The following is a 72089-nucleotide window of genomic DNA, read 5'->3' on the forward strand; positions in this document are numbered from 1 at the left end:
GACATAAAGGACTGGAGAAGGGGGATTCTGATAGAAGATAGAAGACCATGAAAGAAAGGGAAAGGGGAGGGGTGCCCAAGAGAGGTGATGGGCAAGTGAGGAGATAAGGTGAGAGAGGGAAACAGGAATGGGGAATGGTGGAGAGGGGTGGGCAATTACCAGAAGTTTGAGAAATTGATGTTCATCCCATCAGGTTGGAGTCTACCCAGACAAAATATAAGGTGTTTTTCTTCCAACATGGCCTCATACCGGCAGTAGAAGAGGTCATGGGAAGTATAATTGAAATGGGAAGCCACTGGAAAATCCCAATTTCTGTGGCGGATGGAGCAAAGGTGCTCGATGAAGTGGTTTCCCAATCTACATTGGTCCTGACCAATGTCCAGGAGGCCACACCAGGAGCACCAGATATAATAGATGACCCTAACAGACTCAAACATGAAGTGTCACCTCACGTGGACAGACTGTTTGGGGTTGTGAATTGTAGTGAGGAAGGAGGTGTAGGGGCAGGAGTGGCACTTGTTCCATTCCCCATTCCTGTTTCACTCTCTCACCTTATCTCCTTGCCTTTCACTGCCCTCTGGTGCTCCTCCCCCTTTTCTTTACTTCCATGGTCTTTCCTGTCAGATTCCCCCTTCTCAGGCCCTTTATCTCTTTCACCAATCTGTTTTGAAGATGTTTGCAGAGAGTAGGAATTTCAAGTTACATTTTGTATACATACTCTGATATTAAATAGAACTATTGAACACTTGGAGCACCTTCGTGATTTCGCTCCATGACATTGTGCCTTAGAGTTAGAATCAGAGTTAGAATTTATTTTATCTCTTACATCCATCTCATAACACAAGGGAGTAAAAATCTTTACATTGCATTTCTGTTGTAATGTGCAAGCAGTAGGGAAAGTAAATGTGAGAGAATATTGATCAAACAGTAAGACTGTCTCCATAAACAAGAGAAAATTTGCAGTTTCTGGAGATGTGAGCAGCACACACATAATGCTGGAAGCACCCTGCAGGTCGGGCAGCACCTGTGAAGAAAAGTACAGTCAATGTTTCGGACCCTTCCTGCCAAAGGGTTTCGGCCTGAAACATGGACTGTACTTTTTTCCATAGATGCTGCCTGGCCTGCTGAGTTCCTCCAGCATTTTGGGATTGCGTACATAATTATTTTATCTACATGTATGTACAGTCAGATAATCCATCAGATCACTGAGTATTGATCAATCTGATGGCCTGCTGAAAGAAGCAGTCCAGGAGCCTGTTGGTCCTGGCCTTAATGCTGCATTACCATTTGCCAGATGGAAGCTGCTGAAACAGCTTGGGGAGACTACAGTCCCTGCTGCTCCCCTGGGCCTCTCAACTACAGTGTCATTGATGTCAATAGGGGCTAGCCTGTCTCTGTTCCTCCTATAATCCACAATCAGCTCCTTCATTTTTTCAACATTGAAGGACAAATTGTTTTCTTGGTACCACTGTGTAAGGGCATTGATTTCTCCTCTGTAGGCTGTCTCATCATGGTCAGAAACAAGGCCTGTCAATGTTGTGTTATCTGCAAATTTGATCAGCAGATTGGACTTGTGTGTGGCAACACAGTCGTGGGTGTATAGGGAGTAGAGGAGGGGGCTCAGAACACAGCCCTGGGGAGCTTCTGTGTTAAGGGTCAGAGGGGCAGAGGTGAGTGAGCCCATCCTTATCACATGCCGGTGACCCGACAGGAAGTTCAGGAACCAGCTGTGCAAGGTGGGGTGCAGGCTGAGGTCTCTGAGCTTTTTTTTCGAGCCTTGGGGGAATTATGGTGTTCAATAACAGCTTCTTAACACAAGCATCCCTCCTTTCCAGGTGAGTGAGGACAGTGTGTAGTACTGTGGCTCTGGCATTGTCTGATGACCGAGTGTGGCAGTAGGCGAATTATAAGGGTCCAGTGTGGGCGGTATCATGCTGCAGATGTATCCTTGACCAGCCTCTCAAAGCATTTGCTTATGATTGAGGTGAGTGTGACAGGATGCCAATCATTCAGACTTGCTACCTTGGTTTTGTTTGGTACAAGGACAATGGTAGCTATTTTAAAGCAGGAGGGTACTGCACACTGGGAAGGAAAAGATTAAAAATGTCTGTGAACATGCCAGCCTGCTGTGCCACGCAGGCTTTGAGTGCTCTCTCTGGGATGCCATCCAGCCCCATTGCCTTGCAGTCACTGACTCTTTGGAATGACCTTCTGTACCTCAGCCTCAGGGATGACCAAGGTGCAGGTCGCATTGGTGGTGGCTCTCCTCAGTGGCTTACTGTTAACAACTTCAAAATGAGTGTAAAAAGGATTTAACTTGTCCTAGAGAGGGGCAGCGATGCTGGCTGCATTGCTGCATTTCCCTTTGAAGTCTGAAGTGGTGTGCAGACCTTGCCACATGCAGCATGTTCTGTTGGCATAGTGTTGTATCTGGACTTTGTCCCTGTATTGACATTTTGCCATCTTGATGGCTCTTTATACATTGTAGTGACCTTCCTTATGAATGTTGAAGTCAGGCGTTTTCCAAAATCTATTTTGTTTGTAAATTCCTCAGCTTCATTGTCTAGCTTTATGAACTCATTAGCTGTAACAATAACGTGGTTTAATTGACATATTCTGTCTTCAATCCTAATCTCATAGCTGTCAACCTACCATATGAAATCCACTAAGTTTGAAAGAAAAGTCATCAACCTGAAGCAAGTATTGATTGTGGACTTCAGGAAATGAAAATTGGGAGAATGTATACCAGGCTTTATTGAGAGGTCAGTGACAGGACAGAGTGAGCAGCTTCAAGTTACAGGGCAACAACATCTCAGAGGATCTATCTTGCACCCAACACATTCATGCAGTCACAAAGAACGCACGTTAGCAGCTTCTCTTCATTAGGAGTTTGAGGAAGTTTGATCTGTCACCAAAGATTCATGCAAGTTTCTACAGATGTATGTGATGAAGTATTCTGGTTGCCTTACAGCCTGGCATGGAGCCTCCAATGCACAGGACCACAAAAGGATGCAGAAGGCTGTAGTTCAGCCACTTCCATCATGGGCATTTCTGTCCTACTAACGAGTCCATCTTCAAGAGGCTCAAGAAGGTGGCATCCATCACTAAAGACCCTCACCATCTGGGACATACCTCTTTGCATTACTACCAATGGAAAAGAGATACAGGAGCTTAAATAGACACACTCAACATCTTAGGAACGGTCCTTTCCTCACTGGGATTAGACTTGTGAATGGACTATGAATTCATGAACATTCCCTAATACATTTTTGTGACTTATAACAAAACACATATTTCACACCATATGTTAATAGTAATAACTCAGATTCAAATCTGATTCAAAATCTGTCATAAGGGGCCAGGAGGCTGGACCCAAGTGCAGGACGCAGGCACTGAAGTACTAGGGGCAGGACGGGAACAACTGAACAAGAGACAAGACGAGATCGTGGTGTGTGTGACGGGCAAGGTTCAAGGTGATGCTGAGGTTCCAAGAGAGTCTTAGAGTTCCGGCAGGGCAGGATCCCTGAGTTCACTGGGCAGGCCGTACAACTCCTAGGTAGGGCCTGGACCTCCCAGGCAGGAACACAGGGGCCTGAGCAGGTCACGGGGCACAACCCGTCAGAACCGAGGGATGGAAAGGGGCAGAGTTCCTCGCGGGCAACAGCAGTCCGGCCAGGCTTGCCCGATGGAAGCAAGGGATAGGAAGGCAACTAGGTTCAGGGTGACTTCCAGACTTACTCAAATAACTTGTCTTTAACAAGGGAAACTCCAAGCCAGGGCAACCAGAGGAGCAAGATGGGCAGAACAACCCACCCAACTCCACTCAGTCCCAGAGCCCTCAAATACACCACCAGCCGATGGGCATCAGGTGTGCCTCCCTGATTCCAAACAAGCCACCATGATCCACAGGTGTGACTACTTGGCTCAAGGGTGAAAGAAGGGATGGCTACAGGACCCAGAGTCCGGAGTCTGCTGACCAGATCAAGAACCAGGAGGCGGGCTCCAGACCAGACCATAACAAAATCTGGTTTCCTCTTTATAAAAGCTGCCGAAACTGCCCAGAATCCCTAAACTTTTTTGGGCTTGACTTCTAATTTCAATCACTTGTTGTATTTTGGTTTCATTATGGTAAACAGGAGTAACAGTTTGCCCCACCAGAATCAATGGAGGAATAAAATACTTGATGCTTTAAGAGGGATGATCAAAGTTAGCTGGTTTATTTTGATCAACAGTAGATGGACAATTTCACCCTTAATGATTTCAAACCACATTGCTGTGAACTGCCAAATATTGAGCAAAACATGTGTTGCAGCTCTTAAGAAATGTGAGCTCAGTGAGCAAAAATATTGCCTGCAGAGGTATGGACCTGATTCTATAACCAAATTGTAATTCCCACTGCATGTTTCTCTCACTTCCCTTCATTCCTTTGGATTTAATTGATTTAATAAAATGTCAAATACTGTTTTTACTTTAATGAAGAATGGTAGTAACTGGTGACAATTTTTTTTGTAAGATTAATTAAATCCATCCTATTAATTTTACTGACCTTCCCAATAAATCTTTTTAAACTTCAAGCAAAGATAAATTACATCATCACGTCCTTGTGACACTTCCTTAGTCACCTCTACTATAAATCATACATCTATTTGACTGAAAAATATAGTTATTTCAGAACAAGTTTATGAAATTGAGTAAGAATTTCAAATACATTTTCAAATTCAGTGTCTATTTCATCTGAACACTAATTATATATTTATCTTCATCAGCACTTCCACTTCTCTACCAATTGACTCCACATTAACAGCAGTGCCACTGTTCACGATGGCAATTTTCCAGCGGATGACATTTCTTTTAGGTTTTTTTTTTCTCTCTGCTAATGCCCTTGTGTTCTCTGAGTGTGCATGCCAAGAAAAATTATGGAAGTAATGAAACTGTCTTCACTAATGTACAAAAGATATATTTTACTGCAACGTATTTCTCTCTGAAGGCCTCTCCATATCTTCTGGCACTCTGTGTTTTTGTTTCCAGTCTCAGAGCTTACAGTACTAATCCTCATGATTCTACTTTGCTTCGCTTGTTCTCTTGAATGCTACCTTCCTGTTCTCCTCTGGCATGTTCTTCACGACAGAAACAATTGTCTCTTGTTTCTGAGTAAGAGCAAGCATTAATCTGACCTTTTCCTTTGCAGGCACTGACATACCTAGCGTGTATATTATAGTAATTTGTGTTGATAATTGAAATTTCCAGCTGTTACATTGATATTTTGCCATTTGTTCTTATGTCTCTTACCACTGTGGCACGCTAATCAAGGCTATTTAAAAGGATCATAATTTTGTTTTGTAGATTAGGGATGGTTGATTTCTATAGAATATTGATCTTACTAAAATTGTGTTTAGCTCTTCCAGACTTAGTTAGAAATTAAAATCTATAGTGAGTAGAGTGGCAGCAACTCTGGTGTTGAATTGAAGTTTCTGCATTATCCCAGCTGCTTCCAACTGTGGATGCATCAGAAAACAATCCACAACATTCAGATCAATCAGAATCAGATTTATTATCACTAACGTACAATGTAAAATTCGTTGCAACATACACAAAATGGTGGAGGAACTCAGGAGGTCAGGCAGCATCTATGGAAATGAATAAACAGCCAACATTTTGGGCTGAGAGCTTTCTTCAGGACTGAAAAGGAAGTGGGAAGATGCTGGGATGAAAAGATGGGAAGAGGGGAAGTAGGACAAGCTAGAAGGTGATAGGTGAAGTCAGGTGGGTGGGAAGTTAAAGAGTTGGAGCAAAAGTAATCTGATAGGAGACGAGAATGGAGCATGGGACAAAGGAAGAAGGAAGGTCACCAGGTGGAAGTGATTGGCAGGTGAGGAGAAGAGATAAGAGATCAGGAAGGGAAGGGGAAGGGAACAAAAAAATTACTGGAAAGCATAATTGATATTCAAGCCATCAGGTTGGAGGCTACCTAAATGGAATGTGAGGTGTTCCTTCTCCACATCATGGCAAAAGAGGAAGGCATGGACTGACACGTTGGAACGGGAATGGGGTTAAGAATTAAAATGGTTGGCCACCGGGAAATTCCATTTTTGGAAGTGAAAGCGCATCACAAAGCTGTAATAGATGGTCCCAATAGATGTAAAATTTATTATTTTGTAGCAGCATGATAGTGAAAAGACAAACATTTGTGAATTAGAAAAATAATTAAATAGTACAAAAAAGGAATTAAAAAGTAGTGTTCATACATAGGTTTATTAACCATTCGGAAATCTGATGGCAGTGGGGAACAGAATGTTCCAAATTAATCGTGTGTGGGTCTTCAGGTCCTGTACCTCATCCCTGATAGCAGCAATAAGAAAAGGGCATGTTCTGGATAGTGCTTAATAATAGATGGCACTTTCTTGAGGCACTGCCTCTTAAAGATATCCTTGACGGCGGGGTCTGTTATGCCTGTGATAAAGCTGGCTGTGTCCATAACCTTCCGGAGACTCCACATCAGGTTGTGATTCATTGACTCAGAATACTCTCCACCATATATCTAGAGAAATTTGTAAGACTTTTCTAAAACTCATCAAAGTCCGAACTATGCTGAGCCACTGGTGTGCCTTCTTCATGATTTGCATCGATGTGTTGCCCTAAGACAGATTCTTTGAGATGTTGAAGCCCAACAGTCTGAAGCTGCACCACCGACCCTTCAATGAGCGAACTTATTGTCTCACCGTCACATTGGCTCACTCCTGTAAGCCCGCTTATCGCTATCTGAGATTCTACCAACAACATTCGTGTCATCAGCAAATATATAGATGGTATTTGATGGTCTTTGAAGTGGGGCTATGTTGATTGTCAGCAAGGAGGATATATTATTACCAGACCACACTGACTGTGGTTTCCCATTAAGGGAGTTAACGATTTAGTTGCAGAGAAGGTGCAGAGGTTCAAGAAATTACAGGGAGACTGTGGAAACAGTGCCCAGAGCAAGGCAACCAAGCAATGAAAAGGGAAAGGAAGGGAAGTGTTTTCAGTGCAGGGACATAACGTACAGAATTTCTTTTTAGCAGCACAGCTAATGTTAACTCAGGAAGGAACTAAGCATCAGATGCCAGATACCTTAATGAAGCATGTGCATTCTCTAACCATTATGGCAAATACAAGTGAGTATCATTTTAACATGGATGCTATAAGTACAGTAATGATCAGAATCTATTTTCTATTTCCTTCCAGGTTAGATCTGCAGGTATTAGTGCTGTACTCCATTCTATTTTGAAGAATGATCACAAATGTTTTCTGTTCCAAGGTAAATGTATATTGTCATTGTCTATTGCAAGGAAGGTCAGCACAGAATCATTTTCCCAATGCATATAAGTTTGGGAAATCAAACATTATCTCTTGGACAGGTAGAAGGAATTCCATAGGATCATAAAATTATAGTGAAGGATAGCGCAGAAGAGCACAAGAATTCATAATAGGAATGAGCCATTTCCTCCCTTTTAATCTGCTATGTTATTCAATAAAATCATGGCTGATTTTTTTTTTGTTTTTAATCCCAATATAAATTACTCCAGTAACCTCTCAACTCCTTTAATATCTAAAAAGTTATCAGTCTCCATCTTGAATTTTCTCGTTTACTAAAATTCCAATCTCTGATTAGGAGTGAATGCCAAAGATTTGTTGTTCTCTGGGTAATGATATCTCTATTGTGAATGGCCAACCCCTTTTCTGAAGGGCAACACGAGTGAATCTGCAGATGCTGGATGCCAACCCCTTTTCTGAAACTCTAGTTTGATGTACGCCAACCTGACAATACATCATCTTTACATCCATTGTCTGACACCCAGCAGAATTTTGCAAGTTTCAATGAGTCTCCTCCCATTCTTCTAAACTGAAGACAATATATGTCTCTTTAGATTCTCCTCATATAATAAAAACACCGTGCTAGCGATTAGTCTGGCAAGCCTTTAATGCACTCCATCCTTAGGTAAGGAGACCAGTCCATGAGATAACACTCAAATACCATCTAATCATGGCTCAAGCAACAGGAGCAAAGTGCCTCTGCCGTTGTATTCAAATTCATTTGTAATACAGATGTATGTATGTATGTATGTATGTATGTATGTATGTATGTAATAAATAGATACATAAATCAATAAATAAAGAAAGAAAGAGAGCTTGTGGACTGTCCCCAGCTCATCCTTAGGTTGTGTTGGTTGTTAATGCAAGCTTTCAGAGATTCATGTGCAAGTACATCCAGGTCCTTTTGAAATTAAACTTCTTTCTGGTGGACATGCATGCCACGGTCTCTTTATCCCTTTGCACTTCTTAGTATTCTACCATTAGTTGTGCATTCCTTTGCATTGTTGACTCTCACATCTCCGTGTATGTAAATTGAACTTTGAATTGAATTGAATGATCTTTATTGTCATTATACATAGGTACAATGAAACTCTGTTTGGCTTCCTCTCAGGCAATCAAACAAAGAAGTAGATAAAACAAGACAGTAATAGAAAAACTGTATTAAATAGATAAGTAGCAGAAAATAAGTTACAGCAGCATGAGAATGTTACAGTAATGCACAAAGTGCCATTAGAGCAAGTATTTGAGTCCTTGTGTGTGCTCACAGTTTCAGTCACTGTTCTGTGGGAGTGGTGTGATGGAGGCCACAGCTCTGGGGTAGAAGCTGTTCCTCAGTCTATTTATTCCGGTTTTTAGTGTCCTGAATCTTTTGCTGGATGGAAGCGGGTCAAACAGGGAGTGGCTGGGGTGTGTAGTGTCTCTGATTATACTGGTTGCTTTCCTCCTGAGTGTGCTGGAATAGATGGTGTCCAGTCCTCTAGCAAACCCTATTGCGCTTTCCTGCACACTCAACAGATCAATTGACAGTAATCTGTAATATACAGCATTGTTCTTCATTTTTGTTAACAGCAAATTTTTAATCAAGTGTAAAGGTCTTATGTTTAGGGGGTGACATAGTGGTGTAGGGGTTAATGCTTTACAGTGCTGGCAAACTGGATTCCATTCCCAGAGCTGACTGTAAGGAGTTTGTACATTCTCCCCTTGACTGCATGGGTTTCTTCTGGGTGCCTTGGTTTCCTTCCACATTCCTAAGCTGTATGCGTTGGGGTTAGAAAGTTGTGAGCCTTCTATGTTGGCTCCAGATGCTGGTGACACTAGCGGGCTGTCCCTAGCACATTGTTGGACTGTGTTAGTTATTGATGAAAACAACTGTATGTTTTGATGTACGTGTTAAAGAAATCTAATCCTTAAATCCTTAACTGTTTCTTCCCCATTTACTCTAACTCATTGATCAATAGTATTGAAAGCAAGGATTTGATATTTAGCTCTGAGCATTCCCACTCTAAAAAGCCTCTAAACATACACATTAATATTTTAAAACCATAAAGCCTTGCCTTTTGCCACTGATTAATTAATCAGCCTTAATGAAGGATCTTGAACTGAAATGTTGACTGTTCGTTTCCTCCAAAGATGATGCCTGACCTGCTGGGTTCATCCATTGAGTGGCTTATTTTTGCTACAGATTCCAGCATATCTGGCATTTGCAATATCTTGTCTCCCCTTAACTAACTCACTTGCTAAGTGGAGAGTTGTCAAAAACCACAATTGTGCCATCTACAACTCATTATGTTGATCAGTGCTCAATGCCCAAGAAGCAAATACAGCATGTTTATTTTAAAGCAGCCACAGCACCATCAATACTTGCGCCATTTTGAAATAAAATCAATATAGACCCTTTGGAAGTCATGAGCTGTTCCAGGTGTCCTGACATGGTATAATGCTCATTCTGACAATCATATGGACTCAGATATTATTATCTATTGAATGGTGCAAAGTAGGAATAAAATAATTAGGAAGCTAAATGGGACTTTCCTGTTCTGGTCATATTAGTTGTGAGCAGCAAACTTAATGGCACTGGCTCTGCATCCTCCCTCTGTTACTATCTGTCACATTAAATGTTTTCCATAAACTAAAATAAACATTCCATTAAAACTGTTTTATATGTCAAAGTATCACAACAAAAGTAGCAAATTACTGTTTTGCGTTTGCTCAGTTCTGTCTTTGCCTATCCGAGTGCTTCTGAACCTTGCTAACCCAACAAATATACTATAAAAGTTGTCCAGCTGGAAATACCTTTTTGATCAAGATGTATTTCTGCTCATGAATCCACTATGCACCTCCACTCCAAGGGGAGAGACACTAGCTTTAAGTAGCGCAGACATGTTTCAACTGGCCAGGCTCTCCAGAGATAGTACCTTTGCTACGGTGAAAATCAACATGGCAAAGGGGTTAGTGTTTTCCGTCAGCTACATCATTTTAATGAGCAGGCAGCAGGTGACCAAAATGGGTAGAATGGGAACATTAATCACCAAGATCCAGATGCCTGCTTTCAAAAGCTCTCTATCCTTTTCTCGCCTTTACTTCTTTTTACTTAATTTTCTGCTCATTTCTCAGAAACATGCCCTCATCTGGCAATCACTGTCACTTGGATAGTGCCTTTTGTTGATGCATTGCTTCCATCTGAATTATCATTCTTTTAATCAGGTTTAGTATTTGCATAACGTAATACTTCATTCTTGGAAATTTACGTCTACCTAGTTTTTGATCATTCACAATTTAATCTTCTTGATGACCTTTCAGTTGATTATAATAAGACATAAGTGTATTTCTTGTGATAAGGAGACCAATGTCTACAATAGTCAAGAACTCGTTGGGTTAAGATTCTTATTACTAATCCAGGTATATAAGTCATTATTATAATCATAACATTTGATAAATGTCTCTTAACTGATTACATAATGTGATTAAATGACTGTGTAAAAGCTCACATTTAGTTCATTCCTGATGAATATTTGTTAATTTGAGATTGAAATAATATTTCTCAATAGTATTGTAGTGGTTTCAGGGCAGTGTGTGTTATTTTACACCATATGTTTGAAAGTATTTATGAATGCTTGCTAGTATGCTTTTGTAAACAAATTAATATAACTGAAATTTAAGTGATTTTCCTTGCATTGGGATGATTTATGCATTTTCACACCCAGCAGCGAGGTCATTCCATCTGGAACATTTGTGTATAAAGAAATGATATTATGAGTCTCCACATTTTTTGCCACGTGCTTTTCACAGGGTAAGATCTCTGGCACAGATGCACATAGACACAGTTTTATAGCATTACATGAAATCTTTATTTCTATTTAGTGATTTAGCAAGAAGTAGGCCCTGCTGGCCTTTTGAGCGACACTGTCCCAGCAATCCCACAACCAAGATTAATGCAAACATAATCACAGGACAATTTACAGTGACCAATGAACCTACCCAGTACATTTTTGGAATGTGGGAGGAAACCAGAACACCCGGGAAAATCTATGTATTACAAAACTTGTGAATAATCAACAGCCATGTGAACAGCTGAGTTCCCCTAGCAGCCTTTGGCTCCACATTTAAGCTGATGCAGTCTCTTGTGTCTTCTTCTCCAAATTTGTTCTGTATTATTTCAATTTAGTATCTGCTTACTTTGGATACTAGTTCTGTTCCCCAAGCTCCATTTTCAAATCTCAAGGAGCATGTTTCCTGTGACCCGTTTGAACTGATCAGGGCCCTTTTTCCAACAGTCTTTAAATATACAAGAACTCAGATTCTATTCACCTTTTTAAGTACTTCAAGGGTTTCAAAAGTACATTTAATCTCAAAGAAATGTATACAATATACTCCCTGAAATTCTTTTCTCTTTGCAACCATCCACGAAAGCAGAGGAATGCCCCAAAGAATGAATGAGTTAAATGTTAGAACCCCAAAGCACCCCCAACTTCCCCCACCTACTCATAAGCAGCAGCAAAGCGACAATCCCCACTCGTCCACCAGCAAAAAAAGTGTCAGTGCCCCCCCCGAGCACTCAAGCATGTAGTAAACCATCAATAAAGACACAGACTTGCAGTACCCCAAACATTACTCATTTACCCGGTAATTCAACATACCACAGGCTCGCTCTCTCTCTCTCCCTTTAATAAGGGAAAAAGAGGAAACCCCATTTCATAGTGAGACAGGAGACATAACAAACAACTTGCTGACTTACAATGTTAAAAGTCTGTTGCGTCACTTTTTCCAAGCTCTGTGCCCAAAGAACTTGGGTCTCTGGACACACAGCCAGTGGTCAACTTGCTGCCTTTGGTCCTCTGTGTGCTTTCACGACACACCAGTTTCCTGTGGAGGCACCAACCTCGATTCCACCTGCTTCCAGAGCCACGAAATCCCAGAATCCTAGTGTATCGAATGGCAGTCAGTCCTGAGACCCTGAGAGCAAATCCCATTCCCGCAAAGCACTGAAGTCAGCATGTAACTCCAGGTCAGGGTCTTCAAAAGAACCCTGAAAGGGGAAAATAGAGATATTAAGGATAGAGGAGTTTCCAAAGATGCAAGCAAAGGAATCACCGTTAGGTGCCATCATCCTCTGAAGTTTCACCCTCTTGGGCCTCATTTCACAAACTCTCTTTAAAAGCACTTCAGGGTTCCTTTTCCCTTGTTTCTTGACAGCACAACGGACACATCTCCCACATGCAAGTCTTTGTTTTATATTCCAGTGAATCTCTCAGGATACTTGAAAATAATATTATTTTATTGTGTAATATATAAAAAGAATGTTGAAAGTGTATTGTTTATTAATAGGTATAATATCAATGGCCCTGAAAATCCATTAGTATGGCACTGACAATATCCCATGTTTGCTTGATTATTGATTTTTTTACTAAACTTTTTTTCTTAAATATTTTAAAGAGATCTCACTGCTAGTTAAGAGTCTGAGTTTTTTTATCTGTTTATGGGAATGGTGTAACAGAATCCAACTTGTATATACTATAATCCACTTGATATTGGACATATCACATAAAAGTAGGCATTTTTTTGTCATTCTGTACAGAAAAGTCAACAAATATCCCAGTTCTTTATCAGTGGCTTCAATATCAGTGTAACATCTTATTTGGAAGATGCTTTTTTTGACACTTCCTTTTATCTTACCTGGATAACTAATTACTTTGAAGAAAGCATCAATCATATCACGGAACATCTTAAAGATATCTTATTAATTGCACAGTATATGGAATGTTTCCAGCAAAATTGAAGTTATTGGAGACATTTTTCAGACATTAGAGTAATAGTGTCAAGGACCATTAGAGCACATGAAACAGACCCTTTGGCCCATCTAGATTGTGCTAAATTGATAATCAGCCTAGTTCCATCGACTTGCACCTGGACGTGAGCCCTCCATAACTCTCCCATCCATGTACCTATCCAAGTTTCTCTTAAATGGTGAAATCAAACCTGCATCCACACTTACACTGGCAGCTCAGTCCACACTCTCACCAACCTCTGAGTGAAGAAGTTCCTTCTCATGTTCCCTTTAAATACTTAACCTTTTGCCCTAAACCCTTGAACTCTAGTTCTAGTCTCACCGAACCTCAGTGGAAAAAGCCTTCTTGCATTTACCCTATCTACACCCTCATAATTTTGTATGCCTCTTTCAAATCTCCCCTCATTCTCTTGCACTCTTGGGAATTAAGTCTGAACCTGTGCAAACTTTTCCTGTAACTCAGGTCCTCAAATGCTGCCAACGCCCTTGTAATTTTTTTTCAGCAGTCTTTCAATCTTATTGGACGGTAGGCGACCAGGACTGCAAACAATGCTCCAAATCAGGCCTCACCAATATCTAATACAAATTAACATAACATCCCAACTCCTGTACCCATTACTTCCATTTATGAAGGCCAATGTGCCAAAAGCTTTCTTTACAACCCTCTCTAATTGTGATGCCACTTTCAAGGAATTATGAATCTATGTTCCTAGACCCCTCTGTCTCCACACTTCTTACTGCCCATTTGTAATGTAAGTCCTATCCAGATTTTTCCTCCCAAAGTGCAACATCACACTTGTCTGCATTAAATTCCATCTGCCACTTTACAGCTCATTTTTCCAGTTGGCCCCCAGGTCATGCTGCAATCTTTAATAAATTTCCTTTTTGTTCACTACGCCCCAATCTTAGTGTCATTCACAAATTTGATAATCTAGTTAACCACATTACTATCTAGATTATTGATACAGATGACAAACAACAGATCCCTGTGGCACACTGCTACTCATAGGTCTCCTGTCAGAGAGGCAACTGTAGAGCATTTAATATTTCAGGAATACTTGAGTAATATTGTAAATATATTGTTTGATTGGACTGGAATTGCACTGGAATTTAGAAGGATGAGAGGGGATCTGATTGAAACATATAAGATTATTAAGGGATTGGACACACTGGAGGCAGGAAGCATGATCCCGCTGATGGGTGAGTCCAGAACTAGAGGCCACAGTTTAAGAATAAGGGGTAGGCCATTTAGAACAGAGGTGCGGAAAAACTTTTTCACCCAGAGAGTGGTGGATATTTGGAATGCTCTGCCCCAGAAGGCAGTGGTGGCCAAGTCTCTGGAAGCATTCAAGAGAGAGTTAGATAGAGCTCTTATAGATAGTGGGGGTCAGGGATATGGGGAGAGGGCAGGAACAGGGTACTGATTGTGTATGATCAGCCATGATCACAGTGAATGGCAGTGCTGGCTAGAAGGGCTGAATGGCCTACTCCTGCACCTACTGTCTATTGTCTATTGATTAAACATTCTTTGGTTACATAATTCATTATGGATATATGTAAAATGTATGTGAATATCATACATCATTATGTCATTACCCCACTACATCATAAATGGATGACCGCATATAAATAGGGTGGGGTTGAGGCATTCAACGTAAGAATAGTCAGAGGCTTTTTCCCAGGGCTGAAATGGCTGCCACAAGAGGGCACAGGTTTAAGGTGCTAGTAAGTAGGTACAGAGGAGATGTCAGGGGTAAGTTTTTTATGCAGACAGTGGTGAGTTCATGGAATGGGCTGCCGGCAACGGTGGTGGAGCTTGATAGGATAGCGTCTTTTAAGAGACTTTTGGATAGGTACAAGGAGCTTAGAAAAATAGAGGGCTATGGGTAAGCCTAGTAACTTCTAAGGTAGAGACATGTTCAGCACAACTTTGTGGGCCGAAGGGCCTGTATTGTGCTGTAGGTTTTCTATGTTTCTATAAATACGTGCCTCACTAAAGTACACCACAAATGAAGTACACATTATCTGTGTTTTTCTTCTGGTTATTTTTATGCTTTGGAGTTACAAATCTTAGTAGTGATGACTCGTAAGATTTAAAATAAAATCTGAGATTACCACTGCAGTTGAAACACTGCGAGATGTTTCAGTTTTTAAAAAGTGCAGCAATTTTTCAGAATCAGAATCAGAATCAGGTTTATTATCACCGGCATACGACATGAAATTTGTTAACTTAGCAGCAGCAGTTCAATGCAATACATAATCTAGCAGAGAGAGAAATAAATAAAATAAATAATAATAATAAATAAACAAGTAAGTCAATTACAGATATTGTATATATTATTATAAAATATGCAAAAACAGAGATACTGTATATTAAAAAAGTGAGGTAGTGTCCAAAGCTTCAAAGTCCATTCAGGAATCAGATGTCAGAAAAGAAGAAGCTGTTCCTGAATCGCTGAGTGTGTGCCTTCAGACTTCTGTATCTCCTACCTGATAGTAACAGTGAGAAAGGACGTGCCCTACGTGCTGGAGGTCCTTAATAATGGACGCTGCCTTTCTGAGACACCGCTCCCTAAGGATGTCCTGGCTACTTTGTAGGCTAGTGCCCAAGATGGAGCTGACTAGATTAGCAACCTTCTGCAGCTTCTTTCAAACCTGTGCAGTAGCCCCTCCATACCAGACAGTGACACAGCCTGTCAGAATGCTCTCCATGGGACAACTATAGAAGTTTTTGAGTGTTATTGTTGACATGCCAAGTCGCTTTGAACTCCTAATAAAGTATAGCCGCTGTCTTGCCTTCTTTATGACTACATCAATGTGTTGGGAGTAGGTTAAATCCTCAGAGATCTTGACACCCAGGAACTTGAAACTGCTCACTCTCTCCATTTCGGATCCCTCTATGAGGATTGGTATGTGTTTCTGTCTTACCCTTGTAGAAGTCCACAATCAGCTCTTACGTCCTGCTGATGTTGAGTGCCAGCTTGTTGCTGCAGCACCACTCCATTAGTTGGTATATCTCACTCTGATATGCACTCTCATCACCACCTGAGATTCTACCAACAATGTTTGATTCATCAGCAAATTTATAGGTGGTATTTGAGCTATGACTAGCCACACAGTCATATGTATAGAGTAGAGCAGTGGGCTAAGCACACACTCCTGAGGTGTGCCAGTGTTGATTATCAGCAAAGAGGATATGTTATCACCAATCCACACACACTGTAGTCTTCCAGTTAGGAAGTCAAGGCCCAGGTTCTGCAACTTCTCAATCAGGATTGTGGGAATGATGGTATTAAATGCTGAGCTATAGTTGATGAACAGCATCCTGATGTAGGTGTTTGTGTTGAAGTAGGTCTTTCTTTGCAAGAGCAGTGAAATGGTCAAGTAATTAAAAAGTGCACGTGGTTTCTTCAGAGAGAGAGATATGTTGAGTTACAAAAAGACAGAAAATGGAATTTGATGGGTTCACAAACAGTGAGAACTGGATAATAATAATCATAAATAAAAAAGCAGAAATGATTTGCTGAGTCAGAAAGATAGATACATTTGATTGTATAAGAGATAACTGAAATATTGTATACTGAATGAATACAGCAGTAGTTTGAAACAAATGAAATACCAATGCAAACTGAGTGCCAGAGATGTTGAGTGTAATAGATGGAAACACATACAGTTTGCTTTGGACTTTTGGCTGCTCCAAACAAACTTGTCAAAATGAGTTTTACTGATATCGTGAAAGTGATGTAGGAACACTTAGAAACAAAACTATTGTTGAATGCAGAATGCTTTAAGTTTCATAAGTAGAATCACAATGAAGTGGATTTTATTTTAGTTTATGCAGATGAATTGAACAGATTGCCTGAGCATTGTTAGCTCAGTGATGGGTTTAATGATGCGCTAAGTGATCATTTAGTTTGTTTAATCTTACAAGGAAGTATTCAAAAATGGCTCCTAACTGAAGTATAACTCACATTCAAATGAGCAACTGAAGTCACTGTATCAATAGAAACAGCAGTCAGAGACACAATGGAGTTTCAGTCAGGAATGAAAGTGAGCATGAACAAAATTGCAACGTCTAACCAGAAATCCGCTTGGCCATACAAGTTGTGGCCGGGGCTCACATATACCAGATCAAAGATGGGAAATTCTGCAGTTGTTGGAAATCCAAGTAACACACACAAAATGCTGGAGGAACTCAGTAGGGCAGGCAGCATCTAAGGAAAAGTGTAAATAGTCAATGTTTCAGGCCAATATCTTTCAGCAGGAGTTCCAATTAATACGTGGAAAGTTAAAATCATCTATTATCACAACCTTATTTTTCTTGCAACAGGCCGACATCTCGAGACAAATTATGTCCTTTAAATCCTGCTCTATTGAGTGGCCTATAATACAATCCCTTCTTATCCCTTTCTTATTCCTCATATCCATCCATATACTGAAGCCTTGGTCAACAAAATTTCCAGTCTGACCTGTCTAAGCACTGTTGTGACATTTTCCCTGACTAGTAACAACACCCTTTTACTCTGTGGCATTCATACTGGTGATCCAGAACGAAACAAGAAATCTAGGCACAACCTAAGGAAGGCTTTTGTAAGAGTGAAGAAACAATCAGAATCCGATACATAAGCTCTGGCTGGCCATTGCTTCCTACAAGATGAAACTGAATATCAAGAACGACTTTGAAGCTTCACTCCCAGATAATTTAATTGCCTTTAATACACACTTTAAAAGGGAGAATAAAATGACACTAGTGTGAATCCCTGCAACATCTGGTGACCCTATGATCTCTGTCTTGGCTGCCGACAGCAGAACAGATTTCATGAGGGTGAACTCTTGGAAGGCGTCAGGCACTGATGGTGTACCTGGTAGGGCACTGAAGACGCATGCCAACCATTTACGGGAATGTTCAAGGACATCTTCAATCTCTTACGGCTGCTGTTGGAGATTCCCATCTGCTTCAAAAGGGAGGCAATTGTATTTTTTCCTAAGAAGAGCAGGGTGAACTGCCTCAGCAACTATCATCCAGTTGCCCTCAAATTGTCTGGTCTAACTTGGTGCTGGTGAAGTACAGCAACAACTTACTGGCAGCAAATAAAAATACTAACTACTTTATTAGTCACTTCTAAAATGATTACTGCAACCAATAGCCTGTAATTTCCCTTTCGAGGATGGTCTTTTAACTGCCTGTATGACCCAGCATTTTTACACTGTGAACTGAAGGCTTGAAGGTGCAGGATGGTTGCGATGTGGCAGACTGAATTGAGGTTGCATGGTCTGGGACTGAAAGCAGGGAATGAGCCGATGTATGGCTACTGTTGCTGGAGCAGCCTTGGAACAAGTTTGAAATGACTGAACCGAGGTGAGGCAGAGTCCTGGCATTGGGGCCTGGGCTCAAGAGCAAGGGACAAGGCAATGTTTGATCAAAGTGGTGACCTGATTTCAAAGGTCGGATATGAGCCAAATTGAGGCAGTGACTCCTGGGCCTGAGAGCATATCGAAGTGGCAGGGCACGGGTCTGAGAGCAAGGAATAAACTACTATTTGGGCAATTTAAGCGGTGGGTCAGATTGAAAAGATCAGGATTTCGGGGCCAAAGACGAAAGATGGACCAGTGTTCAGCTCACTGCTTACGAGGTCTACTCAGCTCTGTGTTGAACTGAGGCTGTGGCCTGCAGCAATCAGAATTCTTGATTGGCTTTGACTGGCTTCATGGTTATGGACTCACTTTTGTAAACTTCAGTTCTAAACATTATTTGCTTACTTTTATTGCTTGTACAATTAGATTTTTATTCTGAACATTGATTGTTTGATGATCTTATTTTTTCACTGGGTTCTACTAGTTTTCTTTGTTTTGTGGCTGCCTGTAAGGAGACAAATTTTAAGGTTGTATATTGTATACATACTTTGATAATAAATGAGCTTTGAACTTTTGAACTTTGAAGTCTATTACGATGAAGTGCTTTGAAATGTTAGTCATGGCCAGAATCAGCTCCTGCCTAAGCAAAGACATGGGCACACTACAATTTGCCTATTGCCACAATAGGTCTACAGCAGATGCAATCTCACTGGGTCTCCAGTCAGCCTTACCTGGACAATAGCAATATCTAACAAACAAGAGAAGCTCTGCAGGTGCTGGAAATCCAAGCAACACAAACAAAATGCTGGAGTAGCACAGCAGGCCCGGCAGCATCTATGGAAAAGAGTAAACAGTTGATGTTTTGGGCTGAGACCCTTCATCAGGATGGGGCAAAAAAAGGATGAGAAGTCAGAGTAAGAAGCTGAAGGGAGGGGAGAAAGAAATACAAGGTAGTAGGTGATAGGTGAAACTGGGAGGGGGGAAGGATGAAATAAAGAACTGGGAAGTCGATTGGTGGAAGATAAAGGGCTGGAGAAGGGGGAGTTTGATAGGATGGGACAGAAGGCCATGGAATTAAGGGAAGCAGGAGGAGCATGAGACAGAGGTGCTAAGCTCAGAGAGGGAATGGAAATAGGGAATGGTGATGTTCAAGAAATCAATGTTCATGCTGTCGGCTTGGAGACTACCTAGATGGAAGATAAGGTGTTGCTCCTCTGACCTGAGAGTGGCCTCATCGCAGCAGCAGAGGAGACCATGGACTGACATGTCAGAATGGGAATGGAAAATGGAATTAAAATGGGTGGTCACTGGGAGATCCTGTTTTTATTGACAGATGGAGCATAGGTTCTTGGTAAAGCAGTCTCTCAATCTCACCAATATACAGCAGGCCACATTGGGAACACCAGATACAGTAGATGACCTCAACAGATTCACAGGTGAAGTGTTGACTCACCTGGAAGGACTGTTTGGAGTCCTGAATTGTAGTCAGGGAAGAGGTGTAGGGTAGGTGTAGCACTTGTCCTGCTCGCAAGAGTAAGTGTCAGGAGGGAAACCAATGGGGAAGGACGAATGGACCAGGGAGTTGCGTAGAGAACAATTCCTGCTGAAAGCAGAAAGTGGAGGTGGAGAAAGATGTATTTGATGGTGGGATCCCATTGGAGATGGTGAAAGTTACAGAGAATTATGTGCTGGATATGGATACTGGTGATGGTAGGTGAGGACAAGAGGAACACTAACCCTTGTAGGGTGATGGGAGAATGGCACAAGGTCAGACATGCGTGAAATGGAAGCGATGCAATTGAGGACAGCGTTGATGTTGGAGGAAAGCAAGTCCCTTTCTTGGAAGAAGGAGGGCATCTTCTTAGTTCTGGAATGAAAAGACTTATCCTGAGAGCAGATGTGGCAGGGACAGAGAAATTGAGAAAAGGGGATGGCATTTTTACAAGTCAAAGGGTGGTAAGAGGTATAGTCCAGTTAGCTGTATGAGCTAGTGGGTTCATAAAAGACATCAGTAAATAAAGCTGTCTCCAGACATGATGTAGCAATACCCACGCAGGATCACCATTTATTAATTATATCTGAGTGAGCAACACCCATCGTGCAGTCAGTACTAATCAACAAGCTTCAAAACCTGGGCCTCTGTACATTCTTCTGCAACTGGATCATTGACTTGTTCACAGAAGAGCACAGTCAATGTGAATGGCAAATAACATCTCCTCCTCACTGACAATCATCACTGGTGTATCTTAAAGATGCTTGCATTGCTCACTGCTCTACTCTCTCTACGCCAGTGATGGTGTGGTTAGGTGCAACTCAAATTCCATCCATAAATGTGCCAGTGACACAACTATTATTGGTAGAATTTCAGATTGTGACAAGGAGATGTACAGGAGTAAGATAGATCAGCTGGTTGAGTGGTGTCAAAACAGCAACCTTACACTCAAGTCAGTAAGACCAAGCAATTGTTTGTGGGTTTCAGGAAGGGAAATCGAGGGAACACATACCAGTCCTCATTGAGGGATCAACAGTGGAAAGGGTGAGCAGTTTCAAATTTTTGGGTGTCAACATCTCTGAAAAGTTATTCTGCGTCCAAAATATTGAGGCAATTGTAAAAAGGCAATATCTCATTAGGAGTTTGAGGAGATTTGGGAGTCACCAGATGTACCATGGAGAGCATTCTAACTGGTTGCACTTCCATCTGCACTGGATCAGAATAAGCTGCAGAAAGTTCGAACTCATCTAGCTCCATCAGAGACACTAACCTCCCCAGCACTGAGGATATCTTCAAAAGGCGATGCCTCAAAAGGGCAGCATCCATTATTAAAGACCCTTATCCCCTGGAACATACATTCTTCTCATTGAAAGTATTAAGGAGGAGGTACAGGAGCCTGAAGACACATACTCGATGTTACAGTACCAGCTTCTTCTCCATCAACATCAGATTTCTAAATGGTTAATTAAGCCATGCACACTACCTCACTATTTATTTCCTTTTATTTTGCTATCTGTGTGTATATGTACCTGACATATGCCAGAGGTATTAAACCTGATTCTGATCCCCCCCTTACTCTATCACATCTAAAACAGCAGAACGCCAGAACACTAAGCTGCCAATCCTGCTCTTCTTGTAACCAAGTCTCAGTAATGGCTAATTATGTCATAATTCCATGTGGCGATGCATGCCCTAAACTTATCTCCCTTTCCTAAAATTCTCTCATCATTGAAATATACATAACTCAGAACATTAATCCCACCATGCTCAAACTTTCGGTTCCTGACTTTGTATTCTGGCTTAACAACAGCTTTCCTCATAACCACTCCATGATCTGGTTTGGCATTCTGTTTCCCATCCCCTTGCAAATCTAGTTTAACACCACCAGCACCCATCCTCCGTAACACTAGCAATATTAGTTCCTCCCAGTTCAGGTGCAAAGCATTCCACTGGTACAAGTTTGGCCTTCCCTGGAAGAAGTCCAATGGCCCAAAAATCTGAAATCTCCTCCTGCACCATCTCTTCAGTATTGTGACAATCTGTATTATCTTACTTTTTCTGATCTTACTACCACATGGCATGGCTAGTAATTGTAAGATTACAACCCTGAAGGTACTGTCCTTTAATTTAGCACACCCAACTCTCTGACCCTGGTTTGCAGGACCTCGTCACCATTTCTAATCACGTCATTGGCACCAATGTGGCCCATGACCTCTGGCTGCTCACCCTCGCACACAAGAATGCTGCGGACTCGATTTGAACTGTCCCTGACCTTAGCACTTGGAAGGCTACATACCATCTGGGAATTTCGTTCTCATCCACAAAGCCTCCTGTCTGTTCCCCTAAACATTGAATGTCCTATCAATACAGTTTGTCCCTTCTCCCCTCTCTGAGCCACAGAGCCACACTAAGTGCCAGAGACCTGACCACTGTGGCTTTGTTCTGTAAGGTCATCCCCCAACAGTATCCAAAGTAGTTTACATATGATTGAGGTGATCAGCCACAATGGTACTCTGGACGTCTACCTATTCCCTTCCCCCTCCGGACAGTCACCCTTTTACCTTCGTCCTCCACTTTGGGTGTAATTACTTCCCCGTGTCGCCAGTCGGTCAACCCCTCAGCGTCCCGAGTCAACCAGAGTTGATCCAGTTTAAGTGCCAATTCCTTAACACTGTCTGTAAAAATCTTAGAGGTGTAGTCATCATGGGCACTGGAGATCTCCTTCCCACATCCTGTAAGATGGGTATTCCACTATCCTGTCTCGCATTACTTCTGCTCTAGCTGTCAATAAGAAAGAAAGAAAATGAAATGGAATAATCTCCCTGCTGATTAGGCCCCTTCCCACCTCATCCTCTTGAGCCAAAGCCTCAACTTACCATTTTAACACTGGCCCACTCCTACAATGGGTGCTCTACTTAATCCTAACGTTTGTTTATTGGCCTTTGCTAAGTGCCCAATTACGAAGGGTGATTGATAAGTTTGTGGCCTAAGGTAGAAGGAGTCAATTTCAGAAAACCAAGCACATTTATTTTTCAACATAGTCCCCTCCTACATTTACACACTTAGTACAGCCATCATGGAGCATACGGCTCTCGGACCTCCAGAAAGTGTCCACAGCAGGGGGTGATTGATAAGTTCATGGCCTAAGGTGGAGGGAGATATTAACTTCAAACTTTCTGCATAATCAGTCAGAGTTGATATGAATATGCATGTAACGAGAACTGTGTAACTCATCTTCTACCTTGGGCCACAAACTTATCAATCACCCATCTATGGACACTTTCTGGAGGTCCAAGATCCATGTGCTCCATGACCGCTGGACTAAATGTGTAAATGTAGGAGGGGACTATCTTGAAAAATAAAAGTGCTAGTTTTTAAAAAATTGACTCCTTCTGCTTTAGGCCACAAACTTATCAATCACCCCTCGTACATACAATCCAATGACTTCTTGGGAACTGTGATGCACAGAATTTCCCAAATTCTTTGCTAGCTTCTTTTGCAGTTCCTCTCCTGTTCAACATCTCAGGAACTGTGACATATGAAATGATATTATTGGTAACATTACCTTTAGACGCTAATCTGGTAAAATGCAAATATAGCAAATATACTGAGCCAAGTTCTGCTATTTTTGGTTGAAAAAAATAAATTTGTTAATAGCGTTACATTTGGAAACCCAGGAGGAAAGGCTTTAAAGAATATGTTACCAATATATACACAGTGGCCAGTTTATTAGGTACAACTGTACACAGGCTCATCAATGCAAATATCTAATTATCCAGTCATGTGACAGTAACTTAATACATAGTAGCATGCATACGTGATCCAGAGGTACAACTGTTGTTCAGACAGAATGTGAAGTACGAGACTTTGACTGTGGAATGATTGTTGGTGCCAGTCAGGTTAGTTTGAGTATCTCAAAAACTGCTGATCTCCTGCAGTTTCCATGCACAACAGTCTCCTGCGTTTACAGAGACTGGTACAACAAACAAAAAAAAACATCCAGTGAGTGGCAGTTCTGTGGTCAAAATGCCTTGCTACTGAGAAAGGTCAGAGGAGAATGAGCAGATGTTCAGGCTGACAGGAAGGTGACAGTATCACAAGTAACAACCACACGTTACCATAGTGGTGAATAGAAGAGCATTTATGAGCATACAACACATCAAGACTTAAAGTGAATGGATTAAACCTTGAAGTGGATGGCCTACAGCAGAAAAAGAACATAAGCATAGAGTCAATAGCCACTTCATCAGGTCCTTTCTGTACCTAACAAAGTGGTCAATGAGTACATGTTATCATTTTAAACATCTTGGGGAATTTTTGATCTTATTTATGATAAAGCAATGTACTATTGCCTCAGCTGTCTTTCAAGCACGTGCTTTACTTGTGATTCTATGCTTTGCAGCAACATAATTGTGGGTCACCTCGTCGCTTCTATTCTTTCCTTTGTTCATTCTGACCTGCTGAATTTAATGGATGTCTCTCACTGAGATATTTTGTCCCTTTTTTTTCCACAGGCTAGGTGGAACATCAGCTACCGATTATCCCTACAGAGCAGAAGACACAGGAACATGGAAGGAGAAAGATAAGAGGCTGTTTTGGGAAGCTCTTAGAGGCTGTGAAGCAATGGTTGAGTTTATAAATCTTTGAGGGAAGAGGAAAATTAGAGGTGTACCAAAAGGGGAAAGAGTCTGAAAGCAGGGAATATAGAGGAAGGAAGGAGGGAAGAAGAGATGGGAAAATATGGGAAGAAAAAATGAGTATCTTGCATAGCAGTGTGCTGTCCATGTGCTCTGGGTTGGAATAGAGATTGAGTTGCAGATGGTATTGGATTCCTTTAAAAAACACCAAAATTATAGCATATAAATGTGTCAGTTTGGTGGAATGAGGTTGGGGGTAATGCATTCTTACTCCTGCTACATTGGAGCTACGATGAAAAGGCACTTGCTTGTTGGATGCTGCAACTTTTGTTTTGTTTATTAAAATATGTCCTCTCACCTGATGGAAACACATTTGTAGGGGTTGTAGAAACAGTGCAATAGTTTGCACAACAGCAAGGACAGTAGAAGATCCAAATTTTTTCTGCTGTTCTCTATGGAAACAAACATCAAGCATGTGCTTAAAAGACAGATGAGGCACTAAGACATTGTTTTATAATGAACAGTCTGTTTTATATTTATAAATTGCTCAATATGACAAAAACACATTGGCAACATATTATTCAAATATTTGCTTTTCCTTGGATATTACTTTTTTTCATTTTTCAGAATATAAGTTATGCCATTGTGTATCATCTGCACTTGAACATTGATCAGCCAATTACTCTTAAAATCTTTTCAGATAGTATTTAAAAATAACCATTTTATGTCATCTTGTAACTAATTACACCAATGTACTCATGTTTAATTGACTTTAAAGAAGAAATTCAATAAAAGCAGAGAACATTCCTAAGAGATGGGAATGGGAGAAAATTGATTCAGCCAGGTAAGTGAACAAAAATTGTATTCATATCTCTGTACAATCAAGTTTACAAAAATGACTTTCTAAGTGTAAACTTTTCTTTGTTGAGAAGTGAAAAGAACATACTGAAGATGTTCAATATATCAGAAACATTTTAACTAAAAATTATAAGAAAATGAGCATAAATAATACAGCCCATGCCATGATTTATTATTTATACTGATACTTTCAACTAAAAAATGCTAACCTTGTCAAACTAGTAATGTGCCACACCAATACTGCAGCAAAGGGTCTCCAAGGGTTAACTTTCAAAAGATGGAACTAATTAGAAAGATTTGTTTTTGTATCATGTAAATTATACATGACACATGATTAAAGATTTTCTTGGTAATTAGTAGCCAATTCTTGATTTTTTTGCTGTGAAGACTGCTGGAAGGGATTACACCAAAAGCAATCTGTTGGGGTCATGCAATGCTGTTTTCCATCTGTCATCTTATGAGGTGGTATAATGATCAAGTGTTTGATAAAGCTGTAATATGGATTTGTATAACATAAATAATATAAATGCATTATATAGAGTTAAAAGGGTGAAATATTCCCTAGTTTTAAAATTATACATCAAATTATATTTAACTAACTGTGTTTTGTATATTTTTTGTTTACTCAAATTACAGATTGATGCCAAAGTGCAATAAAAGTAAAATATGAATAAAACTAAAAACTGTAAATTTTCATTATGAAATGCTTTTTGTATCTTAAATGTTGCCCAAGTGTGACAGGACTAATCCCAAATGACATGAATATTTAATCATTTATCAACTACAGGGCTTTCACGTGATAATTTTATTTGTAATAATGATTAAGACAAGGGTTGTCAGTTTGACATTTATTTTTCCAGCTGCATCTTTGATGATACCAGGCGTCCGGGATTAATATCTGACCCACAAGTGTGTTGGATGAAGATGAATAAGTTGGCCACAGTAAAGAAATTTAAGTGGACTGATTCAAACTGACAGAAAACTAGAGAAGCCCAAAGCTGAATTCAAACAAATGTGTTAAATCAGCAGTCAAGACAAAAAGCCAGTTAAAAATCCTTAGTGAGATTGATGCAGATCTGCTTAGATATTTCCCTATATCTACTGATTCCAGCAGATCTTAAATCTGGTTGGATGAAGTCCAAAAGGCATGCATATTATTCTAAATAGATACTAGTAAAGGAAAAAAATGTCAAACTAAACCAATAGGATTATAAACTAACATGAATTATTCCAAAAATAAAAATAAAATTTAATCAAATTGTATTCTAATAATTTTCAAGCTTCCAAATTCTCATGTTCCTCATGCCATCAAGAGAAGACACATCACAAACCCCATGGCAATTTCATTAAACTGGTGAACATATAAAGTATAATATCCATGATGAATACTAATTTATTAAAATAAAAATCATTTAAGTATGCAATAACCATATTAAATCTTTCAATAAAAAAGGTGAATTTTGTGTTCAGTAAGTTATATAAGCTCATAATCTGTATTCATTTATACTTAACCAACAGTTGAGGAAAGCCACACTATTTATCTTCAAACACAAAGAAATCTGTAGATGCAGGAAATTCAAGCAACACACACAAAATGCTGGTGGAACGCAGCAGGCCAGGCAGCATCTATAGGGAGAAGTACAGCCGACGTTTCGGGCCGAGACCCTTCGTCAGGACTAACTGAAAGAAAAGATAGTAAGAGATTTGAAAGTGGGAGGCAGGGGGAAATCCCAAATGATAGGAGAAGACTATCCACCAACCTGAGTGTGACTTCATCTTGACAGTAGACTCAGGTTGGAGGAACAACACCTTATATTCCGTCTGGGTAGCCCCCAACCTGATGGCATGACATTGACTTCTCTAACTTCCCTTAATGCCCCTCCTCCCTTTCTTACCCCATCCCGGATTTATTTATTTCTTCCCTTTTTTTCTATCTCTCTGCCCATCATTCTTTGCCTGCTCCCCATCTCCCCCTGGTGTTCCCCTCCCCCTTTCTTTCTCCCTAGGCCTCCCATCCCATGATCCTTTCCCTTCTCCAGCTCTGTATCTCTTTTGCCAATCACCTTTCCAGCTCTTAGCTTCACCCCACCCCCTCCTGTCTTCTCCTATCATTTTGGATTTCCCTCTCCCCCCTTCTACTTTCAAATCTCTTACTATCTTTTCATTCAGTTAGGCCTGACGAAGGGTCTTGGCCCGGAACGGTGACAGTGCTTCTTCCTATAGATGCTGCCTGGCCTGTTGCGTTCCACCAGCATTTTGTGTGTGTTGCTGTTTATCTTCAATTACAGTTTAGTTATCTCCATAAGACCATAAGGTCATAAGATGTACAAGCAAAATTAGGCCATTTGGTCCATTGAAACTGCTCCATCATTTGATCCTGGCTGATCCAACTTTCCTCTCAGCCCCAATCTCCTGCCTTCTCCCTCTATCCCTTCATGCCATGACCAGTCAAGAATCTATCAACCTCTACCTTGAATATACATAAAGACTTGGTCTCCACAGCTGCCCCTGGCAAAGAATTCCACAGATTCACAGATTCAAAAGAAATTCCTCTTCACCTCCATTGTAAACAGACACCTATCTATTCTGACATGGTATCCTCTGGTCTTAAACTCTCCCACCATAGGAGACATCCCCTGCACATCCATTCTATCAAGGCCTTTCACCATTTGATGGGTATCAATGTGGTCACCACACATTCTTCTGAATTCCAGTGAATACAGGCCCAGAGGCATCAAACACTCTTCATATGACAAGGTGTTCAAACCTACAATCATTTTCATGAATCTCTCTTCAGTTTCCACACATCTTTTCTAGCATATCGGGCTCAAAGCTGCTCACAATACTGCAAGTGATGCCTCACCAGTGCTCTTTAAGTCTCAACATTACATCCTTGCTTTTATATTCTTGTCCTCTTGAAATGAATGCTAACATTATCTTTTCCTTCCTCACCACAGACTCCATCTGCAAGTTAAACTTTAGTGAATCCTGCACATGGACTCTCGTGACCTTTTCACCTCAGTTTTTTGTATTTTCTCTCCATTTAGAAAACAGTCAACTTTTTCATTTCTTTTACCAAAGTGAAAGACCATACACTTTCCAACACTATCTTGCATCTGCTACTTCGTTGCCCATTATTTTAACCTGTCCAATCCTCTGTAGCCTCTCTACTTCCTCAAAACTACCTGAACCTCCACTTATCATCATACTATCTACAAATTTGCAACAAAGTCATCAATTCCATCATCTAACTCATTGACATATAATGCAAAAAGAGTTGTTCCCAGCACAATACCCACTAGTCACTGGCAGCCAACTAGAAAAGACTCTCTTTATTCACACAGTTTGCTCTTGCCAATCAGCCACTGCTTTATCCATGCTGGAATATTTCTTGTAATACCATTGACTCATAGCTTGCTAAACAGCCTCCTGTGTGGTGTCTTGTCAAAGGCCATCTGAAAATCCAAATGAAAAACATTAACCAATTCTCCTTTGTCTATCCTGCTTGTTATTTTTTCAAAGAATTCCAACTGAATTGTCAGGCAAGATTTTCCTTGAGGGAATCATGCTGATCAAGGCCTATTTTATATTGTGCCTCCAAGAACCCTGAGAACTCATCCTTAATAATTGACTCCAAAATCTTCCCAACAAATGAGACCAGACTAACTGGCCTATAATTTTCTTTCTTCTGCCTCTCTCCTTTCTTGAAAGTGGAGTGGCATTAGCAATTTTCCAGTCTTTTGGAACCATTTCAGAATCTAGTGATTCCTGAAAGATCATTAATAATGTCTCCACAATATATTCAGCCATCACTTTTAGAACCCTGGGGTGTATACCATCCACTCCAGGTGATTTATCCATATCTACCTTCAGACCTTTCAGTTTCCCAAGAAGCCTCTCTTTAGTAATGGTAACTTCACACTCTTCTTGACCCCTGACATTTGGAAATTCCACCGTACTGCTAGAGCCTTCCACTGTGAGGTCTAATGCAAAATACTTATTCAATTTGTCCACCATTTCCTTTCCCCCCATTACTGTTTCTCCATCATAGTTTTCTATTGGCCTGATATTCACTCTCAGCTCTCTTTTACACTTTATGTATCTGAATAAACTTCTGCTATTCTCTTTAATATTATTGACTAGCTTACTTTCATGTTCTATCTTTACATTCTTAATGACTGTTTAGTTGAATTCTGTTGGTTTTTTAAAAGCTTCCCAATCCTCATTAATCTTTGCTCTATTATATGCCTTATCATTGGCTTTTATGTTGGTCTGAAATCTCCTGTTAGTCACAGTTAGGTCATCTCACTTTTGGAATACTTCTTCCTCTATGGGACGTGTATATCCTGTGCCTTCTGAATTACTTCCAAAAACTCCAGCCATTGCTGCTTTGTCATCATCCCTGCCAGTGTTCCTTTCCAAACAATTCTGGCCAACTCCTCTCTCATACCTCTGTAATTCCCTTTACTTCACTGTAATATTAATACATCTGACTTAGGTTTCTCCTTCCCAATATTATGATCACTTTCCCCTAAAGCTTTTTTTAACCTTAAGCTCTCTAATCAATTGCACCACATCAAATCCAGAATCTCCTGACCTGATTTTCCCCATCTACCTGCATATTGAAATCCCGCATAACTCTTGTAACATTGTCCTTTTGGCATGTATTTTCTACCTCCTGTTGTAATTTGTAGACCATTTCCTTACTACTGTTTCAAGGATTGTGTACAGCTCCCATCAGTGTCTTTTTACTCTTGAAGTTCCTTACCTCTATCCACAATGATTCAACCACTTCTGACCCTATGTCACTTCTTTCCAAGGTTTTGATTTTGTTTTTTTACCAATGGTGCAATGCCACCCCCTCTGCCTGTCAGATTGCATGGGCATTTTGAGTGAACAGCCCTTTTCAAGTCCAAGCACAAATTACCAATTGGCTTGAGGTCTGGAATCCGACATGGCCACTCCAGGACATTAACTTTGTTGTTTTTAAGCCATTCCTGTGCAGCTTTGCTTTTATGCTTAGGGTTATTGACTTCCTGGAAAACAATTATTTTCCCATCATAGTCCCCTTGCAGAACGCACCAGGTTTTCCTCCAGGATTTCCCTGTATTTTGCTGCATTAATTTTACCCTCCACCTTCACAAGCCTTCCAGGCCCTGCTGCAGTGAAGCATTCCCATGGCATGATGCAGCCAAACATAGTGTGTAGTCTGATGGCCAAAAAGCTCAATTTTGGTTTCATCAGATGATAGAGCCTTCTTCCAGATGACTTCAGAATCTCCAATATGCCTTCTGGCAAACTCTAGCTGATATTTCAAGTGAGTTTCTTTCAAGAGTGGCTTCCTCTTTGCCACTCTCCCATAAAACTGAGACTGGTGAAGCACATAGGCAATTGTTGTTGTATGCACAATCTCTCCCATCTCAACAACTGTTGCTGTGCCATATTCTTTCCATTTCTTGATAATTAACTTAACTGTACTCCAAGGGATATTCAGTGACTTGGAAATTTTCTTGTATCCATCTCCTGTTTTGTGCTTTTCTATAACCTTTCTGCAGAGTTGCTTGGAGTGTTCTTCTGGCTTCATGGTGTAGTTTTTGCCAGGATACAGACTCACCAGCAGTTTGACCTTACAGATACAGGTGTAATTTTACTGCAATCAATTGAAGCACTTTGATTGCACACACGTCTGCAAAAACAGATCTCCATTCAACTAATTATGTGTCATTTAAAACCTATTAGCTGCACCATTGATGATTTGGTGTGTCATATTAAAGGGGGGGGGGGTGGAATATTCATGCAAAAAGCAAAATTAAATCCACTGTGATTCAATGTTTTAAAACAATAAAACATTAATACTTCCAAGGGAGGGGTTGGTGAATACTTTTTATAGGCACTGTACAAGCAATTCAGGACACTAGTTACACTATTCCCAATCTTTTGATTCCTAACTTTGCCTGAGGTCTTACCAACATCTACTTCTAAAACTTCTCCAGTAATTGTTCTGGCACTCTGGTTCCTAACTTCCTGCAGCTCTAGTTTAAACTCCACCATGCAGCGTTAATAAACCTTCGCAGATGGACATTAATCCCCCTGCAGCTCAGGTGTAAATCATCCCTTCTGTAGGGATTCCATCTTCCCTGGAAGAGGCCCAATGATCCAAAAACCCTATGCCCTCCCTCCTACACCAACTCCTAAGCCAAATATTAAACTTCCTAGTTGTGGCCTCAGTAGCACATGGCACAGGTAGCAATTGTGAGATTGCAACCCTGGAGATCTGTCCTTTAACATGGTACCTAACACCATGAACTCCCCATACAGAACCTCTTCACTCAGCCTACCCATGTCATCGGACCACGACTTCTGACTGTTCACTCTCTCACTTAAGAATGCTGAAGATACATCTGAGATTTCCTGGACCATGGCACCTGGGAGGCAACGTACCATCCAGGAATCCTGTTCTCGCTCACGGAACTTCCTGTCTGGTCTGTTCCCCTAACTGAAAAAGCCCCTATTACCACGGTGTGCCTCTTCTACCCACTTCCCTTTTGAGTCACAGAGCCAGATTCAGTGCCACAGACCTGACCACTGTGACTTTCCTCTGTTAAGTTAATCCCACCCCCAAGTATCCAAAGTGATATACCTGTTGTTGAGGGGTATGGCCTTGGGAGTACTCTACATCAGCTCCTTAACCCCTTCCTGACTGTTGGTGTAACTACCTCTCCATATGTTTTTATCTATCAACTGCTCAGCAGCCACTGCACTTGCCCCCTTCCTTTAATTTGCTCTTGCTAATCAATCCCAAACTCTGATTGGCCACTGGTCAAAATTCTTTTCCGTCGTATCAGCCTGCTGCTGCCTTTTGCACTCAGGCAAAGGAACAGGAGTGAAATCCCTTTCCTCTCAAAGCTTCCGATGTCTGGATTGGTCACTGGTCAAAACTCTTTTTTTGCTGTAATGACCTGCTGCTCACTTTTCTGCACAGGCAGTGGACCCGAGAGAAATTCTCTCCTCTCAAAACAGTCGGTGTTTGGATTAGTTGCGGATTAAGTCTCCTCGTGTGGAAAAAATATATATGTACACCTATAATAGCCAACACAAAGATTTGATCTGAGAAATTTGATTTTAACAAGCATCTATTTTAATTTTATTTCAAAATTCATTTGTCAATTCTGTTATTTAATTTAACAACTTACTCATTGTGAATCCGGTGGTCATTGTCTTACCACATTTATTTACTGTTTTGTAACTCATTCATTATTCATCACCAGAATAATTGCACACATTACTGGCTGGTAATGACACAAATCAAAAACTCAGTTCCTACCACAATGCATATTGACCAATATTCTTAGCGACAGAACTGTTCTCCCACAGATGCCATAGCATCTGTCATGTACCTGGCCCTGCCACACCAAGAAAGCAAGGTCACTTATGTCAGAATGCTGTTTCTGGATTTCAATTCCGCCTTCAACATAATAGTCGCACAGACCTTGGTGAATAAACTCCTACTTCTCTATCTAAATACACCACTGTGCATCTGGGTATTGGGCTCTGAATGAATGGACCTCAGATAGTCAAGATGCACAACCGCTCCTCCCTTCAGATCTTCATCAATATGGGTTCCTTCATGCTGTGTGCTGAGCCCACTGCTGTACACTGCTCTCATATGCTGGCACAAGCAAACACCTAAGCAATCACATTGTCAATTTACAATTACTTTACTCTCCTTTAGACTTGTGTACTGGAAATGATAGTAAACTATATTGAATCTTGATTGGTATCTGTCCCAAATGTTAGATATAGGTGAGGAAGTTATATACATTAGGGATGTAGTGTCCTGAACAAAGAAAGTTAAGAGATAGTAATAAAGGGCCTTTAAAATTTTGGAAGCAATTGATAGGGTAAATCAAGTTAAACATTTCCCGCTGGTAGTAAGTCCAGCAAAAGAAGATGTAAAGAGAGGAGGCTATGAGAGGGAATATTTCATAAACATTTCATGACACATAGAAATGTGAAGCCCTCACCCAAAAAGCACAATCTTTGGCTCAATTGCATTCATTTTGCTACTCATAGTTTCAAAAATATGTGACTGATGAGCAGGGGGAGTTATGGTACAAGTCAGCCAAGATCTTAATGTACAGTAGAGTGTATGGGGATTTAACCCTTACATACTGTTCAGGTCAAATTTGACCTGTTTTGACATTTGACAGCATTAAAAACACCTTAAATGCCATTTTTTAGCCAAAATTTGATGACTTTTCCTAAAGTGACCCAAGATGAGCAAAAATGAAAATATTTACAGATTTTATACTTCTGTACAGGTGCTCCAAATTTTTGTACATTGAGGTTGTTCCAGGTCAGATTTAACCCGTTTCTATTGAAATGGATATTAAATCTCTGAAACATTAACTAAGGATTAATCATCCATTTATTAATGTCAGGCTATTTATACATTCTAAATAGATTTGTGGATTAAAATTTGGTATAGACACTTTGAGGGGATTCTTGGTCTGGATCAAAATAGATCTGGACCATATTGTGAAGGTACAAAATATGAACTGTACGTAAGGGTTAAGAGTGTCTATTATATCTAGTATGACCTTCTATGTAAATCATCTGACATGCTTTCTCAATATATAACTAAACCGGTCATTTTTCCCTAGACAATATTAATGTCTGCCTTCTGTTGCTGCATCTGCTATTTCACAAATATCAAAATATCAACTTTCACTCTTCAGTTGTATTATCATATTTCATAAATCAATAGCCTCAGCAAGGATTGCGTATCCCCACCTCGAGGCAAAATTGTGGATTTTAAAGGTACCTGACATTTTTTTTAATCAAATATAATTGATTCACTGAAACAGTTTTGCTTTCATCATCACTATGAATCTCTTCTAGTACTCTGAGCAAGAGTAATCCTTCAAACAATACTACTAATGCACAGGTTTCCTGATTATTCACTTTGTCCTTGTATGGAAGCAAGCTCATTTTGCTGACAAAAACATACACTAATATGGTGCAATTTAATAGCATACTTATAGTTCATTTTAACTAGAGAAGGCTTGATACAAATTGAAGTATAGCAATTTAGAAATTCTGACAGCATTGCTGCCACATCTAATGGTGAGCTGCAATTTCCTGTTGTGCTTTTTAATGGTTCCCAGGTTCATTTATTATCAAAGCATGTATCCATATACAACACTGAAATTTGTCTTCTCCAGATTGCTATGAAGCAAAGAAAGTCATTCAGAGAGGGTCGTCAAACCCACCCACCTTCCCCACGAAAAGAATGGCATCCTGATCATCAACCCCCAAAATGCTGTCCTCCTGCTCAAAAACAGAAGGAGAACAGCAACCCCCAAAAAACAACTTCTCCCCCACTCAAAAAAACTAACAGATCACTAACTCCCCGAACCCCCGCCACACAAAGAATGGAATAAGAACATCGACACCCCAAAAACAACCCCTCCTCCCACACAAAAAAACTAACAGAGCATCAACCCTCAAAACCCCCTGCCCTGCATAAAAACTCAGCAAGAACAATGACCAAAAAAAAAACACTCCTGCATTCAAAAATCTTATCCCCTGATCTGACGGTAGCATCGTGATCTCTCAGCCATGCTTGGACCTCTGCTGTCAGCCATGGCTTCTGATTTGCCATCACCGCTTTGTGTTTAATAATGGTGATGTCCGCAGTGTACTTCTCTATGTACCTGTTCACAGATCTCGCATACTTATCAATGATTCAATGATACTGTAATGGTTGTAATAGCCACTACCCTGAACATTCTCCAGTTCTGAGTCTTGAAGGAGGGTCTTGGCCAGAAATGTTGGCAGTTTATTCATTTCCATTGATGCTGCCTGACCTGCTGAGCTCCTTCAACACTTTGCGTGTGTTGCTTTGGATTTTCAGCATCCGCAGACTTCCTTGTGTTTATGAACATCTCCAGTCCGTGCTTTCAAAACAGTCCTGTAATGCTGACGTTGCCCTTTTGGCCAGGTCTTTATCTTGATTTGAACTAGTTTGTCATGTTTAATCAGTGGTTGATATGCAGGAAATAGAATAATAGTTAAGTGGTCAGAGAGTCCAATATGCGGATGAGGAGCATCTTTGTACGTACCAGGGATGTTGATATAAACAAGATATAAGGTGTTTTCACCTCCAGGAGCCAAGCCACCATGCTGAAAGAACTTAGGCAGGATTGTTTTTAAAGCAACACACAAAACTGCAGGAGAAACTCAGCAGGTCAGGCAGCATCTATAGAAATGAATGAACAGTTGACGTTTCGGGCACAATACCACTCTTCAGAGCTGGAAAGTATGGGGGAAGATACAAGAATTAAAAGATGGGGGAGGGAAAGGAGTAGGAGGATAGTCTGAAGGTGATAGGTGAAGCCAGATGGGTAGGAAAGTAAAGGGCTGGAGAGGAGAAATCTAATAGAAGAGGAGAGTGGATTTTTTGAGAAAGGGAAGGATGAACCTAGGGGGTGGTGATAGGGAGGTGAGAAGAGGTAACACAGTGCATAATAATACCATCCTGTGGAACTCATCTGGTATCCAACAACTCTACAGTGAAGTAGACTTGAAGTATCCTGCAATGATAAAGTTGTAAAGGACTAACAATTACATTGTTAGTTGGAGCCAGAGCGGCTGCTGCCTCTGGACGTGCTATCATATTGAAAGGCCGAATGACTTTTACGCTCAGTTTGATGCACGGAATGTTATACCAGTGAGGAACCCCCCCCCCCCCCCCTTTACCCCAAGGAGCAGGCACTCTGTCTGGCTGCAGCTGACATGAGGAAGACCTCAGCTAGAATCATGTAAAGACGTGGGGCCTGATAGCATACCTGGTCGGGTGCTGAGGCACCCTGCACCTCAGTTAACTGAAGTTCTAACAGACATCTTTATCATCTCTTTGGAACAGTCCACTGTCTCCTTTGGCTTCAAGGCAACTACCATCATCCCAGTCTCCAAGAGGATGTCAGTAACCTGCCTTAACAATTATTGTCCAGTGGCACTGCCCTGAACAGTAATGAAGCACTTTGAACGACTGGCTATGGATCTCATTAAATCCCATCTGTTCCTGCTGCAGTGGACCCTTTCCAGTTTGTTTATCAGTCAGATCAGTCCCTGATGATGCCATAGCCTCTGCACTGCATTCCATCCTGTCCCACCTGCAATATGGTGCCTTGTTGGGTCTTAACACCTTTCTCTGTAACTGGATTCTGGACTTCTTGGCAGAAAGGCCACAGTCAGTCCGTGATGACACAGAAACATCCGTAGCTCCATTACACAGAGCAGTGGCACTTCCCAGGGCTGTGTATTCTGCCCACTGCAGTTCACACTGCTGATGTATGACTGCACTACTAGATCCTCTTCAAACTGAATCATCAAGTTCGCACATGACACAACAATGGTTAAGCCCATCAACAACGACAACTGGACAGTGTACAGAAAAGGGGTACAGAGGCTAGTGGAATGATGCGATGACAACTTGAGTGTCAAAGTGGACAAGACCAAAGAGAGGATTGTGGACTTTAGGAAGGTGCAGGCTGACCTCTCCTCACTGCACATAAACAACTCCTCCACGGACAAAGTTGAGCACCAAGTTTCCGAGAGTGCACATAACTTGGTCCCTCTTTCGTCAAGAAAGCACAGAAGTGTCTCCACTTCCTGAGGAGACTGAGGTCAGTGAGGCTCCCCCTCTCCCATTTAAACCAATTTTTTTCAGGAGAGTTGTACTGATCACTGTGCTACAAGGCTTCTGGCTGCAAGTCCAAGTTCAAAGTTCAAAGGAAAATTTATTATCTGATTACAAACAACCTGAGATTGTTTGCCTGTGGGCATACTTAGCAAATCTACAGAACAGTGACTGTAAACAGGACCAATGAAAAACAAACTGCAAATGCAGATATAAATAAATAGCAATATATAATAAGCATGAAGTATGAGTCCTTAAATGAGTGCAGTTTTTGCCTTTTGTTCAAGAGCCTGATCATTGAGGGGTAGTAACTGTTCTTGAACCTGGTGCTGTGAGTTCTGAGGCTCTTGTAGCTTCTACCTGATGGCAGCATGTCCTGGGTGGTTAGGATTTTTGATAATGATTGCCGCTTTCCGATGGCAACATTTCATGTAGATGTCCTCAGTAGCTGGGAGGGTTTTACCTGTGAGGTACTAAGCCAAAGCCACTACATCTTGTAGGATTTTCCACTCAGAGTCGTTGGTGTCCCCATACCAGGCCATAATGCAGCAGGTAAGCACATTTTCCAGCACACAGTTATCGAAGTTTGCCAAGGTTTTCAAGTTTAGCAGAGGATTGCCAGGACTGTTGGAACGATCTTCAGGGTCTTCCTTCCACCCATTAAAGATATTTATCAGGAGTGCTGCATATGCAGGACCCTTAGTACTATCAGTCCAACAATCACGTTGATCCCCACTTTCAGGTAGGAGATATTGTAGTGCTGGGATAAAAACTGTTTGGATGGAAAACAGCTTCTTCTCCCAGGTCAAAAGACTATTAAACTCTCTGCCACCATTAAAGTCTCATCACTTAAGAAGCGCCAGTGAAGTAATACTGTTTACTTTATAACTTGTCAAGGTGGCATCTGCGTACAATGCTCCTTCAGTTGACATCTTCTGGATAGATCATGAAACCACATGTTGCACTTCTTTTGTGTCTTTTATGGGTTTTTTTTTTGCCATCTTGAATGTGATTCTGGAACTGTTGGAGTCTGTGATTTGCAGTCTGGAGGTTGTTAGGGTGTTCCAGTGCTCTGCAGTTTCTGAAAGGTTTCTGGGTGTTAGGGGCAGTATGCACAAACCTCGAGGCAGGTAGGCTGCAGGACAGGGTGCAAGCTGATGTTTGACTGAATTTTGCCGATTAAACATTCCATCGTACGCCAATTAAAGTGACGAGGGAGTTAGAAACATCAAAGTGATTGCAGAGGGTGAGTGGCAGCTGACTGCTTTTTGATCACTGAGGACCACTCTGCTATGCTACAGGGAGGGAAGAACTTGCCACTGTCCCTGGAGGATGTTGCCAAGGCTTTCTGCATTTTGGATGTGGACCTGGAATGTAGACTTTTTTGGTCTTACATTTTTTTTAATATTGTGTTTTTCTCCCTATCTTTCTAATTGTTTTTGTGTGGAGGAGGGAGTGTGGGATTTGGGGGTTAATGTGTCTGTTGCAATGTGTTTGTTTTTTTGTGTGGGGAGGTGGTATTTGGGGTTTGATGATCGTGCTGCTTTTCTTTTCATTTTTGGTTTCATGGCTACCCAGAGAAGTTGTTCAGAGTTGCATACTTAGACAATAAATGATCCTTTGAACCTTTGTATCATATATACACTTTATTATTTGTTAATTTATTTGTGGTGTTATTATCTTATGTGTTATGTGTGTGAGTTATATGTACTGTGTTGTACACAGTCCAGAGGAACGTTGTCTCATTGGCATATACATGTGTGTGGTTGAATGACAATAAATTTGAACTTGAAATTATCTTTATAAGCCTGCACTGCATGTTAACAAGTCTCCGTGTGGTCATAAAAAACATCATGATTTGTTTAAGGAAAAAAAATTGTGACAAAATATCAGATTTTAGTTGTTCATAATTGAGAATGCACTACGATGTAAGACATTTTAAATGAAACCAAATATCCTGAAAGCTCTACAGTAGATTCGACTACATTGGTAGGCAAAGAAACTAGGTCAATGTTTTTTTTAACTCCATTGAAGGAATCTTGGGAAGAGGGCCAGTTATAATGAAGGGAGGTCTTCTGTGCTGAGAAGCATGACACCAAGAAGAGGATTTTTAGTTGGAAGATTAATCAGATGAAAACAAAACTCTTTCAGCAAAGCTATTAAATATGACAAGGCCCACTGGAAGAAGGAAAAACTTAGTAGGTCGGGCAGCATCTGTGGAAATGGATAAACAGTCAACGTTTTGGGCTGAGACATTCTGTACGTGTTACTCTGGATTGCCAGCATTTGCAGAACATTTGATATTTACTACTAAGAGCTGGATTGTGAGTAGAAAAGTTGCAGGCACTATGGATTTAATATTTAATTATTGGGTTCTTTGTAGGTTAGGTGGAGCAAATGTCCTTCTCTGGACTTCACAAGGATTTACACTAACTACAGAGTGAAGTGTTTAACCTTACCAACCCATTACTTATCCAGCACCTTGTAAATAATATCACAGATGTTTGACTCCATCCTTCCACAGGCAATATTTCTAACCATCCATTATCCAGTTTCCGAGGCTCCCCAGCTGAGAGCATTACATCATTGATGATGAGGCATAGCCATTAATATCATATTTACGTTCTCTTCAGTTGCATTACTTTGCACTAGGGAAATCCAAAAATAGTGGATGGCACATAAGATTAAAGGTTCTATATGAATTAATCCAGTGACTAATTGATCCACATGTAGTTAAAATTCATTTTAACCTTGCAAGGGGGTGTTTTGTCTGGAATAAATTAAATGTTAATGATCTTTACAATGCTACGACTTTTTTGAATTGTACTTTATGTTATTTAGGAAAATATCCAAATATCTTTGATTTTCAATCCAACTACTATTTACATTAAATATAAAATATATTATGTATCTTAAAATAATTATGTTCTCTTAGATTTTTAATATGACTTATTAAATTATGCAAGTTTTCTCAAAGAGTTTTTTTCCTGAATATTAATGCTTGTATTACTTCTGTATAACCAGTTTTGTTTTCTCTCAATTAATATGCTTATGCTTGACTGTATTGTGGTAGAAAGAAATAATTTCATGGTGAATAATCAAAATCTCTAATTCATTTCATGATAATGAGAAAGGTTTCTGGGCAGAACATTCATATTTCCTTTTTTTTCCTTGAGATCAAACGATTATAGACTTTAATTGGGCATTGAACAATACAAGTATAAATGATGATACAATTAAGGTACATTTAAGTCTCAGAGTCCATTCCATTGCCCACAATATAGTAGTTACAATTGAACTCTAGCTTTCAAGGAAAGATATCGCCTTTTATATTTAACCAGGAAACCACCTAGTTGAGTGAGAAAGGAGGTGACAATAAGCATTAATCCTACAATGACACTTCAGGCACCAGAACTCTGACCAGGAGGCACAGGGAGCTCAGCCTGGTTCTGAGTCTCATTAAATCCACTGACTTTGTGCATGATGCCTGTAATAGTTTGCAGACTCTGTAATGTACAAGGGCCTAGACAAGAGTATACAGAACATTGGCCTCATCCTGATTATTCAGATTTAGATTTATTTATTTATCACATGTACATTTAAAGTGTTATTTAATTTAACAAATAACACAGCCTAAGGATGGGATAGGGACAGCCCTCAAATGTTGCACATAATCCATCCAGCATGCCCAGGGTTCTTGGCAGACCATTGAACACAGCTGGCAGTGAAACAACAACAAAACAAGCCCCTTCTTTCCCCTCACCCAATCTGCGCAAACAGATAGACTTCCAACCCTAGGGCAGGCCAGCTCCCATCTGTAGGCTTCTGCCACGGGACTTTGATTCTGGAGTTCCAATCAACCTTCGGACTTTGATCTTCAGTATCGACCCCTGGAACTAACTAATAACAGGTCCTGAGGTCCAGCCTCAAATTTTGGCCTTGCTGAGACACTGGCCTTGCGCCTCCCACTCAGACAAACATCTGATCCTTGTACTCGCTAACCTAGGACAGCGCAACATCTATGGAGGTTCAGAGCGGAGATAAAGATTCTGTAAGTCCTTCATCCTGTGCCCTCATCAGCAGCCTTCATTACAGAATGGAGGCTTATGTCACACATCCATGTTCTTGGCCTTCAAGCATGGAGTATGAGGCAGAGGGAAAGACTCCCGCTTGAACTCTAACTCCCCTCTCCATCGTCAAGACCATCCCTGCACGTGGTGGTTGTCCATCATGTCCAATGGCAACAGGAAACCTGTGCAGGGGAGTTCTTAAAGTGGAAAAGTTATTGCACTGGGGCAATTCCACTCTATCAACCTCAGAAGTTGGGTCCAGTGGTACGAACAAATTGTGCTCTTCCTTGGTTGCCATGGATAACCATGATGTCTTCTGTGCCTTGGCATGCCCTTCACTCTCCATGGAACAATGCAGTACCACCTTCCTGGTCATTGGATCTCACTGTAAATCTCATCCATCCAGTCTGCCGGAGCAGACTTTGTATGGTAGGACAGGCATATCTATAGTTCACTAGCTAGCCTCATTTTGTTTAGCCCACCTATCAAAGGAGTGTACCAGGATGTGGCCGCTGTTATCAAAACTACCCCTACAAACTTAAAAAAAAACAAAATCTGAACCAGAACTGGACCAAGACCACAGCCTGGTGCCATCCTGACTGGATTATGCTTTCAGGTGGGGCTGCTTGTAGCCAAAGTGCATTGCTACCAGTGTCTGCCATCTTTCCCCAGTGTTGCATTGGATGTGCCTACCCTTATTGCCATGTGATGCACCAGACAGCTGGACATTGCTGCTTGAAAGTTTCTTCAGACAAACACCTTTGACCACAACTCCATCAGCAGTGGTCGGTATGCAACATCCTGCAGGCTCTGTGGGACAAGGACTGCATGAATACAGTGGGGTGCTTCTTTGAGCAGGTAACTCAGATCATCTTGTAGAAGGCCTCATCATCAGAACTCACCAACATGTTCCAAGATTAGGAAAGATTTCATTGTCAGATCTTTCCTGTATCATCAGATTATTGCTCCAGTGGTAAGTAGAAGACAGCTGCCCACCACTTTGTAGATAGTTGATCTGTGAGAGCCTTGTCGTGGTTCATCTTGAGCAGCCTGGTAACAGAGGAAGTACTCTCTGAATGACAGTCTGCTCCCAGGAACAGAGACACACAACAATAGAAAACATTCTTTGCTCTGCCTATAACACATTGGTGATCCAGCGCAGTGAAATGCCCACAAGGAAATGTTGCTGACTGATACAGTCCAAGCGGCAAGAGCTTATGCCAAAGGACATACTGAAACTTAGTGAAGTCAACACCAACATACTAAGGGGAAGGTACAACACCTTGATGTTGACAGCACTAAGCTTCAGTATGTCTCTTGAAAAAGCTGTATGAGTTGATAGTTATTTGTCCATAATAAATTGTCCTTGGAAAAGATATTTTGATGGGAGAATCACGGGGAGTTGTTGGGCAATTAAGAGAGGAAATAATTGAGAGAATTGGATTGATGGGAGAGACCATACAGACTTAATAGGTCATATGATCTCCTTTTTCTCATCAAGTGAGAGATAATATGGAATAATATGGAAAAGTGAAATTGTTTGGTGCCCAAAACGTTATCATTTTTTAAATACTGCAGAATAAAGAGATGATGTTCAAAGGGGCAGATTAGTATGCAAGTTCAGCAAGTATGTTGGGAATCAAACAACATGTTGGTATTTACAGTGAGAGCCATCACTCACTCTACTGTTCCTGCAACCTATGGATACGTTCAGTAGTCTTCATCTCATGTTCTTGATATTTATTGCTTATTTATTTATTTTTTTTTCTCCGTGCAAACTGGTAAAATTGAGAATGGGGAATAGCTAATTCCACTGGTTTCTCAATTACTAGGTACTTCCAAATTATTCTGGTGCTGCTTAATATTGTGGCGTTCTGAATATTGACATAAATATTGCTGTGTTGCCTAATTGTTTAATGCTATAGTGTAGGGACTTAGAGATAATACAAGTTGTAGATATTACTATTGGGACAATGTAGAGTATACCACATTCGTGTTTCAGAGACTTACAATTTTAGTTTTTCACTTACTAATTTCTACATGTTATGCAAGTTTGGTTGTGCTTTCAATTAAGCTTAGTGGTGTGCATTTCTTATCAAAATTTAATATGCTTGCATTTAGTGCTGAATGGTGTTTTCATTGATGAAAATATATCCTTAAAAGTTTTATCTGACTGTTGTGTACATTTCTTAAGTCTGTTATTCCTTATCCTGTCATAGGTGGTTTTAATCTATGAGGGGTGATTGATAAGTTTGTGACCTAAGGAAAAGCTAGCACATTTATTTTTCATCATAATCCCCTCCTACATTTATACACTTAGTCCAATGGTCATGGAGCATATGGATCTTGGACCTCTAGAAAGTGTCCACAACAGGGGTGATTGATAAGTTCATGGCCTAAGGTAGAAGGAGATAAATTATACAGATCACATGCAGTTCAACTCTTTGAGTGATTATGCAGAAAGTTTGAAGTTAATAGCTCATCTGTTAATAACTTATCGGGGTGATTGATAAGATCGGGGCCTAATGTAGAAAAAAAATGAGTTATTCAAATTTTCTGCATAATCACTCAAAGAGTTGACCTGCATGTGCATGTAACAAGAGCTTTATAACTCATCTCCTTCTACCTTAGGTCGCGAATGTGTCACTCACCCATCTGTGGACATTTCTGGAAGTCCAAGATCCATATGGTCCATGACCGCTGGACTAAGTATGTAAATGTAGGAGGGGACAATGTTGAAAAATAAATGTGCTAGGTTTTCTAAAATTGACTCCTTCTACCCTAGGCCACAAATGTATCAATCACCCCTTGTAAGTGTGTTCAAGTATTCACAGAGTTTTTTTTTTTAATTGTCATTTCTGTTCTTATTTTTCTTCATAAATTTTTCAGATCAATTTCAGACCAAGATATTGTGCTAAAAGAATTTGATAATATGGGTATAGCAAAAGTTTTTATTGCCTTTGTTATATCTTTACTATTGAGCTCTGGCCGATTTTCTTAAGCCGTGCGGTAAATTATGTTGAATGTTTTCCCTTTATTGCACTATGATCAATTTTCTTTGCTTGTTCATATCACAAATATCACATTCATCCATTGGTTGTATTGCATCCTACTGCTAAGTCTTATATTCTACCATCTCTACTACATCTTTCTTTATGTTTAATGTTCTGCACTTACTTAGTCCAATGTTCAAGTATATATCTTTCAAAAATAGTTCTAATATTTGAATTAGTTTCTTTAACTTTACAGATGAAGGAGTATATAATTTCAAATCATCCATGTATAGAGGGTGTGTCAAGGTTATGACATATTTGGTTATTTCTGGTTTGATACTCTGTTTTCATCCAATTTAATAAATTAGAGAGTGAATTTTAAGCCAGGCAAACCATAGTGGGCTTGAAGAGTCACCCTGAAAAATGCACCGGCTTAGTTTCTTAATGGTGGTTGTTCTTTTTTGCTTGGGTAAACAATAGGGTGATTATATTACACCAATGCTTCATCAGATGTTGTAGGAATTTCACAAATATTGGGTATACATAGTTTATATGTATTAATAACTTCTGTTAAGTATGAGTGTGGAACAGAATCAAATGCTTTTTGATAGTCAATAAAAGAATCTGAAAGATTTCTGCTTTTTGTCTGGGCTTGATTTAGAATTACAAAATATATTATCAGCTGTTCTTTACACCCTTTCATACCCTTACAGCATCATTATAATTATAATTATTATAAATATTAACATTTTTATTTTTTTTCTTAGCTCAAGCTGGGAAAGCCTAAGTTTTCAGACCAAGATATTATGCAAAAAGAATAAGTTAATATAGGTATAGCAAAATTATTTCTTCCCTCTGTTATATTCTACTGTTGAGATCTGTTTGGCAGATTTCCTTAGGCCTTGAAGTAAATTCTGTCAAAAGTTTTCCTTTTATCGTACTATGATCTATTGTCTTTGCTTGTTGATATCACAAATACTTATCTGTTTCTGCTTCATCCATCAGTTCTATTGTATCCTGCTGCTCTGTTTTACGATCTACTAGTTCTATTGCACCTTTCTTTATGTCTAATGTTCTGCACTTACCCAGTCCAATGTCCATGTTTATATCTTTTGAAAATAGTTCTAATACTTGAATTAATTGTTTTAGCTTTACTATTTTATTATTATTATTTTTTCTTTTTTTGTATTTGCATAATTTGCTGTCTTATACACATTGAATCTTTGTACTGTTAAGGTGCAGTTTTTCTTTGAATCCATTGTGTTTCTTGTATTTACTATAAATGCCCACAAGAAAATTAATCTCAGGGTTGTATTTGGTGACTTAACACGTTGGCCCATCATCTTCGCTTCTTCTTTCCCTTCCTCTACTATACCAATTTTACTGTCCGTTTTCAATTCTTTGTTCTATCAGCACTTAATAAAACCATCATGAAGCAACAAGTTTAATGCCACCTTCTTGATTTCTGAAAGAACCCTGGATTTAAAACATCAGAATTCAACAGAGAATTCTGCGTATATGGCCATTCTTTTCCACTGCCATCAACTTCAAATGACTTACAGGTGACCTCAGCTTTACGAATGTTTGCTTTAAACCACTTTGCTTTTACAAAAGACCTACATTAGTAACCTGTTTTCGCATTACAAAGAGGATTTTTGCTTTTACAAAAATTTTTCCCATATAAATTAATAGTTCTTTGCTTTATGCCATTTTGGCTTAAGAAATGTTTCATAGGAACACTCTACCTTTGTAAAGGGGGGGTACACCTGTATTTCACATGTTTATTGAACCATGACCCCGAACACCTTGTCCTCCTTGTTCTGAATTCCCAGGTGCCATTGTTCTGTCCAGTTCACAAATTGTTGATATCCTTCTGAAATTTCTTACTGTCTTTCACAATGTTCATCATGTTTTAGAGTTACAGAGTTCCACGTTCCAGAAATTATGCCTAGTGTATCTCTGTTTTTTTTGTGTGTAATTATCAAAATAAAGAAGAGCTCTTTACTTTGAACACAGGGGAAACATTTCCTTACAGGCTGGTAAGATGAATTTTACATTCTGACTCTTTGTTTATTCATAACTTATTTCTTATCTGCAGAAGCAATGACCCTTTCAATCCTTTAGCCTGCAGTTTTGATAATAAAATACTTTATGTATTACTATGATAAGTCATTGTGGAAAACCCATACTTATATGTCAATAATATGTCAAATTTATCCAGACAAATGCTACTTGCATTTCGTAGTCCCTATTGGGATTCATTTATTTAAGACTATATTTTTCCAAGTACCAATTAATTTTATTTAGGGAAGTTGTCTCTAAAGTTTATTCGACTGCAGGTGTTTAGCTGACTGTTCTCTATTTACCAGATTTGCTGGTCAGTCACCTTCCTAAAATGTAAAGCCTTCCAGTCCTCAGGCACTACTTCCATATCAAGGGAGGATGAGCTATAGACAAAGCCTTTTTGTTTTATCCTGTCATCAAACTTTGCTCCCTTCTGGGGCCAAATGTCTTTTCTAAGCAAAATGTTGCTAGAACCTATTCCCCATCAATATTTAATCTGTTCATTTTCTGAATTACCTCTTTTTTTCGTGGCAGCACCTCCTTCAGTAAGGGCAGATGCAGAGTACTCATTTCAACCTTCAACCATGAACACTGCTCAGAACAAGATCAGTTCTGGTTCTCAACCTGCACCACCATTTCTTTCATTTACTTACTCATTTGTGGTGTGGCTATTTTAAAAGTATCTTAATTCCTTTTCATGTAGTCCTCAAATCAATTCTTATACATTTGCTTTGTTTATGGGATGTCCTTCATCACAATTCTTTATACAGTGTTGTTTTCTTCTAAATAATGAACTTGACATTTATTATATACTTTTTTCTTTTAATCTGCATATCTTTCATCATTTGGAGAGTTCCAGATTTTATTTTCCTTCCTTTTTTCTATTATGGGAAGACAGCGTGTCTGCTTTCCCATCATCTCATCTTGGAAATCCCAATTAATATTTGACCTGAAATAAAATTTTTCTTATCTAGGTGGGCCATATTTCTTTACAGACCATTTAGGTCAGAAGTTTTCTTAAACAATCTTATCAATTGCAATTTTAAACCAAATAAAATAATTATTAGTACAGAAGTTTGATGGTTGTAGAATACTCACTGAAAGTGTGGTAGGTTAGTAGATTATTGTAGTTAGTGGATTAACTGGGACTGAAAAAAATAGCATTTATTATGGTGAAGGCAGAGAGAGTAATGAGCACATCTTAGTCAGAATACATTGCAAGGGTACAGAGGTACAAGAAATGAGGTGTATGGCAAATTTGCTCCACTGGAAGTGGGCATGGACTTGATGGGTTGAATAACCTAACTTTGTGCCATTGATTAATAAGTTAAGTAAGATGCAGGAGATTAAAAATATCAAGAAAGATATATTGTGGGGAGGGGAAATTTTTAAATGTTGAGACTTTAAAAGTGAAGAACTGGAAGAAGAGAAACAAACTGTTTTAACCAGGATAGGGAAAGCAATTTAATGGAACAGAGCTTTAAATACACTGATATTTATGGAAGGTTTAGAATAGGAGGTACAGTAAGTGTACATAATTTTGGAGCAATTGTGCTTGAAGGCTGCAAAGGCATAGATAACAATTGTAGTTACAGGTGATCTAATGATGTAATGGCGGCAAACAGTCTCATGATGTGTGAGTTGCTCTTTATGTTGGAGATGGAATGAAATATGTTACTCATCTCTGGGGCAAGCTGAGTCATTATGTTGCAATCTATCTACTTCAGCATGAAACAATGATCAAGTAAGAGGGGGAGTTTGGCTATAGAAAAGATTGGGTGATGGGATTGGAGATTTGTCAATATTTCAGCAGCTGAGATTCCATGTTTTTTTGAAACTGGGTAGCTGTTGCCTAAACAGATTACCAAGGAAGTATTTTGTCAGAAATAAAAGCTTTACAGGTATAGTAAAGTTCTTAAAACATCTCCCACACTCTATTGTAGATTTCCTAAGTGTCTGTTCTGGTTTTTGAGCATTACTTCTAGTCCACTTTCATTCAATTCCTCTTCTATTCCTGCATATTATTCAGTTTTTTTTTACTTTTGGATATAATTTATTATTCATTCCAAGCCACCAAAAGGTCAAAAACCTTATCTGAAAACCATTTTATTTAATACCTTCCTTTTGCATTCCAACTCAGACAAAAGACTTTGGTCCTTTCAACACTTTTGCCATGAGACTTGCATACTATGATAATTTGTCACCATACTACATTTCTGAACCATTTATTTCTATATTTCTAAAGTCAGCATGGCTTTGTGAAGGGCAGATCGTGCCTAACAAGCCTGATAGAGTTCTTTGAGGAGGTGACCAGGCATATAGATGAGTGTAGTGCAGTGGATGTGATCTGCATGGATTTTAGTAAGGCATTTGACAAGGTTCCACACGGTAGGCTTATTCAGAAAGTCAGAAGACATGGGATCCAGGGAAGTTTGGCAAGGTGGATTCAGAATTGGCTTGCCTGCAAAAGGCAGAGGGTCATGGTGGAGGGAGTACATTCAGATTGGAGGGTTGTGACTAGTGGTGTCCCACAAGGATTGGTTCTGGGACCTCTACTTTTTGTGATTTTTATTAATGACCTGGATGTGGGGGTAGAAGGGTGGGTTGGCAAGTTTGCAGACGATGCAAAGGTTGGTGGTGTTGTAGATAGCGTAGAGGATTGTCGAAGATTGCAGAGAGACATTGATAGGATGCAGAAGTGAGTTGAAAAGTGGCAGATGGAGTTCAACCCGGAGAAGTGTGAGGTGGTACACTTTGAAAGGACAAACTCCAAGGCAGAGTACAAAGTAAATGGCAGGATAGTTGGTCATGTGGAGGAGCAGAGGGATCTGGGGGTACATGTCCACAGATCCCTGAAAGATGCCTCACAGGTAATTGGGGTAGTTAAGAAAGCTTATGAGGTGTTAACTTTCGTAAGTCGAGAGATAGAGTTTAAGAGATGCGATGTAATGATGCAGCTCAATAAAACTCTAGTTAGGCCACACTTGGAGTACTGTGTCCAGTTCTGGTCGCCTCAGTATAGGAGGGATGTAGAAGCATTGGAAAGGGTACAGAGGAGATTTACCAGGATGCTGCCTGGTTTAGAGAGTATGGATTATTATCAGAGATTAAGGGAGCTAGGGCTTTACTCTTTAGAGAAAAGGAGGATGAGAGGAGACATGATAGAGGTGTACAAGATATTAAGAGGAATTGACAGAGTGGGCAGCCAGCGCCTCTTCCCCAGGGCACCACTGCTCAGTACAAGAGGACATGGCTTTAAAGTAAGGGGAGGGAAGTTCAAGGGGGATTTTAGAGGAAGGTTTTTCACTCAGAGAGTGGTTGGTGTGTGGAATGCACTGCCTGAGTCAGTGGTGGAGGCAGATACACTAGTGAAGTTTAAGAGCCTACTAGACAGGTATATGGAGGAATTTAAGGTGGGGGGTTATATGGGAGGCAGGGTTTGAGGGTCAGCACAACATTGTGGGCCGAAGGGCCTGTAATGTGCTGTACGATTCTATGTTCTATGTTCTATGTACATGCATCTGATCTCTAAAATGACATAAGAGAAAACGGTACACTTGAATGAATGCTTAAATGATAAAAGTTAAATTTTCCTTTATTACTCATTTGGATATTAGAAGTCCTGTAGATCTACAAACGTTTGTAGAATCTCCGCACAATGCAAAGATAAAAGGAACTTCAACATTTCTTTGTAAAAGTGCTAAACCGTTCAAATGCTTCTTTGTACTAGCAATTTCAAACATTGCCCATGAATGAAACCATTCATTTATTTACCTTGACTCTTCACTATTCTAATGAACTCAAATAATCTCAGAAGCACATCACTTTTAGAATTTTCAGTCAGGTTTTTAAATGCATCCATGGTCTCAACAATAGCATGATTAACCATTTCAACTTTTAATCCCTCCAAAGAGTTTTTTCTAATTCTGACCCCTAGCAAATTTGCATTTTGACTCATTGGTAATCATTCATTCCAAGTTTCCAAGCTCTGAGATGTTCTCAATACACACCAGATCTTTTATTATTTCACTCCACATTGTTATAATGCTCCTTAAATCCTTCCAGTTTGAGGAAACTTTGGTTATCCAGTCTAGTATTTGCATAGCTGACAATGTATCAAATTTTGTTAAATAATATTTCCGCGAAATGCCATAGAATAATTTAGTATATTAATGGCTATACAAATGTCTATGATTTAATGAAATATTTATGCATTATTTACCAGCTTGTGTGCTACTCCTCAACAGAGCAAGAGACTAATTAGCTCAACATGTGAGTCATCACCCCTCCTTGTCTTTCGATCTCACAGTCATCACAGAATCTTTCACTATCAATATCCTGTGTGATACATCAATCAATTCTCCAATTGGGTTAGCTGTATCAGTACTGTGGCTACAAAATCAGGTCAGAATCTGTACAACCCCAGCAAGTGATGCAGCTCTGGAATCCTGAAGCATAGAAACCACTTAACAGGTAGGTCAAAAATCTAATAAATTATTCTCAACTTACTGAATGCTTTAAGGATTACAGGAAAAATTTCCACAAAACTCATCTCCACATAACTCTGTCATATTTTCATTATAAGATCTTGTTTGGTGCAAAATGCTGCTGGCAGTAGATGGCGGTTTTGTGGCAGCTCAGTAAAACTACTGTAGATAGTGTAAATACATGTTCTGAACTGTTATTGCTGCAATTTGCAGCCTGTTATTTCCCTTTAAGAGATAGACTTTTGAATCATCTCAATGGACTAGAGGTGAGATCTTATGATCTCCCGATGAATCTGAAGAACTCGGGAAGCTTGGCTCACAAGAATGCATCTGGAAGTGACTGGATTGCTGCTGTCGCTTTAAGCCAGATTGAAACGACAGAGAACATGACTGCCACTTTCTAGCATTTTTCTGACTAAAGTACAGTTGCTGGAGAGGTACGTAGAGGACCAAAGGGCATGATGGTTGTATTGGAGGGAACTGAAGGATTGTTGTGTTCTCTGTTTCACTGAAATATGGCTCAATTCCCACACTCTGGACAATGAACTGCAGCCCGAGGGATTGTCAAACCTCCAGATGGACCAGACAGTCATAATGAAAGTGCAGCAGCAGTGGTGGCTGGTTCATGATAAACTCATCATGTTACATAGCAGTCTCGTTTTGTTCTTGTTCTCAACATGGAACATCTAATGATTGAGCATTCTACTTAACGAGAGAGGTCTGTACACTGATCGTGACTGCAGTTTACGTACCACCAAAGGCAGATACCAAGCTGGGAATTTATGTATTGAACACTGTTATTAACTAACAAGAAATGGCCTATCCTTACATTAGTGGTTACCAACCTTTTCAAGCCCAAGATCTTGCCTTAGTGAAAGGCAAGATCAACCTATTAAGTCGTTTAGAGAAAAAACAGCTCAGATTGTACTTTGAACTTGAGGCCCCTTATTTGGGCTAATAGTATTTTAATTACATAAAATGCTTTTGTCAAACTTTCAAATTAATCCAAACAAGAAAACACTGTAACTAGCATATCAAGCAGGCCATAGTGGCATTGAGCTCATCCAATAATGCCTTGAATAAGCAGTGCTGAAGCACTTCTGCTTGAATCAAGTTTATCAGTTTGACCACCAGTGTCATTACACGAGAAAAGGCCACGACCTTCCCAGCCAAGGCCTGCTGATGAATCACATAGTGATTATCCAGGAAATCGGGAAAATCAGGGTCATTATGGCACAGTACAATAAAACCAACACGCACACCACACATTGCTGAGGCTCCATCAGTAGTATTTGCCTCCAGTTTATGAATGGGAATGTCATTTTCACGGATTTTTTTAAAACTCATTTTAAATATCCTCACCTCTTGTTCTCTCCTTTAAGTGCAAAAGAGTGAGGAGGTTCTCCTTTGTTGTAAAATCCTGGAAAGCCATTCTAACAAATATAACAAGCTGAGCTGTTTCCATTATATCCAGGGATTCATCGAACTGTAGTGAAAAATATTCACAAAGTGACAAGTCCTTTAACAATTGTTGATCCACGTCCTCTGAGCAGCATGTTTGCTGGGCTTTCATCCCCGATTTCAGCTCCTCAGCTTTCCTGGTATTGGTAAACTGTTACTGAGACACTAGAATAAGCCTAACGCTTTTCAAATGACTGATAGCGTTTCACCTCTTTCTGATCGCTTTATTATTTCCACTTTATTTTCAATCATGATCATGATTATTTTTGCGAACAGAAACACTGCGGATTCAGAGTTCTACCACTGGGTCCTAACATCCACCGCACTGAGACAGGTTAAATAAGGTCTGGGGTTCCGCTGGGTCCTAAGATCCACCGCATAAAGACAGGTTGAATAAGGGACTTGAACATCCGTGAATTTTGGTATCCGCGAGGGGTCCTGGAACCAATCCCTCGTAGGTAAGATGGGCCGACAGTACCTCATTGAATGCTACTTCCTGGGACATCAAAGTGAAGCAATATGGGACAAAGGTTCACAGCGTGCATCATAGACGAGCAGTGGAAAACTAAGCAACTGCCTGGAGTTAAAATAGGGATTTTTTCAGGGCAGTAGTGACAACCAGAACATTACAGCTGGTGGTAGCTAACTGTGCAAGCATGCCATATATAGGATGAGTTGTGAACACTTTTAAATTGGCTTTGCTTGGTGCAAAAGAATTGATCACACCAGTCCTGGTACTGAAAGACAGATCTCTACCCCATCCCATCAGATTCAATGTGATTGAACAGATTATAAAGGAGAGTGACAGAAGAAGACCTGAAGACAGGAAGGGAGGATTTTTGTATGAAACAGTAAGAGCTGCATTCCCTAACCTGAAGAGAAGCAAAATCAGGCCATTTATCAATCTGATTAGCATTGAGAATCCCTGTGAGTATCAAGTGAAGACAACAAAGGAGAGAATTAACATACCAGGTGCTCGTTATAGCCCTAGCTTCAAAGAATCTTTTATCAATATTGTCTCTCCTCCAGGGGTTTTACCCTGAGGTTTTTCCTTAGGTAGGGTAGAGATTCTAACTACTGACTCCTCCTTTAAGAGTTTTTTTTCTTTAGTTTCTATAGTTTACTGCATTTCTGTCCCTTGTCTATGCCCTGTCAGCCATGGCTCATTTTTCCATAGCTTTTTTTTCTCTTTTTTTTAATTTGGTAAACCTTGTTTTCATGCCTCCACAAGTGGAGCTTTATAACATTACATCTTTGGGTTTAGTTAATCTGTGTTACAACCCCCACCAAGGATACAAGATGAAGGAAAACCCTTCATAACCCCTGTATGTATGAGTGAATTTGAATTCCCTCTGCACTCGTGAATTCACTCACAGCCTACTAATTTTTCATGGAGGAGCACCCTGAAGGAATAAGAGATGAATTTTGTTAATCCTGGATGACATGTTGGTGTTGGTGTTCACTAAGACCTTCAATGAGCATGTTGATGGATAAAAATGGGTTGCTGATCTGGCCAATTTCTACTTCACTATTTGTTATCACCTGGAAAGAGTCATTGTATAAAATGATCTAAGCTTACACCTGGAGAAGGCTGGATGTTACAGGATTCTCTCTATTCTACTTTCTCTTTGGTAGATTGCCATGGCTGCCCACAGATATATTCTTTGGCTTGAACATTGACAGAAATCTTGCAACCCACAGGGAATACTAGGAAAGATGGAAAAGAGACATACAAGGAGCCCATCAAATTGCCTAGATATGCAAAAGATATTGGAGAGAAATGAGAGATATTATGACTGCAGAGTGAAATGTGCAGGGTTACAACCTGGGAATCGTGTCCTAGAATCTGACACCCAATGGAGGTCCAAGAAAGCTTCAAAACTATTGGGAGAACTGCATCCATATTGTGCAATGAAAACTTTGGGAGGATGTGTCAATCAATGAAGTAAAATCTGAACAAGGAAAGGGTAGATCCAGAGCGCTACATCACAATCTTCTCAGGCCATGTGAACATCGACCTGTGGATGCTGAACCACAAATGGATACTGCAAAAAAGAAAGGGAGTTTGCCAAAGCAGAGCACCAGAGCTCATCCATCTAAAGAAAGGGAAGAGAGAAAGCCAGCCAATGACAGTGAGGATGAATATTACTACCAAGTTGAATGACCCAGCCCCACAGGATAGCAATACTTTTGTAGTAGAGCCTATACAACTTGCTGAGAAACAAATGAAGGTTTAGGATTCACAACACTTCCAGTGCAAAAAGACTGAGTGGGAACAATTGTTAAGCTTACCTGCATGTGAATCAGTACTTTCATCTGCTTCTAAGTAAACTAAATGACTTACCTGATTGCAAATCATTATCAGTCCCATTACGTCCATCTGAACCAGGTGACCCAAGTGATTTTAGAAACATAAAAAATCTATGGTACAATACATGCCCATATAACTATATAACCATATAACAATTACAGCATGGAAACAGGCCATCTCGGCCCCTCTAGTCCATGCCGAACTCTTACTCTCATCTAGTCCCACTGGCCCACACTCAGCCCATAACCCTCCATTCCTTTCCTGTCCACATATCTATCCAATTTTACTTTAAATGACAATACCGAACCTGCATCTACCACTTCTACTGGAAGCTCATTCCACACAGCTACCACTCTCTGAGTAAAGAAATTCCCCCTCATGTTACCCTTAAACTTTTGACCCCTAACTCTCAACTCATGTCCTCTTGTTTGAATCTCCCTTACTCTCAATGGAAAAAGCCTATCCACATCAACTCTATCTATACCCCTCATAATTTTAAATACCTCTATCAAGTCCCCCCTCAACCTTCTACACTCCAAAGAATAAAACCTAACTTGTTCAACCTTTCCCTGTAACTTAGGTGCTGAAACCCAGGTAACATTCTAGTAAATCTCCTCTGTACTCTCTCTATTTTGTTGTCATCTTTCCTATAATTCGGTGACCAGAACTGTACACAATACTCCAAATTCGGCCTTACCAATGCCTTGTACAATTTTTACATTACATCCCAACTCCTATACTCAATGGTCTGATTTATAAAGGCCAACATACCAAAAGCTTTCTTGACCACCCTATCCACATGAGATTTCACTTTCAGGGAACTATGCACCATTATTCCTAGATCACTCTGTTCTACTGCATTCCTCAATGCCCTACCATTTACCATGTATGTCCTATTTGGATTATTCCTACCAAAATGTAGCCCTTCGGTCCACAATGCTGTGCTGGACATGTACTTACATAGAAATTACCTAGGGTTATCCACAGTGCTCTATTTTTCTAAGCTCCATGTACCTATCCAGAAGTCTCTCAAGAGACCCTATCGCATCCACCTCTACCATCGTTGGCAGCCCATTCCATGCCCTCACCATGCCCTCACCACTCCCTGCATAAAAAAACTTACCCCTGACATCTTCTCTGTAGCGACTTCAAAGCATCTTAACCCTGTGCTCTCTCGTGTTAGCCATTTCAGTCCTTGGAAAAAGCCTCTGACTATCCACATGATCAATGCCTCTCATCATCTTGTATACCTCTATCAGGTCACCTCTTTTCTTCTGTCGCTCGAAGGAGAAAAGAGCAAGTTCACTCAACCTATCCTCATAACGCATGCTCCCCAATCCAGGAAATATTCTTGTAAGTCTCTTCTGCACCCTTTCTATAGTTTCCACATCCTTCTTGTTGTGAGGTGACCAGAATTGAGCACAGTACTCCAAGTGGAGTCCCTAGTACAGCCACCAGTGCTGGGATTCCAAGACTTTGCACAACTATTCGTTATCCACATTGATGCCTTCTATCAGGGGTTGGGAGCAATCCGGTATCAATAGAAAGGTTCAAATTGAGTGTCATAGCTTATGATTCATGAACATTGACAAATGCAGTCAGCCAGATGGAGCAAAGACTAGAAAGATCAAAGTTTCCTCAGAAAGAATGATAACCACCAAAACACTTTATTTATGATTGGGTTGGGACCCCCACATGTTATAACATACAGACTGTGGATTGTTGGCCACATCTGAATCAGGCCTTGACTTATAATTGTGTGACATCACTGAATTCATGGCTACCTGGGCCTCAGTTCCTGCATCAACTTCCATGTGACTACCAGAAACCAAGGGAATTTTTCATACAAAGAAAGTAATGATTGCAGATCTAACACTGGGAGGAAATGTTAGGATGACATTAGCTTTTGAGGGGAAGTGTATGACAAGGTTGAAATTTGTTCAATTTAGTTATAAATATTTCAAATAATTTTTTTTAAGAAAAGTTAAAATAATTTATTTAATGTGAGTATCATTTCATGTGGAGAGAAAGGATATTACTTTTAAAACCTGCAAATATGTTTAGTTGAAAATACTGAGAAGGTATTTTTTTTATAATATTGTCCACCATTCCTCTGTCCCCATCACGAACACTCCAGCATTATTTTCCAACAGTCCAATATCAGCCCTTACGTTATACATCTGAAACATCTTATATTATTGGCAAGTATATCTTCATATTTCAGCTTTTCTCTCCTTATTACATTTTTGGGTGTCTTCTGCCAGTTTTAAAAAGCTTCCCAATCCTCTAACTTCCCACTAATTTTGCTATATTTCCTGACTCTGGTTTGCTTTTATGCTATCTTTGATTTCTCTTGTCAATCACTGTTCTCTCAACCTCTCCTTAGAATACTTCTTCATCATTGGAATGTATCTATCCTGCTTCTTCCAAATTGCTCCTAACAACTTTGGCCATTGTTGTTCTGATGTCATTCCTGCTAGTGTTCCCTTCCAATCAACTTTGGCCAGCTCCTCTCTCAAGCCACTGTAATTTCCTTTATTCCACTGTAGCATTGATGTACTTGATTTTATCAACTCCCTGTCAAACTACAGGCGAATTCTATCAAATTATTATCACTGCCTCCTGAGGTTTTCCTTACCTTAAGCTTCTTAATGAAATCTGGTTCATTAAAAAACACTCAATTCAGATTTGCCTTTTTCCTAGTGGGCTTAACCACAAGCTGCTCTGAAGAGCCACCTCTCAGGCATTCTACAAATTCCCTTCCTTAGGATCCAGCACCAAACTAATTTTCCCAATCCAACTGCATATTGAAATCCCCCATGACTATCATAACATCACACATTTTTACATGCCTTTTCAATCTCCCGTGCTCAGTCTTTGTCTGTTTATATATATTATTCATAAAATTCTGTTATATTTCTTCCTGTAAGTGGTGCAAGAAAATGATTCTGAATGTAGTATTTGGTAACATGTCTATACTTTGATAATAAGTGTACTAACTTGAACTACTTATTAAACGTTACAATTAAAATCACCGGCACTTCTCCGCTGACAAGGAAATCCAGATTCTATCCACTGAAAGCTTTAATATGATTTCCTCATAACTCTTGGGTCCTTTTGCCAATTATCTTTATTCAATGTTCCGCAGTTCACGACTCCTGGCTCTTTGGTAACAGTCCATCTCTGCTTAGAAGTACTATGAAATGCCATGATTTAAAATGCCTCTGTCAAACTTCTTGTAATTACATTTGTTTAATGGAAACAAAAGCTTCTCCTGTATATCCACTAGCTAAAACTTCCTTATCTCTATAATCAAATTCATTGAATCCATTCTGTGCTTTTCCACTGGTCTTTCATTCCATGCGGAACCCAGAACTCAAAATACTGTACATTCCAGCTGTTGTTAAAACAGTATTTATTGAAGGTGTATGAAGATTTTGGTATTCTCATGCAGTATGACTACATTCATGAAACTCAGTGTTTAACAGGTCACTTTCTTAACATGTTCTGTCCTTTTCATCAAGTTATACAATAGCCCATATCTCTCTCTTCCAGTATCAGCTTTGGTGTGTGCCCTTTAGTTAATATTGCATTGTTATATACCTCATATCGAAATGTAACACATATTCTTCATGTCTGAATATTCCCCAAACTACTGCTATCCTCTTCATTGTTCATTAATAGTTGTTAGCTGTCCTTGACATGCTCTGGATCATATACTGTTGGTCTTGTTGTGCCAAATTTTCTAAATAGGATGTGAAGCAGATGCTTGTTCACTGTTTATATAGTCAATGGATTTAATGCTTCTTCCAGGTGCAGGCAGCTGTGTCTATCCACAACTACATACCAATTAAATAAAAGCATGCACATGAGAGATGGCTTCAACTAGTGCATACACATTACTGCAAGTGAGAGAGAGAGAGAGAGAGAGAGAGGGAGAGAGGGAGACGGAGAAAGAGCAATGTGCATGCACAGACAACAAATCAATACAAAATTCTAAGGGGGGGGTGGGTCATTGCTCTAAAATAAATTAATCACCCTTTAGATTAATGTTACATAAACTGTATAATCACAAAACATTCCATTTCCCATTCAGAAACCCAATTCCAAATAAACATGCTTTCACAATAACAGTTCATAACTAACTTATCAGTTCTAAAATTTCAAGTCTCCTGGGCGGCTCTCTGTTTCTTTCAGAATAGTGCCTCTGGACCTGTGGAATGTCTTCAGGTTTGGCAGATGTCTTGTCAAAGATAAGGTTGTCATTGTACCTCTGGACCTGTGGGGTGACATCAGTTTTACGAGGTGTCTTGTCTAAGACAACATTTTCAATGTCCGGTGTCATGTTACTGACAGTGACATCGACACTGAGAGGTAATTATGGTGACTGTAATCTGTCCATCTTGTTAGATACAGTTGGTTCATGTTCTTTGACATCTCCATGTCTGATCTCCAACATCTACTGTGTACATCAGTGGTCCAGTTCTGGTAACTATGCTACTGGATGTCCATTTGGCTTTTTGGTAATCACATGCTAAGACCTCCTGTCCAATCTTGAAGCTCCTTGCTGCTTCACATGAGAACTCTGTTTCAGGAGGTCTATATGAGATCTCAGATTCCTGCTCATGAACAGCATTGCAAGTGTTTGATTTGCCATTGCATGAACAGTATTCCGATACACAAGAAGGAAGTTGTTCACATTGTGCTGTAGAGAATTGTCCCACTTGTCCATTGCTTTAATAGACTTCTTGAATATTTGGATTAACCTTTCAGCAAACTCATTCATTGCTGGGTGGTGAGGAGCTGACTTGAAATGTCTGTTGTCATTTTTTTCAAGAATAGTCTAAATTTTTCTGAAGTGTATTGTGGTCCATTGTCACTCACAACTTGTTCTAGAAAGCTGTCTCTGGCAGAGTTTGCCCTCAGAGTGGAGGCAGTCTTTGCTGAGGTGGTTCACTTCATTGTTACTAGGTCTGGCCACTTTGAATGAGCATCTACTGCAACCAGGAACATGGAGTCCATGAATTGCCCAACAAATTCCATATTTACTCTTTGCCATGGTGAAGACAGCCACTCCCACAGGTGTAACAGTGCCACTGGGGGCGCATTTTGAACTTTTTGGCATCCTAAACAGCTTTTGGCCATGTCTTCGATCTGCTTATCTATTCCCTGCTCAAGTACCTTCTGATTAGCATTAAGCAGCTATGACAGCCTCCGATTTGTGCCACCATATGACCTGGTGGATTTCCATCTCATTGGCTCAATGTCATTTGACCTACCAGGTAACTTTCTTACTGGTTCTAGTCCAGGGCTACAACCAATGTTGTTTCATGGTTCTTCACACCCCAGCCTTGTGTATTTGTGTCATTCAACTCTGTCTGGTTGGAATCAGTTAAATGAGGTGACCTAGACAGAATCTAACAAGATGACAGATTGCTTCTTTGGTAGGTTTGACATTTTACATAATAAGCAGTTACTCACCTGAGAACGGTCTTTGGTTTAGCAGGTCATCACCTGAAGTTCGTGTGTCTAAAGGTATTCAGTTGCTCTGATTAGATTATCTTGGAGCAAGAATCAGCTCAGAGTTCACAAAATGGGGGGTGGGGAAGCATAAAACAAAGACAATTGTGTGTCTGCTCCCTCCTCTCCCTGATTCATCCAAACCCACTGATTGTAGACTGTATTTTCTTCTGGCCAACACTAGAGTAGATGGATTTCTCTCAATTATTTATGTCAGAAAAATGCTGGCCCTCCACTTTTCAGTACATAAATCTCTAAATCTTGTGTTTGGCCTCCTTTGTCACATTTACTTTCAGTCTGTCTTTAGGAGACACTTTTTTCACTTGTGTTGTCTTTAGCATCACTGAGGCCTTCTCTAATAGTATCTCAGAAAACAGCCTGTTGTAGTCAGCCTCTGGAATTATGGGCAGAGCTGACCCAGTATCCAGCTCCATGTTCAGTGCTACACCGGACACATCTATTGTGATCTACATGATTTTGTGATCTGCTTCTGTTATACGTTGCAGTTCTAGGCATGACAATACATCATTTTGAGACTCTATGTTGTTTGATTCTGTTTTGCATTTGGTAACTATATGCATTTGCATAATTTTGTGTTTCAGACTGCACTCAGTTGTGCTTTTGTCTGCCTTGCACACTCTCTCTATGTGACCTTGTCTGTGACACTTCCTGCAGACATTTTTTTTGAACCAACAGACATTTGCATCATGGGATGATTTGCCATATTGATAACATCTTTGGCTTTTTGCACCATTCAAGAATATTTTGTGCATTTCACATTTTAACCTGCTTTTCTGTAGTTCTGCTGCATCCTTTGCTGTATGTCTCTAATAATATTGCAATGATCAATGCCCATTCTAAGGTTAGTTCTCTTTGGACAGCAGCCTCATTTATGTGCTTTGACTATGCATACCATATACAAGTCTGCCGCTTAATGGATCAGAAAGTCAATATCTAAGGTGACAGTACTGGGAAAGTTTGTGCTGTTCTGTAATGTACTCAGAAATACGTTCATCTTTTGTCAGGTTCCTTTTGTATAATCTAAATTTCTCAGCCATTACCGGCCATTTAGGACTAGAATTATTTTGTAAAATTGTAACAATTTCATCTAACATCTTACTTGCTAGCTTTTCAGGGGTTTCTAAGTTGTGTAAGAGACTGATGTTCCTGGGCCCATTCAGCTATGAAGTGTAGGGGCTTTCTTCTGCTCCTTCATGTTGTTCGCATTGCCATAAAGTTCAACCCTCTCAATATACAATTCCCAGCCTTCATTAGTGCTATCAAATTCATCAACTTTCCTGACTGAAGCCAACACCACGATATTTTCACTTTAAATTCAGCACCTCTTTCATTGTTACTCACACGTTCCTTTGTTAGCGTATGTGACAGCCCTCTCATGCTGTTTAACTCTTGCTGTTTCATCAGTAACAGTCAGTGCCGTTGCTGATATTCTCTGACATTCAGGTTTGTACTTATCACCAATTTGTTGTGACTATGCACCACTATTTATCAATTAAAAAAAGCAGGCATGCGGGAAATGCTTTAACTGGTGTATTCACCTTAGTGGAGGGGGAGGAGAGAGAGGGAGAGAGAGAGAAAGAGAGAACAATGTGCATGCATAGACAACAGATCAATACATGGGGAGGGGGTCATTGCTCTGAAAGAAATAGATCCATACATTACACCAGCCATGACCTGTCTCTACCCAGTATGATTGACTGTTCTTCAAGTAAACAATGCATGTGAAATCCCATCCACTACATTGGAATCTTGGGTATTGATGAGTGCCTGACAAATATCCTGCCCACTGTTTCCCATGTTCAAATGATCAATATATTTGAGACTCCAAAGTGCATCATCTAATTTTGCCACTCTATGATTGGTTGTCCTTCATACTTGACAATGTGTGGGAGAGTTCTTAAAGTGGACAAACCATTGCAATGGGCCTGTTCAGCTATCTGGACCTTGGAAGTCTGGGTGTGGTTGTATGAGTAGATGTCACAGTTTGATTGCAGTGGAGGACCATGACATCCTTTGCGCCTTGAAATGCCTTTGCTCTCCAGAAAGTATTGCGGAACTGCTTTCCTGACCATTGGATCCCTTTTGATCTCATCTGCCCAGTCCACCAGAGCTGACTTTGCATGCTCAAACAGGGATATCCCCATCTCAGCAGGATATGAGGCCTACCAACCAACTTCACCTGGTTGATACAGCCTGTCAAAGTGGTGATTGGGTATGGCAGCAGGACTTGGAGCCACTGGTGAGAAATGAGTGTTCGGTGGGAACCAAAGGAGAGTGAGCTGCCGCAGAAGGAACACAACAAGCTCCTTCACCAAAGTTCCTGCCCCTCCCTGGGCACCCCACACACCCCTCTATATCTCTATGTAATTGACACAGCTCTAAACAGTAGTTCCACGAAATTGAGGTAAGACCATAAGACCATACAACATAGGAGTAGCCAGGCCATTTAGTCTATTGAGTCTGCTCCACCAGTCCATCATGGCTGATTTACGATCCCTCTCAATCTTTTTCACCTGCCTTTTCCATGTAACGTTTGATGTCCTGACTAATCAAGAACCTATCAACATCCACTTTAAAAATACTCAATTACTTGGAATCCACAGTCAACTATGACAATGAATTCCACAGATTCACCACCTCTGTCAAAAAGAATTCCTCCTTATTTCTGCTGTAGGTGGATGTCCCTCTATTCTGAGACTGTGCCCTCTTGTCCTAGACTCACCCACTATTGGAAACACCCTCCTCACATCCACTCTATCCAGACGCTCCAGTATTTGATACATTTCAATGAGATCCCCCTCATTCTTATGAACTCCAGTGAATACAGTCCTAGAGCAAACACTCCTCATAGGCTAACCTTTTCAATCCCAGAATCGTTCTTTGAACCTCCTCTGGACCTTCTCCAATGCCAATATGTCTTTTCTGAAATAAGGAGTCCAAAACTGCTCACGATACTGCAAGTGCAGTCTGACCAATGCCTAATAAAGCCACTGGTCACTGGCAGCCAATCAGAAAAGGCATGTTTGAACCCAGAACACTACAGTGCGGGAACTGGTCCTGTGACTCAAATTGTTGTGCTGAGCTAATTAAATATGTAACCAATTGGTTAATCTCTTCTGCCTACAAAATACTCATATGCTTCCATTTTCCTTACATACCTGTGCCTATCTAAATGTCTCTTAGAAGTCTTTAATGTTTCTGCCTCTAGTAGTGCATTCCAGGTACCCACCACTCTTGATGGAAAACACTGGCCCCTCACATTTCCTCAAAATTACCCCTTCTCACCTTAAATGCTTGCCCACTAGTTTTAGACATTTTTGGAAAAAGTTATTGTCTGTCTATGCCTCACATAATTTTATAAATGTCTATCAGATCTCCACTCAGCCTCTGGCGCTCTACAGAAAACAACTCAAGTTTGTCCAACATTTTATTATAGCAGTTGCCTTCTAATCAAGGCAATGTTCTGGTAAACCACTTTTGCATCATCTCCAATGTCTCAACATCCTTCCTATGATGGAGCACCCAGAACTGTGTGCAATACTCCAGATATGCCCTAGCTTGAGTTTTATAAAGCTGCCAGACTTCTGAACACAATGCTTCGACTAACAAGCATGTCATTTGCCTTCTTAACCATCCTATCAACCCGTGTAGCCTCTTTCAGAGAGCTATGGACTTGTATGTGTCAGGGCTCTTGTGAATAACAGTGACATAATTGTAGATTCTTTCGGTTAAGGGGAATTTTAAGATTGGAGGAAGTACAACATACTTTACTACAGTAATACTATTGTAAAGGTAATTGTTTATGGCTTTTGGTAATCCTAGGCAATGGACGTGTTTTATACATATTTGACTGGTACCTTGCAATGATTGGCACTGTGGTTTGCCTCCATTTAGGTTTCAATTTCAAAGTCAGATTCAGAAGAATTAGATTTTAATCTTACTTAATACAAAGCCCGAATAAAACTTAACATTTATTCCCAACAGAAAGTAATTTACTTCTCTAATTAAAATATGGCTTTATATAGAGTATTATATGAGGTACCTTAATGAGCTATTGTATTCTAATTTCAAGATTCTATGATAGTAAATGTCTTATTAGGTATTATAATCAGTTACTAAAGCTAATTTCTTTTTCCAACAATGAACTAGTGTCACTTGTTCTTAAAGGGTGATGAATAATGGCTTCATTAAAAGTTTTCCTTGATGACTTCAGCCTTTCCAGTAAATCCAGCCGTTTTGATATTTGATTGGATTCCTTTGATAAATAGTAATATTCATTGTTCCATTAATGAACTCCCATTTTTTTTCTCTTAACCTTTTAGCATATACTTGGAAAAAAGTGGAAACTTTCAAGAAACATTGCAGAGAAAAGATTAGAATCCTTTAATCTTCTTAATTTGTATTTGTGTAGCATCAATAAAACAGTAAAATAGAGCACCTTTTGTATAACATTCATCCCATATCACTACATAAAGTCATGATCAAACCAAACTTCAAACCAAGCACCATGTGGTGGCATTGGTAAAATGACCAAGGTGTAATTTCTAAGGAAATCTCTGAACCGGAAAACGGAAAGGAGACGGGAATGTTCAAAAAGAAACCTAATCTTCAGGATTTGGTGGCAAGGTCATGGCTACCAAGAGTGATTAAATTTTGTTTATCAAGAAACAAAAATGAGAGGAATATGGGTATCCTGGGAAGTTTCATGATTGGAAAAATAAATTGCTTAATTGACAATCAATGTAGGACAGGAAGCACAATTCATCATTTGGGAAAGAATGATGGACACCTCTGCTAACTTGGCTACCCACAACATATTACCATTAATTGTTGTAATTATTCATGATGGATAATTTTAGTGATGAGAAGTATCAAACATTACTGTTGTTTTTTCCATAACTTTACTCTCCTTCATTAGAATATTTCAAATCACATCCAAGTTGGTCTGGTCTTTCATTGATTCTATTATAGTTACTATTCTATTAATAACTATAATAGAATCAATGAAAGACCAGACCAACTTGGATGTGCTTTGAAATATTCTAGTTATTATTCTACTGTTGGTGCATGGCCTGGTGGATAAGGCATCAGTCTAGTGATCTGAAGGTCACTGGTTCGAGCTTCAGCTGAGGAAGTGCTTTGTGTCCTTGAGCAAGGCACTTAACAACACATTGCTCTGCAACAACACCGGTGCCAAGCTGCTTGGATCCTAATGCCCTTCCTTTGGACAACATCGGTGATGCGGAGAGGGGAAGGCCTGCAGCTTGGGTAACTGCCAGTCTCCCATAAAACCCTGCCCAGGCCTGTGCCCTGGAAACCTTCCAAGGCACAAATCCATGGTCTCACAAGACTAATGGATGCCAATTATTCTATTCTGGATTTATTCAGTATATACAGAAGAAAAAGAATCGCAGAGTTGCACATAGTGATATATATATATATATATATATATACATTTGATAATTAATTTACTGTGAACTTTGAACTTTGAACCTCCAATAAAATTTTGAGTAAAGCTTACCTTTAGAAGAATTCATTTTGATTTTTTCGAGGAAGTACCAAAACAAATTGATGGAGGTAGTTTAGTGGATGCAGTGTACATAGAATTTAGTGAGGCATTCACTGTTTGTGAATTGTTTTCATTGACATAGATGAGGAAGTGTAAGGCTGGGTTAGTACATTTGTAGATGTCATGATGGTTAGTCATGTTGTGGGCAGTGTAGAGATTTAAATGGGAGATTTACAGAATGCAGAGCTGGGCTGAGATGTGGCAGATGGAGTTCTATCTGGAAAGGTGTAAAGTGATGCACTTTGGAAGGTCAAACTTGCAGGCAGAGTACAGGTTAAGGGTAGGATTGGGTAGAAATTTGATCGGGTAGTTAGTGTAGAAAGTGTGTTGGCTTTAATTAGTTGGGGGAGTGAGTTCAAGAGCCATGAGGTAATGTAAATCTGATTAAAACACACTTGAAGTATTGGGTTCAGTTCTGGTTACCTCATTACAGGAAGAATATGGAAGTTTAGGAGAGGGTGCAGAGGAGACTTACCAGTATGCTTTCTGGATTAGAGAACATGTTATATAAGGATAGACTGAGCAAGCTAGAACTTTTCTTTTCAGTGAGAGAGAATGTAAGGTGACTTAATAGAAATGTTTAAGATAATAAGAACTATACATGCAATAGACAGCCGGTGCTTTTTTTCCCTCAAAGCAGCAATGGCTAATATGAGAGGACATACTTTTAAGTATGGAATACATTGCCGGGGGGGAGGGGTGCAATCGTGGAGGTAGATTTAAGGAATAAGCACATGGACAAATAAAAACTAGAGGGCTCTGTCGAAAGAGCAGGTTAAAAAAAATCAGCACAACATCATGGGCCAAAGGGCTCATAGTGTGCTGTACTTTTCTATGTTCTGCCCTCTGTTCTGATCAGAATGTGTTCAGTTTATGGCAACTACATTCTGGAAGCTGAACCTCAGTAGTCAATAAGCAATATGCAGATGATGCTTCATTGTACATGCTCAGAAGGTATGCTCCATGCCATCATTGACTCAATTACTGAAGCATATCGGAGGAAAGGCCTTACCCACAATACCACAAAAACAAGGTCCTCTACCAATCTGTCTTCACTGCACCATACTGCCTTCTGCTAAGAAAAGTTGGTAATGAAAATGTTTACCACTTCCCATTTCTTGTGAATCTTTTGGTAAAGGTGCACATTGCTGATAAAGGTCACTACTTCCTTTAAAGCACCAGGAAAGTCTTTGGTCAACTGAGGAATAGGAAAACATCTACAGACTGCTGAGCAGCTTTGGTCCTAAAGCTCTAATATAATTCTGAGACCTAAACTCTCTAAAGCAGGTACCTCAAGGCACTGGAAATTTGCCACTAATACTGTCTCTCCATAAACTTTTCCCAATACTTTAGAGGGATACACAGTATAAACTATTGTCAGTATCCTCGCCCAGGCCCTAGTTACGCTCATTTAGCTCTGTTGCACAGGCCATGACGTTTGAAAGCCTGATGGCTGAGTTGCAAAACAAACACGGTATTCAGACACTCTAATCTGAATCCTGCCCTTCAAAAACAACCAACCCCCTTCACACCCCGACCGCCACCCCCTCCAGTACCCCATCAATCAACTCATGTCCAATGAATAGAAGAGTTTGCGGTTCCCATATTGGTCTCATCAGCCATGTCAAAGCAAAAAATCAGAGTGGAAGCAAGGCATACTGGATCGCGAGGAAGGTTCAAGAGAAAAAGAAGAACGTGGAAGGAAAGAACCTAATTAAGGGAGGGCAGAAAAATTATACATACACAACAGGTTGTTCCCGGCTTCCAAACATGTGAGTGATGTACGGTATGAAGATATGAATGAATGCTTGGGATACTAGTATGATAGATTTGCTTGCTGCTGCATGGCTACAAGAATATTCTTCCCTGAGGGAACTATATTCGTGGCTGCATTTTTGACCTATGAACTATGTGTGTTACAAACAGTTCACTAGAATGAAATTCCTATAACCTGCAGAGGACCTGCATGTAAATTCAAATTGCATAGGACAAGACAGGATTGAATAATTGTATCAGAATAGTTAAATTTGAGATACTAATGGTGCTTCTGAACTTTCAGCCACAGATGAGTTGTCATAGGAACAGTGGTCAGGAGTCTAATTCAGTTGCAATTCAGCTGTAAATAAAAGAGGTGACTTCAGGGTTACTAATGTTTAGTTTCAGGAGATGTTTGCTCTTCTAGTACAGCTTATCAGTCAATCAGATTGACAATTTAAAGACAATTATAACTGGGGTGTTGGTGACATGAATTAATATTTATAATAAAACCACCCCAAAACCAATACACACTGCAAAAGACACACTATGTCAAAGACAGAAATAGCAGCATTGCAGGGAGAAGAGAGAAACTAACAGCAAAGCTGGCTTTCAAATTCTTAGAAATATTCATTGAAGTACGAGAGTAAGAACACACCACATAAGAAACAGGAGAAGCAATGGGTTAATAATTCCTCAAAACTGCTCTACTGTTCAATAACATTATGGCTAAATCTTTGTCTCATTCCACTTTCTCACTAATCTTTAGATCTCCCGATTCCTTTTGTGTCCTCGGATGTATTGATCTCAGCCTCGGACTCATTCAATACTGAGTATCTACAACTCTTTGAAGAAGGTGTTAAGCATTGAGAACAGAGGCTAGGGAAATGTACTTACTGTAAGAGGTTGCTCTATTCAGTTTCTGCTGGATCAATCATCAAAGTACTGATGCATGGGATGCATGGCTGAAAATCGGAAGCTAGACATTGCTCCATACCTCTTTTGCCCTCAAAACAGCATAGGCACACTAATGCTCTTTGTGAAATTGTCATAATTGGCTTAAACAACATCACTCTCAGGCTCGCTTGTGTAATCATGTTGAAACTCAGTGTGTTGATTCACATTTCTATTGATATTCTGCATATTCATATTATTGCTAGGGAGTCAAAGGAACATGGGGGAATTGTCTTCGTTCTGGAAAGTTGTAGGAACTCCAAGACTATGGCCAAGCACTCTGGTTGGAGGTTGTAGGAAATCAATCCAAATGCCTACATTTTAGATCCTCTTGAAATATGGACAGAAGTGTGCTACACTCCTTCCTGTTCCCGCAGACAGAAGGAAAATGAGTGAGTCACAGACAGTGAGATGTAGCTGAGATCAGCAGCAGTATAGCATGATCAATAAGTTAGGAAGCTGAGAATGACTAGGACCAGAATTCTGTAGGTAACACAGTTAAGACACACATGTAAACTCGCTTGTAAAGTATCTGCAGATTAGAGGTCCGATTGAGGACAAAGAATGCAGCTTGAGTGTTGGCCCTTCAGCTAGCATGGTTTGGGAGGAAATCATATAAGCAAGAATTTTCTTTGTTTTCAGATCAGTGATGGTGAAATTCTCACTGCAAATGAGTTTTACCTAATGCACTGCAGTTGACATCATTTAGAATGACAAGCACAAGAAAATCTGCAGATGCTGGAAGTCCAAGCAACACACTCAAAATGCCAGAGGAACTCAGCAGGCCAGGCAGAATCTAGGTAAAAGAGTAAGTAGTTGATGTTTTGGGCCAAGCCCCTTCATCTAGACCGGAAATAAAGATGAGAAGAAGGTGAGGGAGGAGAGGAAGAAGTACAAGGTGATAGATGGCAGGTGAAATTGTGCAGAGGTGAAGGGAAGAGCTAGGAAGTTAATTGCTGAAAGAGATAAAGGGCTGGAGAAGGAGGGATCTAATAGGAGAGGTAGAAGATCATGAGAGAAAGAAAAGGGGGAGAAGCACCAGAGGAAAGTGATAGGCAGGTAAGGAGGAAGGATAAGAGAGGGAAATGGGAATGCAGAATGGGGAAGGGGGTGTGGGGAATTACCGGAAGTTCAAGAAATTGATGTCCATGCCATCAGGTTTGAGCCTACCCAGATAGAATATAACCTGTTGCTCCTTCAACCTGAGTGTGACCTCACTGCGGCAGTAGAATTTCATGTTGGAATGGGAATGGGAAGTGGAATTGAAACAGATGGCCACCAGGAGATCCCGCATTTTCTGGCGGATGGAGCGTAGGTACTTGACGAAGCAGTCTCCCTATCCACTTTGAGTCTCACTGATAAACTGTAGGCCACACTGGGAGCACCAGATACAGTAGAAGACCACAACAGACTCACAAGGTGATGTGTTGCCTGAGCAGGAAGGACTGTTTGGGGCCCTGAATCGTAGTGAGGAAGGAGTTATGGCACTTGTTCCAGAATTTTGTCCCTGTCATTTAGAATAAGTTTTCAGTTATAACTGAAAATAAGCATGACTGACAACAAAAATCCTGTTCAACAAGGACAATTTGAATTTTCCAACAGGTGCTAAGACAACTAGAAATATTCACAAATCTGTTCTAGTCTGAGATTTAACAGTAGAGCTTTTTTTTTCTTTTCTTTGAAGTTCCATGAATTAATAGCTGTCCCGCTGTTAAATCAATGATGCTGTAGTTGACCTTAAAAATAGTTCACGGCCACTCAGGGTTATATTGGAAAACACTTAGATTTATAGAGTTGTAGGAAAATACAGCTGAGAAATAGGCCTTTCTAGTCCACACTGAACCTTTCGAACTCTTATGACCCTCAGAGTGAAGATGTTTCCCCTTATGTTACATTTCAATTTTTCACCTTTCACCTTTGACCCATGACCTCTAGTTGTAGACCCAGCCAACCTCAATGTGAAAAGCCTGCTTGCTCTTATCTATATCCCTCCTAATTTTGTATACCTCTATCAAATTTCTTCTCAATCTTCTATGTCTTGACCTATTTAATAAAGTCCTGACCTATTCAATCTTTCTTTATAACTCAGGTCCTCCATTCCTGGCAACATTCTTGTAAATAATCTCTGTATTGTTTCAACTTTACTTACATCTTTCCTGTAAGTGAGTGACCAAAACTGCACACAATGCTCCAAATTAGGCCTCATTTATACAACATATTCTGACTAGAAATGCCCTTCCTAACCCATTACTCCCTCCCACTCTGTTGTATCTAAAATAACAAAACCCAGTAATAGTAAACTGTTAGACCTGCCCTTCCTGCAACCAAATTTCACTAATAACTGCAATATCATGTGCTGATCCATGCCCTGAGCTCAACTGCCTTTCCTACAATAGATCTATGCACAAGGTAAGCTTGGACGTCTTTCTTCCAGTAAACTGTTGACGTAAACCTTAGTGAGAAGAGTTAACCTCAGGTCATTAGATTTTTATGTGTTAAAGATATGCAACAAGTTCAGTGACAAATAAGTAATAATTCAATTGAATAACCAAACAGATTTGAGAACTGAATGGTCTACCTTTGCTTATGTGGTTATTTTGGCTACGCATCCAGTAATCTCTTAACAATACCAGTGATGTGAAGGTTACTACAATTGTCATTTTCACTCCCACTAAGCTTGCCATCCAAATGTGGCTGAAAATATGACTGACACATACCTGAGATTGCACTGCGGACAAATTGCACTCTACTTTCATAGTGCATTTCACTCATATCCAGGAATATGCCAGGATGTCAGTATGCTGTTGAAATGGATAAAAGCACTTTGTGTGCATTCAGTACTTACGCACATGAATCTTCTCCTGCTGCTTCTCTTTCAGTTATAAGATATCTGTCCTTGACAGATATAATGGAACATCCTTGCTGTAGAATTGATCAAATGAGTCTTCCCCGGCCAAGACACTTATTTTTTTATAGCAGTGTGTTGTATTTACTTGTCAATCTCATGAGTGTGTTGGCCATGACTGCATAGAAATATACCCCCATATCTCCAAAGACTCTGTTCCCTCAAAAATCATACATGAACCTTTTAGTCTCTATATCTAAATATAAACTGTATACAAGAAAATTATGCCCACATATTAAAGATTCAGTATCCTCATGGGGAAAACAAAATCAAGACATTTTTTTAACTCCCTTCTCATCTAAAACCTGAAAACTCATAACATCTCCAGCCAATTTTTGATTTTGATTGGTGCAGGAAGTCCATTCCCATAATTTCATTCTCCAGTCAGCTAACAGTTATCAGAAGGTCTCCAAACTCAGGAGGCTAAAAGAGCTAAAGAGAAACAAAAAATTGATTATCAATCTGTGAGACAGAGTTTTGTAAGGAACTTGCCCCAACTTCATAAATAAAATAAAAGGAAGTTGGGCTACATTTTGTTCAACACAACTTTGAATATCATCCTATTAACTATATCTCCTGCTCCAGTCAGCACTAAAATCCTTCTTGGTCCTTCCAGTGTTTTACACAGGAGATTTTAACAGCATGTGCATGATGTATGCTACTACACATACAGAGTTACACTACAAAAGTTAGTTATTTATATACACCTCAACTTTTTTATATTTACATTACAAAAACCTCAAAAACACTAATAGAAGGAATACTTACTGATGCAAATTAATCTGAAATTTTATATTA

Source organism: Hypanus sabinus, chromosome 14 (genome assembly GCF_030144855.1).
Source record: "Hypanus sabinus isolate sHypSab1 chromosome 14, sHypSab1.hap1, whole genome shotgun sequence".
In the NCBI taxonomy this organism is placed as follows: domain Eukaryota; kingdom Metazoa; phylum Chordata; class Chondrichthyes; order Myliobatiformes; family Dasyatidae; genus Hypanus; species Hypanus sabinus.